Source organism: Triticum aestivum, chromosome 2A (genome assembly GCF_018294505.1).
Source record: "Triticum aestivum cultivar Chinese Spring chromosome 2A, IWGSC CS RefSeq v2.1, whole genome shotgun sequence".
Classification (NCBI taxonomy): domain Eukaryota; kingdom Viridiplantae; phylum Streptophyta; class Magnoliopsida; order Poales; family Poaceae; genus Triticum; species Triticum aestivum.
Genome location: NC_057797.1, coordinates 64,984,427 through 65,056,515, shown reverse-complemented (window position 1 = coordinate 65,056,515; position 72,089 = coordinate 64,984,427). Strand labels below are relative to the sequence as shown.

At 45.5% G+C, this 72,089-nt stretch overlaps 1 long non-coding RNA gene and 2 pseudogenes across 1 annotated transcript; 2 read left to right on the top strand and 1 right to left on the bottom strand.

Annotated features, from left to right (window-relative positions):
- Positions 1 to 258: 258 nt before the first annotated feature.
- Positions 259 to 1,704, top strand: LOC123184737 (peroxidase 70-like; annotated as a pseudogene).
- Positions 1,705 to 23,554: 21,850 nt separating this feature from the next.
- On the bottom strand, positions 23,555 to 27,237 carry LOC123184738 (uncharacterized). The gene is made up of 3 exons (XR_006493068.1): positions 27,042 to 27,237; positions 25,020 to 25,987; positions 23,555 to 23,953 (listed from the first exon to the last, which is right to left on the bottom strand). It is a non-coding gene; the product is annotated as an uncharacterized lncRNA (long non-coding RNA).
- Positions 27,238 to 33,289: 6,052 nt separating this feature from the next.
- LOC123191511 (peroxidase 2-like) lies at positions 33,290 to 35,661 on the top strand (annotated as a pseudogene).
- The last annotated feature ends 36,428 nt before the right edge of the window (positions 35,662 to 72,089 follow it).

The following is a 72,089-nucleotide window of genomic DNA, read 5'->3' as shown; positions in this document are numbered from 1 at the left end:
AATTAAACAGTGTCGTAAATCTCAAGATGATATGCCGGCTCAGTCTCTCGGAGGTGCTCATAGGGGTAGGGTGTGCGTGTGTGCGTTCATAGGGGGGAGTGTATGCGCATGTATATGAGCGCTTGTGTCTGTACTGATGCTCAAAAAAAAAATGGAGAATGGCTTGAAATGTGTCAGCTATATAAACAGGTGTATGTAGTCATGGTAATGCAGGCCATTAATTGCATAGACTTCTAATCTCAACAGGATTAGTGCCTGCATGCATACAGAAGAGTACTGAGGACAATGGCAATGGCCTCTACTCTGTCGGTGCTGTTGCTCTTGTGCCTGGCGGCATCGTCCTCGGCGCAACTTCCGCCTAGGTTCTATGCGACGTCGTGCCCCAGGGCGCTGGCCATCATCAGGAGGGGTGTAGCAGCCGCCGTGAGGAGTGAGCGCCGCATGGGAGCGTCGCTGCTCCGGCTGCATTTCCACGACTGCTTTGTCCAAGCAAGTCCCTCTCACTCATTGTGTCCCTTTACTTACTACTGTACCATACTACTATAGTTTCTATTGCATACATTACCGCTAGTACTTAAGTTAGTACTCAAAGTCATTGCAGAATCAAAAAGCTAATGGAAGTACCTAATGGAATGGCCATTCTAATTAATCTGACTTTTCAACTCTTTTTTACAGTGACTTTTCAATATTTTTCAGTTCAAATCAACTATAACAGAATTAGAATGTACTACTACTGAATTTATCTTGACGGAAGAAATTTCTTATGTGCGTGACGCATGATGCATCAGGGCTGAGATGCGTCCGTGCTGCTGAGCGACACGGCCACCTTCACCGGCGAGCAGGGGGCAGCTCCCAACGCCCGCTCCATTCGAGGCATGAATGTCATCGACAACATCAAGGCGCAGGTCGAGGCCGCGTGCAAGCAGACTGTCTCCTGCGCCGACATCCTCGCCGTCGCTGCCCGTGACTCCGTCGTCGCCGTAAGATCGACCAGGCCGTGTACATGCAGTCAATTTGCTGAACGCAGGCGACGGTAAACTAGCTGACTTGGTTCTTTACTAATCGCTTGCAGCTGGGAGGGCCATCGTGGACCGTTCCTCTGGGGAGGAGGGACTCGACGACGGCGAGCCTGTCGCTGGCCAACAGCGACCTGCCGGCACCGTCCTTCGACGTCGCCAACCTCACCGCCAACTTCGCCGCCAAGGGGCTCAGCGTGACCGACATGGTCGCCCTCTCTGGCGGCCATACGATCGGACAATCGCAGTGCCGGTTTTTCAGGAGCAGGCTCTACAACGAGACCAACATCGCCGTGGCCTTCGCGACATCTCTCAAGGCCAACTGCCCCCGGACGACCAGCTCCGGCAACAGTAGCCTGGCGCCGCTGGACACGACGACGCCCAACGGGTTCGACAACGCGTACTACAGCAACCTGATGTCCCAGAAGGGGCTCCTGCACTCCGACCAGGTGCTGATCAACGACGGACGCACCGCCGGCCTGGTCCGGACGTACTCGTCGGCGTCGGCGCAGTTCAACGGGGACTTCGCGGCGGCCATGGTGAGGATGGGGAACATCAGCCCGCTCACCGGAGCGCAGGGGCAGATCAGGCTAAGCTGCTCCAGGGTGAACTAAGCCACCAATCTAGAATCAAGGGGCGATCAAAGGCGACATAATAAGGCTGTGGAGTTATTGTGCTTGTGTTCTGCCATTTCTCGGATCATCATCAAGTGTGGGAGAGTAGATGGGGTGTGATGTGATGTATCTCAACTCTCAAGTGTTTCCCTTTGCTTAATTATTATATGCCCAAGTGCACATAACTTTTGTTTCTAAAAAACACGTTTGTTTCTGACGAATTCTACAAGCTTTTGTCTTCCAGTCCACACAACCATGCGGCTATATGGGAAAGGGAAAAGTCTCAATAAAACCTCGAGCTCGTAGTTCCCGTCGAAGTCAGACCCTTACCTTTTAATCCCTGAAATCAGTACCCCGTACTCATCAATCATGGGCAATCCTAACCTTGCAAAATTCTAGACTAGTTTGGTGCACTAGGAAAACGCAATCCCCACTGGGATCATCCTCTTCTCTCACTAACTTGGTGGAGCTACAATGAGATCCATCAATCTGCATCTGCATGACGCACGCACACACAATGAAACGACGTGGCAGCTCGGTGATGTTGGTGCCGTGTGCAGCTCCGGGAGTGGTTGTGCGACGGCAGACGAGGGGCTTGCCGGCCGGCCAGTGGCATGCAGCCCTGGGAAACATCTTTACCTAGCTGATTGAGCGCACGAGAGCTTGCAGAGCGCAGCTTCACGGAGAGGAAATGAGGAAGACGACAACAATGGCGGTGGTGCTTGATCGAGCAAGTGTGGCTGGTGTCGTCGCATTAGCTAGCCCGACATGCTAACGACGATGGTGGATGGAGCACGGGAAACACGCGATCCACATGGACATCACCGTCCGTACTGTACGCACGCGTCCAGGCTAGGCAGAGTGTCCCCGCGGGGTGTGAATGTTCCGCCGAGTTGTGCTACTCCAGAAGCCCAGATCAACCAAGCATCCAGGATAGTAGTTTGCTGCACGTGGAAAGCTAGCTAGCCTCAAGGATCCATCAGGTGCTTTCTCTACACTTGCATACGTGCATCTTCAAGTTTGACCAATCGATCAACCATGCTTCAGTTCAGTAGTTAGGATCTTGGGGCAGGCCATGACAAAGCCTAGGAAGTTGAGCGCGGGCCGGCGGCCTAGGCGCTCCACAGCGCCAATGAGGCGACGCCACACACGACGGCAACCATCTCCGGTGTCTAGTACGATCAAAGCTCCCAGACCTCTCCCTGCCCCTTCAATTCTGGCTGGCCATCTCGCATCTTTTTCTTATCGCAGACGTTTCAACAAAGGAGAGAACGACAGGGAGGACGAGGTAGAGGAGAGGGATGGATATGACATGCGGACCTAGTATTGTCGGTGAGAGTAGCAGGTGAACCTAGTTGGGATTGCCTTTTTCCCGGTGTGCCAAACAGGTTGAAGGTCGATATTAACCGGGATCGACAAGTATGGGGTGCCGATTTCAGGGATTAGAAGGTGAGGGTTCAATTTCGACAGGGCGTACGAGTTCAAGGTTTTTTTTCCAGACTTTACTCTATGGAAAATCATTTCCACAACCATGCGGCTATATGGGAAATCATTTCCCCTTTAGATTTCCATACACTTTTGGGACAAACCAAAAAACACCTCCTCCATCCTAATAAGTTGGAATCTTGCTCCCTCCCCGTTCCTAAATTCTAAATACAATTTTTAGCAAGAGGAAGTTTCCTTTCCTAAAGCCAGCTCCCGCCACCGGCCACATATCTTGTCACCCCGTTGGCTCTGGCAAGTCGAGTCAGCCCCACTGCCTACACACCGCCCATTCCTAGCCCCACAACTACCTATCTCCGCCTTCAGAGCATCCTCCCACTGCCACCAACTCACTATCGGAATCAACCAGTTTGACGAGTGCCGGAAACTTTTCCAAGAGAATTTTTATCGGGCACTCGGTAAAGTCACCAGCCAAAACTGAGTGCCAGGTAAAACCCTCGGAAAAGGCAGGACACACGACAAAGTTGTTGTTTTGCCGAGTGTCCAATATTGATAGAGTTCTGGATTAGGGCATGCTCGGCATGTCGGTTGTCCGACCTATGGGCCAGACCGAAGACCCCGTAAGCCAGTCAGCTGGTGGGCCTCGTTCGTTTGTTCCAAGAAAGCCAAGAAGGAATGATCCGAAGACTTGGCATGCACCCCAAGGTTTTGAGGTAGTCTCCAGCGTATTTGCCCCTAGGTACAACCGACTTATGTGTAACCCTAGGCACCCCTGGTATCTGGTAAACCGAGGTGCAATTCACATACGATCTCACGATGAATTACATGTACTTTGTACCCCATCCACAATCAATACGAGCAAAGCAGGACGTAGGGTTTTACCTCTTCGAGAGGGCCCTAAACACATGTGCTCCTTGTGTCTTTCTTACCATCACGACTACCAGATTGGGACCCTCTACTCAAGATCTGCTAGATTTAGCTTCGACAAATACAATTGGCAAAGTTTATGACACTCGGCAAAGGGGTGGACATGTGTCCTTGCTTGCCGTGGTTGACATATTTTCTTCACGTAAACTTTATTCTCCAGTGTTGAAAACTCTCCCCTATTTGAAATACGAGGTACAGCGGATCAATGTGGTTGAAATACGAATAATTATGAGTATTTATCTTATGAAATAGTGATTCAAAATGAACATATGAAGGTGTATAATGGCTAGCGATCTATGAAAAATGGTAATTGTGAGGGGTCATCTCGGCGGCCCCAGTGATGCTCTGACGTGGATATAGAAACTTCAAGCTGAGGTGGAGACCTTGTCTAGCGTTTGCCCAGGCTTCTGGAAGTGACGCCCATGGGTGTCGTATCGTCCTTGGAGGACTCATTGTGACTTCTTTGTGCCCTTCTTGTAGCTTTGGGAGAAATCATATGTCCTCTCGAATTGAATGGTGGCGGTCTTTTGGTGTCTTGTCAGTCTCGAAGCCAAACTATGTTCCTACACTAGTGCAGAATCAGGCTTTAGTCCTGGTTTGTAAAGACCTTTAGTCCCGGTTCTACAACCGACACTAAAGGTTGGGGACTAAAGGTCCTTCTTTTGTCCCGGTTCAACACGATCCGGGACCAAAGGCCCACCATGTGGCCCGAGCCCGCGCCGAGGGCTGGGGGCCAACCGGGACTAAATAATTTTTTTTTCATTTTTTCCAATTTCCAATTTTTTGAATTATTTGACAATTTAATCTCTAATCACCCCTCATCACTGCTCAAGTGTGGAGCACTCATTCCAAATCGTCTAACTTCCTCACCGGTCACCCATCCCTCTCACTACTCCAGCCTGAGCATACTTAACTTTCGAGTTCTATTCCCCCTAGTTTCCAAGTCTGCACTTGTTGTTTTCCCAACAGTAGTAAGATGTCAATCCTATTAACCCTTAGGAGTATAGCTTGAGCATGAAGTCACCGTTTGAGTTTGAAGCTATTATTGTAAATTTTTTTATTTATTAACACTAATATTTATTGAATAAGTAGTTTGACCAAAGTTTGACCAAAATTCAAAAAACTGAAATTTTAGCATAACTTTTTTTCCTTTCAGAATTTGAGGATTCTAAAATTTTTGCAAAACGGCCTACGGCGGTTGAAATCGGAACCGGCTTTTCGTGCTAAACATTTTGATATATTATACATTTTTTTGACATCCACTAGTAGAAAACAGGGCTTTGGTCCAGGCAGGGAAAACCCATTAATCCCGGTTCACCCATGAACTGGGACCAATGGGGGCATAGGTCCCGTTTCATGAGGCCAGGGCGCGAGCTGGGTCTCGGGGGCCATTGGTCCCGGTTCGTTTGAGACCATTGGTCCCGGTTCCAGACACAAATCGGGACCAATGGACCTTGCTCCTGGCCCACCACCTTTAGTCTCGGTTGGTGTCTGAAACCGGGACCAAAGGTGTTTTTTTACCCAAATAAAACTAAAACAAAACTATAATATTCTACAATAGCAAAAAGAATCAACTAAAAAGCTTTAATAAAACTATGATAGGAAAAGGAATCAATAAAAAATAAAATTTATGCAACTTAAATTAGATAAAATTTATGCAACTAAAAAGAATCATTTGTAGTATTGTTGAAACTAAAATTATATAAAATTTATGCAACTAAAATTATCAAAGTATGTTCTGTTCAAAACATTATAAGCAAAAAGAATTTTCATAAATATATTTTTTTGTTAGAAACTTTAATAGCAAAAAGAATTATCATAAAGATTTTTTGATAGAAACTAAAATAACAAAAACTGTTTTTGAATATAATAATAAAACACAGTAATATTAAATAGCAAGAAAAAGAATCAGTCCAAAAACTATTTTTATAGTAAAGTTAATCAAAAACTAGTGATTCACACAAATTTCAAAGAATTCAAATTTAAACCATTCAAATTTGAAAACCAATGGCACTAACAGAAAGTTTATAATTTTTCTGATGTAAAAGCAAAAAGAATTAAAAAAATAAAGAAAAAACAAAAGAAAATAAATAATGAAAAAACAAAATAAAAATACTGGAAAAAATTAAAAAAAAACGCCGCCTATTGGGCCACCATGACCTGAATACGACTAGAAACCCAACCAGCCTGTTCGGCCAGGATTCAGGCCCGTAGAAGGCCCAGCAGGCCCACAGGCAGATACAGAGTGGTTAGGCCCGTAAGCATGCTTTGGAGAGGAGCTCGAAGACTCAGGCGCACCGCGTCTTATAAACAGGTGCATCACTCTCTTAACTAGCGAGGTGGGACTAAACTCCCACCACGCCACTGTGCAAGGCATTAGTTCCGGGTGGTGCCATGAACCGGGACCAATGCCCCTCTTTGGTCCCGGTTGGTGGTACCAACAGGGACCAATGCGCCCTTTTAGTCTCGGTTGGTGCCACCAACCGGAACCAAAGATCTCTGTTTCCCGCCCTTTGGGCTGCTGAAAAGAGGTCTTTGGTCCCGGTTGATGTTATGAACCAGGACCAAAGGGGTACATTCGTCCCGGTTCGTGCCAAGAACTGGGACTAAAGCTTCATGTATATAAGGAACACTTGTGAAAATTTTGGTTTTTATCTTGCAGTTTGCCCCCGACGACACGCGCGCCTCCTCGACGCCGCCAGGCTGCCGGATGCCGCCGCCGTCGCCCCCGCTCCGGAGCCCACGCCGACGCCGTCCACCGTTGTCCGCCGCCTACTCCGTCGCCGTCGCCCGTGTGCCCCTGCCCCTGTGCGCCCCCGCACACCGTCGCCATCGCCCGTGTCATTGTCGCCCGCCCCTGCCGACGCCCTTGCCGCCCCCGCGGACGCCCTAGCCGCCCCCGCCGTCGCCCTCGCCGGCCGGCCCCGCTGTGAGCCGCCGCCGCCCCGACTCTCTTTTTTTTCATTTTTTTCATATATATATATGTGTATTTTTTCCATGTATATATACTAGTAATTTGTGATTTAGGTTAGTGCATTAGATGTTAGGTTAGTGTGCATTTTAGATTAGTTGAATTAGATGTTTTTTAGTAAGTGTTTAATAGAATTAGTTAGAAAAATAATAGAACTAGTTAAAGTAGTTTATTTTTAGTAAGTAGTACTTTATTTTATTTATAGTAAGTGCTTAGTTGAACTAGTTGATTTAATAAAACTACTTTATTTTACTATAGAAGTAGTTTACTTTTAGTAAGAAAATTAATAGAACTAGTTTATTTTTTTAGTTAAATCAATTATTCCTGCATCGACGTCGATGATGCCTATCCCGCATCCTTGTTGTCGACTCGGCGGAGGAGGCCTGCTTGATCAGAGGGGCCATGTCCAGGACTAGGCTCCGCCGGGCTGGTATTGGGAGGTGATATCTTCCGGGGGGCGTAGCTTGGTGAGGAGCCAGCCCGTCGTTGACCCAAACAGGGTTTGGTGGCGGTCGCGTGTGCCAGTGACGGTGCCGAAGCTTTCGGACACCGCGGAGGTGGTACGTCACCGTGTCAGCGAGGAGGACGAGCACGTCTGTCGCTACATGGTTGCATTGGAGGGCAGGTTCAACAATACCTGGCAGGTTCTTCAGGGATCTCACTGCAGCTATGATCCTATGATGGTTCCTTCTCTTTGGGTGTCCACCGCCCGTGCCGATACCCGTCGGGCACTACGGTTCTAGCTGTATTAGCGATGCTATATGTATGATACTATTCAAGGTGTATTAGTGATAATATTCGACGATGTACGCGCAGGAGATGATGTAGTTTTGCTTATTGAATGCATGCTAATTTGAATACTAATTTATTTTATGATTTGGTTTTTCTTATTGAATGCTCAAATTGGAAAACTACTCCTACTTTGAATGCTAAAATTGGAGAGCACTATGCAAGGTGTATGCATTTGATTAGTTGATAGCTTATAGGGTTTTTGTTTTTGCAGAAATCTAGGAGCCCCTCCATCATCCCCGCCGTCGTCCCCATCACCGACCCCCCTCCGACCTCGAGGTGAGAGCAGCCAAATCTCCATGTCAATATGAGTCCTATAAGATATTTTCAAATTTTTTTGCTCATATTTTCAACAATTGAAATGCAATGGCCATTAAAGTTTGAATGCTCATATGATGTACATAAAAACATGTATATTTCCATTCTGGTAAATTTTAGGTGCTCGATATATCCTTTTTTAGAAAGATAATTAAATGATATTTTGGGTTGACTTTAAGTCTGTCGAGGCTCCACCATATATGAGAGGACGAAGAATCCCGACTGTTGTCATGGGGGTCATTTCTCTTTCTTCTCCTTGTGCTAGACCTTTGTTATGCACTAAGGGAAGGAGGAGTAATGACCATCACCGACAGTCGCAAATGTCACAGAGGAATCAGTGAGGGAGAGTCTCCACCATATAGACTCGACAGACCGATTGTGACGCCCCGAGACCGATGCTCCAGATGCCTTCCATGTCTTGCGTGTCAGCTGTGTTATTTGTTTGTTTGTTTGCATCCATCATGTCATCATTTGCATTGCATCAGCACTCGTTGCCGTCATTGTTTTTAAAACTTGCATCCGCTCGTAGCTGCCGCGTCCACCCTTGCTTTTGTTCACCGTTCGAAGACCAACCTCTCCTCTCCCTCGATCCCCATCTCCCTCCTCAGTGCCGCCCCCCTCGTTTCCTTCCGCTCGATCCCCACTCTCCCCTCGTTCGTCTTCTCCCTCCCGAGCGCCGTCACGTAGGAAGAGGGCAGCGCCAACCCCTCTCCCGATCCACTTCTCTCCCTCTGATCCCCTCGCGCCCCCTGACGCCGTACAGGCCAGGGCTCCCACGCCACCGGAGCGAAGCTCCTCCACATGCCAGGAGCCCTGCGCGCCCGTCGCCGCCCCGCCTCCAAGTTCGCCGCCGCCAAGCGCCGTCCTGCCCTGCCCCGCACCACCTCTGACCCCTTCTCGTTCTCGTCCCCGCACGTAGGGCGTCGCCTCTGGCCGAATCCAGCCGCCCGCGGCCTATCCTCGAGCACTGGCCGCCCACAGCTCGCCAGAGAGACCCCTCCTCGCCGCCTCGTTGTGCACCGAAGGTCAGGGCGCCATGGACGAGTCCCCCCGCGACCACGTCCTCTGCTTCGACCCCGCAGCATCGTTCGTCTCCTCTCTGCTTACGTGGGTTGCAACCTGCGCCAAGGCCCAGCGAGCCCCTGCTCCTTCCCTTGCTGCCCGCAAGACCGAGGCTGACCGGCCTTCTTCGTTGACCGCCAAAACCTAGACGTGGTGCTTATTCGTTTGGCTCTTCCCAAACCTCGGTAGACCCGGGGTCACAATGCACTTACCATCGTCGTTCTGTTACATCTCCGTGCAATCGGAGACGACCAAGTACATGGACACGCAAAGTTCCACTCCGTACGTGTACGACTACACCCGGTGATGCGACAAGCCCCGACAACGTGTAGCAAAAACGTCATGTGTACCCCAACGTGCTTCAAGAGCGGACCGACAAGTACCCCAACGTCATGTGTACAACTACCGTCGCCGATGACCCGGGTAGCAAAAGCGTCAAGTACCTATGACCGAAGAACGCCAAGTACCTCTCTGAAAACGAACATGTACCACTACGTCCGGAGGCATCGGATTCGTCAAGTCCAACAACGACTGTGTACAACTATCGGCAACCCCGAACGACTATGAAACATGAACCTCTACTTCCCCTCCAAAACGTGTCCCACTACCGCCGCCCGAACATCTACGAAACATGTACCACGACCATCGCTGAAGACCCCGTGGACATCAAGTTTCGTGTCATGACCATTTTCGTTGTCATTGTCGTGGCACTCCTTTCATTTCTGCCCCGATGATAAATGCTTCATATCATGCTCTTGTCAACTTTTCCAAATTGCATAAAACTTGCAAATGTCATTCGCATCATGATAACAACATTTAACATGGTTAAAATTGTTGTTTGCATTAAATTGCTAAATGCACATGAGAATTTACCGGAATTGTTGTTTGATGTTTCTGGCCTCATTTAAAATGCCTAACTGTGTATTTTACTCATGTTTCACCTCTTGCCATGTTTAGCAACATTTAAAATTGTTGGGTACATAAACGGGAGATAACTAAATAATTGATGTGGTGTTTCGTCAATATGCAACTCGTTGCATATTGAGCTCCACTAATTTGTAGTGTTGTTTGTTGCACTTTGCCATGCCATGCTTCATTAAACCGGACATGCATCATACTTGGTTGTGCATCATGCCATGTTGATGTGATGGTTGTTTACTATGTTGCTTGCTTCTTTCCGGTTTGCTTCTCTCGTTAGCTTCGGTTTCAGTTCGGAGTTGTGAGGATTCGTTCGACTATGCCCATTTGTCTTCTTCATTGACTCGTTCTTCTTCCTTGCGGGATCTCAGGCAAGATGACCATACCCTCGGAATCACTTCTATCTTTGCTTTCTAGTTGTTCGCTCTTTTGCTATGCCGCGATACCTACCACTTGCTATATCATGCCTCCCATATTGTCATGTCAAGCCTCTAACCCACCTTTCCTAGCAAACCGTTGTTTGGCTATGTTATCGCTTTTGCTCAGCCCTTCTTATAGCGTTGCTAGTTGCAGGTGAAGATGAAGTTTGTTCCATGTTGGAACATGGATATTGTTGGGATATCATTATTATATCGTATTTATTTTAATGCATCTACATACTTGGTAAAGGGTGGAAGGCTCGGCTTTATGTCTGGTGTTTTGTTCCACTCTTGCCGCCCTAGTTTCCGTCATACCGGTGTTATGTTCCTTGATTTTGCGTCCCTTACGCGGTTGGGTGTTATGGGAACCCCTTGACAGTTCGCTTTGAATAAAACTCCTCCAGCAAGGCCCAACCTTGGTTTTACATTTGCCTAACAACCTATTACCTTCCCTTGGGTTCTGCAGACTCAAGGGTCATCTTTATTTTAACCCTCCCGGGCCAGTGCATCTCTAAGTGTTGGTCTGAACTAGAGCCCCTTGCAGCGCCACCTCGGGGAAACTTGAGGGTTGGTTTTAGTTGTACGGATTGCTCATCCGGTGTTGCCCTGAGAACGAGATATATGCAGCTCCTATCGGGATGTCGGCGCATTGGGCGGTCTTGCTGATCTTGTTTTACCATTGTAAAAATGTCTTGTAACCGGGATTCCGAGTCTGATCGGGTCTTCCTAGGAGAAGGACTATCCTTCGTTGACCGTGGGAGCTTGTGATGGGCTAAGTTGGGACACCCCTGCAGGGTTTGAACTTTCGAAAGCCGTGCCCGTGATTATGTGGCAGATGGGAATTTGTTAATATCCGGTTGTAGAGAACTTGACACTAAACTTAATTAAAAGGAACCAACCACGTGTGCAACCGTGATGGTCTCTTCTCGGCGAAGTCCGGGAAGTGAACACGGTCTTGTGTTATGCTTGAATGTAAGTAGCTTTCAGGATCACTTCTTGATCACTTCTAGCTTCTCGACCATTGCGTTGCTTCTCTTCTCGCTCTTATTTGTGTAAGTTAGCCATCATATATGCTTAGTGCTTCCTGCAGCTCCACCTCACCACCCTTTCATACCCATAAGCTTAAATAGTCTTGATCTCGCGGGTGTGAGATTGTTGAGTCCTCGTGACTCACAGATACTTCCAAACAGTTGCAGGTGCTGATGATACTAGTGCAGGTGACGCAACCCCACTCAATTGGGAGCGCGATGAAGATCTTGATCGTTGTTTTGTTTCGTTTCCTATTGATCAATAGTGGAGCCCAGTTGGGGCGATCGGGGATCTAGCATTTGGGGTTGTCTTCTTTTATTTTGGTTCCGTAGTCGGACCTTGATTGTATTCTGGATGATGTATGTATAACTTGTATTTGTGTGAAGTGGCGATTGTAAGCCAACTCTTTATCTCATTCTTATTCAGTACATGGGACTGTGTGAAGATTACCCCTCTTGTGACAAACCTACTATGCGGCTATGCCTCTAAGTCGTGCCCCGACACGTGGGAGATATAGCTGCATCGTGGGTGTTACAAGTTGGTAATCAGAGCCTTCCCCGACTTAGGAGCCCCCTGCTTGATCGAATCGTTGACGTTGTTGAGTCTAGAACAAAATGTTTTGAGTCTTATGATTATATATATATATATATATCGGAGAGTAGGATTCTTTTTACTCCTTAGTCCCTTCATCGCTCTGGCGAGGCCTCCTGACGTAGAAGTTTTGACTCTCCTCTCCTCAAATTTCACGATTTTTTTAGGATCACGCGGGTATCTTGGAATCGTTCCGATATTCTTGTGACGAGAACATTGTTCTTGGTGCCTCCTAACATTTAGGGGTTGTGGCAGTGTCCCGGGGAGTTGAGCTCCGAGGTGTTGTCGTCACAATTTTATCGTTGTAGTTTTGGAATACCTGAGTTCGCCGACATCGAAAATCTCTTTTATGGAGTTGTTGGTGAGATAACCTCGATGCCACCCAGTACTAGGGCGGGAGTTCAGGAGTATTTCCATAACTCGTATAACGGATGCTTTTCGAAGGTTGAGGTACACTATTTCCGAAGGTTTCTTGGTTATGTGTCGAAGGATGGATACAACTGGATGTAGGAATTGTTAGTTTGGGTGAGATATTATGCTTCCCCTATATCCCCAACACCTGATTGCATAACCAAAAAGTTTCGGGAGTTTATAAGTGGGAATTCAAGTATCACGTAGGATATCTTTCCAACAAACACATGATACGATATGGGATCTATCATATGTTTGTTTCCGGCTTATTCTGCAAGCCAATTCTTTGTTTTGTTTTGGAGTTGTGGTATTCGAGTTGCTTCGAAGTCAAATGTGGATTCCATACCTTTTCTAAGCAGTGTTCTCATATTTCTGGGTGAATACTAATCCTTCTTGATCATCGGGATTGTCATGTCAATTCTTTCCAACCGGTGTGATTTCTCTAGAAGATAATCCTATCATTTTTCCCATCTACAAGATCAACTCAAAGTCTTCTCAATGTTATTTGTTTCATCCGTCCCAAGTTGCCTTTGTTTTCCCGCCCTCCCCCCTTGTTTCTTCAAGGACTCAGATTTCTTAATCAAGTATTTATTTTATGGATGTGAAGTCCCTTTATTCTTTTCCGTCAATGTTCTTATCCGGTGATTCTCAGGAAGATACTAATGGAGCTTCAAGCTTATTATTCTTCGTTCTCTTTTCTTCTCCGGTGGATTAAATTCAAGCTTTGCCGGTCATATCTTTTCCTCATTTCAAACATTTTCTCAGGCTGGTGCACCTCTTAATCATTCACTTCTCGCTATTCATTTGTTCCGGAGTGCTGAAGATATCTCAGAAGGCTCGTCTTGTCATTCAAGATCCGTTCAACCTATTTCGAGGTTGCTATCACATTCAAGTCGTTTAATTCAACCGGTGCAATCTCCTTTTCAAGTAATCGTTCAACGGTGTTTTCTCTTGAGTGGGCCCTAACCCACAAGTCTTTTCCCAGGATCTACCTAACTCTTCTAGTTTTCCGGAGGTATTCTCAAATTCTTTTCGAAGTTTGACGTAAGAATGAATTATCATCAGTCAAATGCTTTCTCCAAGATCTTTCAAATTCTTTGCATCGTTGGTTCAACCTTTCTATCTCTCGTCGTCATTCTCGGATTTTGAAGACCGAAGAAGAGTTTTTCCTCCAAATCTTATTCGTTCTCTCAAAGATTCATGGTGCTAGCTTTATGCCATCCTCTCATAATTGTTTTCGAATTGTGAGAATTATTTTCACCCATCCGGAGCATTTCAGGAGTCTTTTCAGTTTGATTCTCCGGAGCCATCATCTCAAAATTATTCATTCTCAGCTTTCAGCTCTCATTCTCTAAATCATACTGGTGCATCATGCAAATATCCTCTAATCAGTTCAGGATCTCTTTGTTCACTTGTATCTAAATCCTCTCAAGCATCTTCGTTCATTTGCTAATTCTTCCCGGTGTTTCTTTATCTTTTCTTCGTTCATTTTCAATTCTTATGGTGGCTCTTCCAAGATTCTTCTTCCTTCGTTTATCATATCAATTTATTCATTGTTTCAATTCTACCGGTGGTTCGTTGAAGACCTTCCCAAGTTGCGCTATTTCTCTCTGCAATCTTTTCAAGAAGAATAAGTAGTATGACAATTCCATTGCTTGTGATCAATTTAATTGATGAAGGATTTGCATAATGTAATTCTTATTCTTGTTTCATCGAGTTAATACAATTTCTTCTTTCCAGAGTTGTTCACCATATCACATTCTCAGTTCGAGATGCTTCATCTTTCTTTTCCGGAGCTCCAAGTTATTTCAATTATATCATTTCAAAGCTCCATCTAATCATCGCAAGGCTTCACCTGGTGTTTTCAACTTCTCTTCCTTTCTATTATCCTTGTTTATCGGAGTTCTTCATGGATGCTCTACATGGTGGTTCGTCCCTTTCCATTCTTCAATTGTTCTTCAAGATTCCTCTCGGAGTTAAGATCCGCCAATATATACTCTAAAATAAACATGGTGTTCAACACATGTCGTGTTTTGAAGAGTTCAAGCATTCTTCATCTTGCATTCTGAAGTGCAATTCTTTCATATCTCATCTTTTGAGGTGGTGTTATGTCATTGTTGATAATTTCCCTTCGTGTTTCATGATTCACAAGTTTTCAAGAGTGACATATCTAAATCCATCATTTTCTCTTCGCTCAAGTCATCTTTTCAACCAATCAATCTCTTCATTGGAGTTAGATTGGGTTATATTTCACCTAAAAGCTTTCCCTAAGGATTGTTGCTATTTATGGTGCTTATAAATGATCCAAGTTCTTCATTTATCCCCCGGTGAAATAAACTTCTCATCTCCTTGTTGATATCAATCCAATCTATTGTTTCCGTTAGTGGCAGAATTTCACCTCATAGTTTTGAGATGTTTTCCATAAGCCCACAACAAGGTTACTCTTTTCGTTGTTGGTTTTCCAACAAATCTGTTCGACCCTTCTCCTAAAGATGCTTTTCAAGATCATTTGAGGTAGTAGATATTGTTTTCTCCTCCGTTCATTCCATTCCATTCTCTCATTTCTTCCGGAGGCATTGTAATGTTGCTCTCTTCGACCCATCATCTTATTTTGTCAAGATCATGTTCAATTCCTTCCATTTTCAGTCGGAGTGCTGCCCAAATTATATCATTCTTATTCCTTCTCTATCTTGTTTTAACCGGAGTGTTGTCGTAATTGATCTTATTGTTCCTTGTACATTTCGTTTCTATCGGAGTGCTTGCATGTACTTCTTGTCCATTGTAACCTTTTCTTATGTCTTTCAACCCACAAGGTTCTCGTAATGTTCATTGTTCCTCTTTCCTAACGGATTGTTTTCAACTTTGTTCATCTTTGTTGTATTCTTTCTTTCAATTTGTTCAACCTCCCAATGTTCGTGGTTTCACTCGTTTGTCAAAGAAGCAACTTAGTTGTACCTCTTCTCTTCCTCTTTCATTTCTCTCCGGTGCCATCCTAGATCTCGGGACGAGATCCTCTCGTAGTGGTGGAGTGTCGTGACGCCCCGAGACCGATGCTCCAGATGCCTTCCATGTCTTGCGTGTCAGCTGTGTTATTTATTTGTTTGTTTGCATTCATCATGTCATCATTTGCATTGCATCGACACTCGTTGCCGTCATTGTTTTTAAAACTTGCATCCGCTCATAGCTGCCGCGTCCCCCCTTGCTTTTGTTGACCGTTCAAAGACCAACCTTGTTCTTTGTTTTCCCTCTTGCCTAAACCGGAGTCTCTTTGCACAGTGCATCAACCCCTGCATTGTCTCTTTCTCAACTTCATCTTCTTCTACACCCACAACCGTGCTTGATCATCTTCTTCTCCTTCTTCGTTAATCCATTTAAATTGTGGTATTCTATTTCCTGCACCAATTTAATGTTCATTCTTTTCCTATAATTTTTGGACCATGCCACTTACCTCTCGGCCTAAACTCATCTTTTCTGAGTTGTTTTGGTTGGTTTAAAAAATGGCTCAAGTTTGAATTTAATTCAAACTTGAATTATTTTTCTATCTCTAAAATTCCCAAAACATTTTAATCAAATTGTGCATATTACCAGGACTCCATAAATATCTTCATCTCTGCCCAAATTCCATCCCTAACCCTCTCTTTCTATTTTTTCTTCTATCTAATTTTCTTTTGTCTTATTGGTTAAGAGAGGAGAGAGGCAGAGAGAAGCTCAGCCCAGGCCGGCCTTACTAGGCCCATCCTTCCCCGCAAGCCCACCAAGTTCCTAACCCTAGCCCCCATGCTCGAAACCCTTGCAGCCTCTCCTCTCCCTCGATCCCCATCTCCCTCCTCAGCGCTGCCTCCCCCTCGTTTCCTTCCGCTCGATACCCACTCTCCCCTCGTTTGTCTTCTCCCTCCCGAGCACCATCACGCAGGAAGAGGGCAGCGCCGCCCCTCTCCCGATCCACTTCTGTCCCCCCGATCCCCTCGCTCCTCCTGATGCCGTCCAGGCCAAGGCTCCCACGCCACCGGAGCGAAGCTCCTCCACATGCCAGGAGCCTGCACGCTCAACGCCACCCCGCCTCCAAGTTCGTCGCCGCCAAGCGCCGTCCTGCCCTACCCCGCACCACCTCTGACTCCCTCTCGTTCTCGTCCCCATGCGTAGGGCATCGCCTCCGGCCGAATCCAGCCACCTGCGGCCTCTCCTCGGCCTCTCCTCGAGCACTGGCCGCCCACAACTCGCCGGAGAGACCCCTCCTCGCCGCCCCGTTGTGCATCGAAGGTCAGGGCGCCATGGACGAGTCCCCCTGAGACCACGTCCTCTACTTCGACCCCGCAGCGTCGTTCGTCTCCTCTCTACTTCGACCTGGGTTGCAACCTGCGCCAAGGTCCAGCGAGCCCTTGCTCCTTCCCTTGCTACCCGCAAGACTGAGGCTGACCGACCTTCTTCGTTGACCGCCAAAACCTAGACGTGGTGCTGCTTCCTTTGGCTCTTCCCAAACCTCGGTAGACCCGAGGTCACACTGCACTTACCGTCATCGTTCTGTTACATCTTCGTGCAATCGGAGACGGCCAAGTACATGGACACGCCAAGTTCCGCTCCGTACGTGTACGACTACACCCGGTGATGCGACAAGTGTTGGAAATATGCCCTAGAGGCAATAATAAAATGGTTATTATTATATTTCTTTGTTCATGATAATTGTCTATTGTTCATGCTATAATTGTGTTATCCGGAAATCGTAATACATGTGTGAATACATAGACCACAACACGTCCCTAGTGAGCCTCTAGTTGACTAGCTCGTTGATCAAAGGATAGTCATGGTTTCCTGACTATGGACATTAGATGTCATTGATAACGGGATCACATCATTAGGAAAATGATGTGATGGACAAGACCCAATCCTAAGCTTAGCTCAAAGATCGTGTAGTTCGTTTGATGTAGCTTTTTCGAATGTCAAGTATCATTTCCTTAGACCATGAGATTGTGCAACTCCCGAATATTGTAGGAGTGCCTTGGGTGTGCCAAACGTCACAACGTAACTGTGTGACTATAAAGGTACATTACAGGTATCTCCGAAAGTGTCTGTTGGGTTGGCACGAATCGAGACTGAGATTTGTCACTCCGTATGACGGAGAGGTATCTCTGGGCCCACTCGGTAATGCATCATCATAATGAGCTCAATGTGATCAAGTGGTTGAACACGGGATCATGCATTACGGTACGAGTAAAGTGACTTGCCGGTAACGAGACTGAACAAGGTATTGGGATACCGATGATCGAGTCTCGGACAAGTAACGTACCGATTGACAAAGGGAATTGTATTCGGATTGATTGAATATCATCGTGGAGCATGTGGGAGCCAACATGGGTATCCAGATCCCGCTGTTGGTTATTGACCGGAGAGTCGTCTCGGTCATGTCAGCATGTCTCCCGAACCCGTAGGGTCTACACACTTAAGGTTCGGTGACGCTAGGGTTGTTAGGAAGACTTGTATGCGATTACCGAATGTTGTTCGGAGTCCCGGATGACATCCCGGACGTCACGAGGAGTTCCGGAATGGTTCGGAGGTAAAGATTTATATATGGGAAGTTGTCATATGGTCGCCGGAAAGTTTCGGGGGCATATCGGTATTGTACCAGGGCCACCGAAGGGGTTCCGGGGGTCCACCGGGAGGGTCCACCTCTTCCGGAGGGCCTTATGGGCTGTATGGAGAAGGGAACCAGCCCAAGTGGGCTGGGGCGCCACACCCCCTAGGGCCCATGCGCCTAGGGTTGGGGGAAACCCTAAGGGGGGCGCCCCCTTGCTTGGGGGCCAAGCCCCCCTCCCCTTGGCCGCCGCCCCCCCTCTACATCCGGCCCCCTTCCCCTTTCCCCTATAAATAGAGGGGTGAGGGGAGGGCTGCAAACAACATTCAAGGCGCAGCCCCTCCCCTCCCCAACACCTCTCCTCCTCCATAAGAGCTTGGCGAAGCCCTGCCAGAGTACTGTAGCTTCATCACCACCACACCGTCGTGCTGCTGTTGGAGCCCTCTTCCTCAACCTCTCCCTCCTCCTTGCTGGATCAAGGAGCGGGAGACATCCTTGCTCCGTACGTGTGTTGAACGCGGAGGTGCCTTCCGTTCGGCACTAGGATCTTCGGTGATTTGGATCACGTCGAGTACGACTCCATCAACCCCGTTCTCTTGAACGCTTCCGCTCGTGATCTACAAGGGTATGTAGATGCACTCCTCTCTCCCTCGTTGCTAGATGACTCCATAGATTGATCTTGGTGATGCGTAGAAAATTTTAAAATTCTGCTACATTCCCCAACAATGGCATCATGAGCTAGGTCTATGCGTAGTTACTATGCACGAGTAGAACACAAAGTAGTTGTGGGCGTCGATATTGTCAATTTGCTTGCCGTTACTAGTCTTATCTTGATTCGGCGGCATCGTGGAATGAAGCGGCCCGGACCAACCTTACACGTACGCTTACGTGAGACCGGTTCCACAGACTGACATGCACTAGTTGCATAAGGTGGCTGGCGGGTGTCTGTCTCTCCCACTTAAGTCGGATCGGATTCGATGAACAGGGTCCTTATGAAGGGTAAATAGAAATTGGCAATTCACGTTGTGGTTTTGGCGTAGGTAAGAAACGTTCTTGCTAGAAACCTATAGCAGCCACGTAAAAACTTGCAACAACAATTAGAGGACGTCTAACTTGTTTTTGCAGCAAGTGTTTTGTGATGTGATATGGCCAAAGGTTGTGATGAATGATGAATGATATATGTGATGTATGAGATTGATCATGTTCTTCTAATAGGAATCACGACTTGCATGTCGATGAGTATGACAACCTGGAGGAGCCATAGGAGTTGTCTTTATTTATTTTTGACCTGCATGTCAACATAAACGTCATGTAATTACTTTACTTTATTGCTAAAGCGTTAGCTATAGTAGTAGAAGTAATAGATGACGAGACAACTTCAAGAAGACATGATGATGGAGATCATGATGATGGAGATCATGGTGTCATGCCGGTGACAACGATGATCATGGAGCCCCGAAGATGGAGATCAAAGGAGCAAATGATATTGGCCATATCATGTCACTATTTGATTGCATGTGATGTTTATCATGTTTTACATCTTATTTGCTTAGAATGACGGTAGCTTAAATAGGATGATCCCTCGTAATAATTTCAAGAAAGTGTTCCCCCTAACTGTGCACCGTTGCGAAGGTTCGTCGTTTCGAAGCACCACGTGATGATCGAGTGTGATAGATTCTAACGTTCGAATACAACGGGTGTAAGACAGATTTACACACGCAATACACTTAGGTTGACTTGACGAGCCTAGCATGTACAGACATGGCCTCAGAACACAGAAGACCGAAAGGTCGAGCATGAGTCGTATAGAAGATACGATCAACATGAAGATGTTCACCGATGTTGACTAGTCCGTCTCACGTGATGATCGGACACGGCCTAGTTAACTTGGATCATGTTATACTTAAATGACTGGAGGGATGTCTATCTGAGTGGGAGTTCATTTAATAATTTGATTAGATGAACTTAATTATCATGAACTTAGTCTAAAATCTTTACAATATGTCTTGTAGATCAAATGGCCCACGTTGTCCTCAACTTCAACGCGTTCCTAGAGAAAACCAAGCTGAAAGACGATGGCAGCAACTATACGGACTGGGTCCGGAACCTGAGGATCATCCTCATAGCTTTCAAGAAATATTATGTCCTAGAAGCACCGCTAGGTGACGCACCCGTCCCACAGAACCAAGACGTTATGAACGCTTGGCAGACACGTGCTGATGATTACTCCCTCGTTCCGTGCGGCATGCTTTACAGCTTAGAACGGGGGCTCCAAAAGCGTTTTGAGAGACACGGAGCATATGAGATGTTCGAAGAGCTGAAAATGGTTTTTCAAGCTCATGCTCAGGTCGAGAGATATGAAGTCTCTGACAAGTTCTTCAGCTGTAAGATGGAGGAAAATAGTTCTGTCAGTGAGCACATACTCAAAATGTCTGGGTTGCATAACCGCTTGACTCAGCTAGGAGTTAATCTCCTGGATGACGTGGTCATTGACAGAATCCTTCAGTCGCTTCCACCGAGCTACAAGAGCTTTGTGATGAACTTCAATATGCAGGGGATGGAAAAGACCATTCCTGAAGTATTTTCAATGCTGAAATCAGCAGAGGTAGAAGTCAAAAAGGAACATCAAGTGTTGATGGTGAATAAAACCACTATGTTCAAGAAAGGCAAGGGTAAGAAGAACTTCAAGAAGGACGGCAAGGGAGTGGCTGCGCCCGATAAGCAAGCTGCCGGGAAGAAGCCAAAGAATGGACCCAAGCCCGAGACTGAGTGTTTTTATTGCAAGGGAAGTGGTCACTGGAAGCGGAACTGCCCCAAATACTTAGCGGACAAGAAGGCCGGCATCACGAAAGGTATATGTGATATACATGTAATTGATGTGTAGCTTACCAGTACTCGTAGTAGCTCCTGGGTATTTGATACCGGTGCGGTTGCTCACATTTGTAACTCAAAGCAGGAGCTGCGGAATAAACGGAGACTGGCGAAGGACGAGGTGACGATGCGCGTCGGGAATGGTTCCAAGGTCGATGTGATCGCCGTCGGTACGCTACCTCTACATTTACCTACAGGATTAGTTTTAAACCTCAATAATTGTTATTTAGTGCCAGCTTTGAGCATGAACATTGTATCAGGATCTCGTTTAATACGAGATGGCTACTCATTTAAATCTGAGAATAATGGTTGTTCTATTTATATGAGAGATATGTTTTATGGTCATACTCCGATGGTGAATGGTTTATTCTTAATGAATCTCAAGCGTAATGCTACACATATTCATAGTGTGAATACCAAAAGATGTAAGGTTGATAATGATAGTCCCACATACTTGTGGCACTGCCGCCTTGGTCACATAGGTGTCAAACGCATGAAGAAGCTCCATGCAGATGAACTTTTAGAGTCTCTTGATTACAAATCATTTGACACGTGCGAACCATGCCTCATGAGTAAGATGACCAAGACTCCGTTCTCAGGAACAATAGAGCTAGCAACCAACTTATTGGAAATCATACATACTGATGTGTGCGGTCCAATGAGTGTTGAGGCTCGCGGTGGCTATCGTTATGTTCTCACCCTCACTGATGACTTGAGTAGATATGGATATGTCTACTTATTGAAACACAAGTCTGAGACCTTTGAAAAGTTCAAAGAATTTCAGAGTGAGGTTGAGAATCAACGTGACAGGAAAATCAAGTTCTTGCGATCAGATCGTGGGGGAGAATACTTGAGTCACGAATTTGGCACACACTTAAGAAAATGTGGAATAGTTTCACAACTCACGCCGCCTGGAACACCTCAGCGTAATGGTGTGTCCGAACGTCGTAATCGCACTCTATTAGATATGGTGCGATCTATGATGTCTCTTACCGATTTACCGCTATCATTTTGGGGCTATGCTTTAGAGATTGCCACATTCATTTTAAATATGGCTCCGTCGAAATCCGTTAAGACGACACCGTATGAATTATGGTTTGGGAAGAAACCTAAGCTGTCGTTTCTAAAAGTTTGGGGATGCGATGCTTATGTCAAGAAATTTCAACCTGAAAAGCTGGAACCCAAGTCGAAAAAATGCATCTTCATAGGATACCCTAAAGAAACTGTTGGGTATACCTTCTATCTCAGATCCGAAGGAAGATCTTTGTTGCCAAGAATGGGTCCTTTCTAGAGAAAGAGTTTCTCTCGAAAGAAATAAGTGGGAGGAAGGTAGAACTTGATGAAGTATTACCTCTTGAACCGGTAAGTTGCGCAGCTCAAGAAAATGTTTCTGAGGTGCCTGCACTGACTAGAGAGGAAGTTGATGATGATGATCATGAAACTTCAGATCAAGTTGCTACTGAACTTCGTAGGTCCACAAGGACACGTTCCGCACCAGAGTGGTACGGCAACCCTGTCTTGGAAATCATGTTGTTAGACAATGATGAACCTTCAAACTATGAAGAAGCGATGGCGGGCCCAGATTCCGACAAATGGCTGGAAGCCATGAAATCCAAGATAGGATCCATGTATGAAAACGAAGTATGGACTTTGACTGACTTGCCCGTTGATCGGCGAGCCATAGAAAATAAATGGATCTTTAAGAAGAAGACAGACGCGGATGGTAATGTGACCATCTATAAAGCTCGGCTTGTCGCTAAGGGTTATCGACAAGTTCAAGGGGTTGACTACGATGAGACTTTCTCACTCGTAGCGAAGCTGAAGTCCGTCCGAATCATGTTATCAATTGCCGCATTCTATGATTATGAGATACTAGTCGTTAACCCGTGCACCTGCACGGGCTAGTTATTTAACATGTTGTATGTTTTTTTGTAATAAATATACTTATACATTTTGTAGGCATAAAATGTGAATATTAAACATACTATATATTTTTAATTGATTTTAGCGATATTATATTTCTTTATGGAGGAGTATTATTTATATTATTCCAATCTTCAAATTTTCATCGTTAAGAGGATCCATCTTTCGGATCCCTAATTTGTATAGGAAAAGTTGAAGCAAAACGAATATGAGTTCGAGCTATTATTTACACCAATTTTTTTTACTAATTGTTGATTTCCTAATACTTGCTTACGCCATCATACCTACACAAAGAAAATAGTTCTAACTCAGATGCATTTGCTTGGAAGCGATACTGATCCAATTAAAATAAAAAGATGACACCTTAAAATATGTAGTGGGTGTATTACTGTTACAGCAAATAAAAACTGTTTTTGTGTGACGTGAAAATATGATTTAGTTAGACATGCCAGTTTTACCAGATAAGTTGTGTTACATATAGGGCATATAAACTTTCTAAAATTGCAGGTGAAAATTCAGTAACTCTAAATCATATACTTCAGTTCACATATGCATGACCTTAAATCATAGCAACGACAATCTAAGAGTTGTTTCGTAATAAAAACTGACAACCTAATTGGATGAAATCAACTAATGACACAGTTAATCCTGAAATTAAGAAGCGATAAATCAATCACCCGCAACAAAATCACATTATGTCAAGCACGCATAGCCTATAGTACGATGGCACGCCTAAATGTGCATTGCATACATGCCTGATAGATTACACATGGTAGGGAGAAGCCTGTACAGAATGGTCTGCAAAAAAATAGTGATCACTGCATGGCTGAGGGTCCTGCGTTGCAGTTTTGCAATCCAATGTTGAATCGATGGAGGCAGCGGGTGACAGATCCATCTACGGTAGTCACCTTGTGCTTCTCGATCTTGTTTTTTTTTGAATCAAAGCAACACACAGGACAGGCGAACCGCAACATGATTTAGAAGAGGCTTCTCTTGCTATGCACCAGAATAACACACAACAATCGGATGAACAACCGAGGTATGGCTGCAGAAGAAAATATGCCTTTCCTTGATTCTTTTTCCTGGATATCAAAGAGAGGACAGAAGAAAGGAGTCATGTAGGTGAAAGAGGATTTTCTTTTCCTGGATATCAAAGAGAGGACAGAAGCAAGGAGTTATGCAGGTGAAAGAGCCTAGCAGAGTGGGGTACTTCATCCCATGGTTGAAAATAAGACATAGATCGACCTGAGGGACAAAAATTTTAAACTCCAGATTTCAAGCGGAGCCACACAACTTTGGTCTATTTGCTTTGGCGAATGATTTTGTGTTTAACAAAAGGAATTATACATAAAATTCCTAACAATGGCGATCATGCATGCATATGGAGCAAGCGACCAAAGGAGTTTTTACCAAACATTGTAGTCTTCGGATTGGTCCTCCTACCCCTTTAGCGTTTAGTTTGTTCATAACTCTATGTTTGGTCTTTTTGGTATGCGTGTGTCAACTTACAGGAAAAGTATTCTGTGAGAATTATGTGAGGATTTTCGTTTGGTGATAAAGCGAGTAGATTCACAGAGTTCTATCAGGAAAGAAGTAGTATTAAAGGCACATATATTACATTAAAAGAAACTATTTTTTCTCTTTCTTAGATTCCTGTAGATCTTTTCATTGACATACGTTGGATATAGATGGCCTGTTTTTTTTTCCTAATTTTGTTAATGATCAAATTGGTAGATATTTTTCTGTAGGTAAAGTGGGGATCTCTATCTATTAGAAATACACATATGTACCTATACATGACATAGATAATTGTGCGTGTATGAGAACTCTATCACCTATGATGCACGGAAGGTTTGATTTTAAGTATGATACCTTCTAGCTGGGAGTATATTAGTATGGGAATTTCGGCATATATATTATTATATTGATTTTGTTTTACTTATGTGGGAAAAATACATGTGTAGGCTTTTGATACTACGCGTCAAAGTATCGGCATTCCCACGCTGGAGTATATCATCTTAACCAACGTTTTCAATAATAAATATTAACTCATTACCATGCATCAGCCATATGCGTGATTAAGCAAGAAATTAATTGAAGCAATGAATTCCTAGAACATATAGCAGATCAAACCCACTTGATTTATACCTTAGACACGTAGACATATACTCCGGCAAGTACTCATGGAGCTGCCACCGGTGAGTACTCTCCATGCAGAAGATCAAAATTCCAGAGATGATTAGCGTCTGATCCTAAGCAGTTCACCTCGGGAGGCAACGACTCGCTTATCAACATGACGGTTCCCTTGTTTTTGAAGGACTACGCATGCATATCGTTTGTGAGTAGGCCCTGAAAATCAAAAGCAGTAGCATCAATCTGTGCGACAACCATCTGTACATGATGTCTTGTTGGTATCGATGAAGACCATGTAAATGAAAAGCAGCAACATCGACATACACATGCAAATCAGGATTAATGCAATGGGAAATTTTCGTTTACCACTGTCATTACACAGCACACACATATCATGTACAAATCGAATTGCGCGGGATTAACCGTGAGGAGAACTGGAAGGGACGGAAGGATTGGTCCTCACTGACGGCGATTATCCTAAGAATAATTCATCTATCTCTTCGTCCTTCTCGGCTCAGCTCCTGCTATCCACCACTGCAACTGGTACATAGATGTAGGTAGGGTTCAGGGAGAAGAATGTGATAAGGAAATCTTACTGCATGCTATAAAATCAAATGTTCATGGTTATTTAGAAGTTCTTACTTGCAATCCAGATGATTCTGTTGTTTAAGAAAACAACGAAGAAAATGATGACACCAATGAACTGAACTAACGATGGTCAAACTAATGTGTATAGAAGGACGATACGGACCACAATGCAATAAGGAAGCGTAGACATAGCTTTCAAGATGTAACCATTACACGAAACACCTGGTTGTATAAACACCAGACATCCATATTCGGGTAACACTTTCTTCATGGATCTAATCTTAAAGTCAGAGCCTTAATCAACTCATTCAATGATAGCTCAGCCATGCAATCGCCAAGGCTTCGTTGCACCAAACTAAAGATGGTGAGACAACTGCATGCACAAGTAATTTGACCTGGAGGAGCCAAGAGGTAAATAAAAATAAGTTACTATTACACCTTATAACCTAATACAGTGGACTCTTATCATAGATAACTTTTTGTAAACATTTATAGTAGTCCTATCCGTCCGAATAGATAGTTGTGGTATACTGTTATTTTATATTCTGTGCATTAAATAATTGGGGCCTAAAGACTGTTCCGTAGAGCATTATGTAGCAAAATGCCGCAATCAACCTACCATTATTCCAAGAGCCTTTGGTCTGTATGAGTCCTCTTCAGTTCCTATGACTGCTTATAATTTAATTTTCTATCTCTTTACACTTTCCAGTCTACACACAACTCGTGTGATCAAAATATTAGGATACCAAAAGATCATATCAGTACTCTATGATCATAGTGATAATACCGTATGATGCTATAGTTAGATAGGATCATATGAAGGTTAAGCATGAAACTTGACCTTTGCCGCGTTTGCGAAACTCTTTTGCACCGTTCCCTCAAGCAAAATCAAGATTTCTAGTTCAGCTATTAAGACATAAAGAACAAATAAGTACAAACAAACTCAAAGGTGTCGACAATGGAAAGTTTACTCAGTACGTGCGGAATCGTTGCTGGCCTGAAGAAAAACAATCACATTGAGCTAAAGTAAAATTAAACTTAGAGAGAGTTTTGTTTCTGAAGCGATCTATGTGGAATAATTCTAACCTGAAAAAGACAAAAACAACTACTCGAAAGTTAAATTCTGGAGGATCATTGCTATCCATATAACAAAGATCCGGGGATAATAAAAGTTAAACGAATCTAGGAAAGAAGTTTTAATAATACAAAGGATTGTATTAATTGGGACTCAAAAGAGAAATCACAGATCTGAAATTTAGTGAGTAAAATTAAAATTAAACTTAAAAAGGGTTTGATTTCTGAAGTGATCTAGGTGGAATAGTTTCGAATCTGAAAAAGACAAAAACAACTACTCAAAAATTAAATTCTGGAGGAGCCGTTGCTGCCATATAACAAAGATCTGGGGCAAATAGAAGTAAAATGAATCTAGGAAAGAGGTTTTCTTGTTACAGAGAATTGTGTTGGGACTTAAGAGAGAACATCACAGATCCGAGATTCCACAGGCGGAGGAAGGCGATCGCGAGGTATGAGGTCACATAAAGATGAGTAGGTGCCGAGGCAGTATATACCTAGAAGAATCGGCTGCGGCATCTGCAGCACAACGGGAAGAAAAGGAAACAGGACGGTAGCCTAATTGTGGCATGGCGTAGCCTAAGATGAAGGGCAGCAAAAGTTTTGTTTATTGCGGCCAGAGGAGTCCAGGAGAAAGGAGAGTTTTTTTAGTTGACATGCGGCCAGAGGAGTCCAGGAGAAACGGGACATATTAGGATATTACGGTGGAAGGTGTCAGGAGCCATATCATACGTTTAACATTGATCTAAGTGTGTATACTTGTTATGAATCAATCTACACCATAATAATTCGGTCCCGCCAGATTAACAGCTCGTAAAATCTAATTAACGTGGGAATTTTTAGGAAGTGCCTAATTAGTATAGGTATAGATAGATAGATAGATAGATAGATAGATAGATAGATAGATGGCAAATGGACGTCAAAACGGTATTCCTTAATGGTTTCCTTAAGGAAGAATTGTATATGATGCAGCCGGAAGGTTTTGTCGATCCTAAGAATGCTGACAAGGTGTGCAAGCTCCAACGCTCGATTTATGGGCTGGTGCAAGCATCTCGGAGTTGGAACATTCATTTTGATAAGATGATCAAAGCGTTTGGGTTTATGCAGACTTATGGAGAAGCCTGCATTTAAAAGAAAGTGAGTGGGAGCTCTCTAGCATTTCTCATATTATATGTGGATGACAAACTGTTGATGGGAAATGATATAGAATTCTTGGAAAGTATAAAGGCCTACTTGAACAAGTGTTTTTCAATGAAGGACCTTGGAGAAGCTGCTTATATATTAGGCATCAAGATCTATAGAGATAGATCGAGACGTCTAATTGGTCTTTCACAGAGTACGTACCTTGACAAGATATTGAAGAAGTTCAAAATGGATCAGTCAAAGAAGGGGTTCTTGCCTGTATTGCAAGGTACGAGATTGAGCACGGCTCAATGCCCGACCATGGAAGAAGATAGAGAAAAGATGAGTGTCGTCCCCTATGCCTCGGCCATAGGGTCTATCATGTATGCTATGCTGTGTACCAGACCTGATGTAAACCTTGCCGTGAGTTTGGTAGGAAGGTACCAAAGTAATCCCGGCATGGAACACTGGACAGCAGTTAAGAATATCCTGAAGTACCTGAAAAGGACTAAGGAAATGTTTCTCGTTTATGGAGGTGACGAAGAGCTCGTCGTAAAGGGTTACGTCGATGCTAGCTTCGACACAGATGTGGATGACTCTAAGTCACAAACCGGATACGTGTATATTTTGAATGGTGGGGCAGTAAGCTGGTGCAGTTGCAAGCAAAGCGTTGTGGCGGGATCTACATGTGAAGCGGAGTACATGGCAGCCTCGGAGGCAGCGCAAGAAGCAGTCTGGGTGAAGGAGTTCATTACCGACCTAGGAGTCATACCCAATGATTCGGGCCCCATGACCCTCTTCTGTGACAACACTGGAGCTATTGCCCTTGCCAAGGAGCCCAGGTTTCACAGGAAGACCAGGCATATCAAGCGTCGCTTCAACTCCATTCGTGAAAGTGTTCAAAATGGAGACATAGAGATTTGTAAAGTACATACGGACCTGAATGTAGCAGATCCGTTGACTAAACCTCTCCCTAGAGCAAAACATGATCAACACCAGAACAGCATGGGTGTTCGATTCATCACAATGTAACTAGAATATTGACACTAGTGCAAGTGGGAGACTGTTGGAAATATGCCCTAGAGGCAATAATAAAATGGTTATTATTATATTTCTTTGTTCATGATAATTGTCTATTGTTCATGCTATAGTTGTGTTATCCGGAAATCGTAATACATGTGTGAATACATAGACCACAACACGTCCCTAGTGAGCCTCTAGTTGACTAGCTCGTTGATCAAAGGATAGTCATGGTTTCCTGACTATGGACATTAGATGTCATTGATAACGGGATCACATCATTAGGAGAATGATGTGATGGACAAGACCCAATCCTAAGCTTAGCTCAAAGATCATGTAGTTCGTTTGCTGTAGCTTTTCTGAATGTCAAGTATCATTTTCTTAGACCATGAGATTGTGCAACTCCCGGATACCGTAGGAGTGCCTTGGGTGTGCCAAACGTCACAACGTAACTGGGTGGCTATAAGGTACATTATAGGTATCTCCGAAAGTGTCTGTTGGGTTGGCACGAATCGAGACTGGGATTTGTCACTCCGTATGACGGAGAGGTATCTCTGGGCCCACTTGGTAATGCATCATCATAATGATCTCAATGTGATCAAGTGGTTGATCACGGGATCATGAATTATGGTACGAGTAAAGTGACTTGCCGGTAACGAGACTGAACAAGGTATTGGGATACCGACGATCGAGTCTCGGACAAGTAACGTACCGATTGACAAAGGGAATTGTATACGGATTGATTGAATCCTCGACATCGTGGTTCATCCGATGAGATCATCGTGGAGCATGTGGGAGCCAACATGGGTATCCAGATCCCGCTGTTGGTTATTGACCGGAGAGTCATCTCGGTCATGTCTGCATGTCTCCCGAACCCGTAGGGTCTACACACTTAAGGTTCGGTGACGCTAGGGTTGTTAGGAAGACTTGTATGTGATTACCGAATGTTGTTCGGAGTCCTGGATGAGATCCCGGACGTCACGAGGAGTTCCAGAATGATCCGGAGGTAAAGATTTATATATGGGAAGTTGTCATATGGTCGCCGGAAAGTTTCGGGGGCATATCGGTATTGTACCGGGGCCACCGGAGGGGTTCCGGGGGTCCACCGAGAGGGTCCACCTCTTCCGGAGGGCCTTATGGGCTGTATGGAGAAGGGAACCAGCCCAAGTGGGCTGGGGCGCCACAACCCCCTAGGTCCCATGCGCCTAGAGTAGGGGGAAACCCTAAGGGGGGGGGGCGCCCCCTTGCTTGGGGGGCAAGCCCCCCTCCCCTTGGCCGCCGCCCCCCTCTAGATCTCATCTAGGGGGGGCGGCCCCCTTCCCCTTTCCCTTATAAATAGAGGGGTGAGGGGAGGGCTGCAAACAACATCCAAGGCGCAACCCCTCGCCTCCCCAACACCTCTCCTCCTCCATAAGAGCTTGGCGAAGCCCTGCCGGAGTACTGCAGCTTCATCACCACCACACCGTCGTGCTGCTATTGGAGCCCTCTTCCTCAACCTCTCCCTCCTCCTTGCTGGATCAAGGCGCGGGAGACGTCCTCGCTCCGTACGTGTGTTCAACGCGGAGGTGCCGTCCGTTCGGCACTATGATCTTCGTGATTTGGATCACGTCGAGTACGACTCCATCAATCCCGTTCTTTTGAACGCTTCCGCTCGTGATCTACAAGGGTATTTAGATGCACTCCTCTCTCCCTCGCTGCTAGATGACTCCATAGATTGATCTTGGTGATGCGCAGAAAATTTTAAAATTCTCCTACGTTCCCCAACAACAAGCCCCAACAACGTGTACATCTACTCCGTCAAGACCGGACCGACAAGTACCCCAACGTCATGTGTACAACTACCGTCGCCGAAGACCTGGGTAGAAAAAACGTCAAGTACCTATGACCGAATAACGCCAAGTACCTCTCCGAAAACGAACATGTACCACTACGTCCGGAGGCATCAGATCCATCAAGTCCAACAACGACTGTGTACAACTATCGGCGACCCCGAACGACTATGAAACGTGAACCTCTACTTCCCCTCCAAAACGTGTCCCACTACCGCCGCCCGAACGTCTACGAAACATGTACCACGACCATCGTTGAAGACCCCGTGGACGTCAAGTTCCGTGTCGTGACCCCGAACATCTACGGACTTGAACCACTACTTCCCTCGACGACCTGTGAACGACTACTTCCTCTACGAACCGATCCGCTTCGAAACGCACGCTTCGAAGGTATAACCCCGAGATGACCGTCCGAGAACGATTGCATGCATTGTATGAGATGCACCTGTTGTCTGCACCGTGTCCGTAGTGTCTCTCGCTTCCATGTTGTCAACACTTGGGACACCTGGTAACCGGGAGGACCCCACCTTCTATCGCATGTCACGCTCCCGTCACTTTTCCTCTTGCACTGGTATCTCCGTGAGATATCAGAACTGGAATGTTGCCGTGGCACCATTTCTATTTAACGGAATTGTTGTTTGATGTTTCCGGCCTCATTTAAAATGCCTAACTGTGTATTTTACTCATGTTTCACCTCTTGCCATGTTTAACAACATTTAAAATTGTTGGGTACATAAATGGGAGATAACTAAATAATTGATGTGGTGTTTCGTCAATATGCAACTCGTTGCATATTGAGCTCCACTAATTTGTAGTGTTGTTTGTTGCACTTTGCCATGCCATGCTTCATTAAACCGGACATGCATCATACTTGGTTGTGCATCATGCCATGTTGATGTGATGGTTGTTTACTATGTTGCTTGCTTCTTTCCGGTTTGCTTCTCTCGTTAGCTTCGGTTTCGGTCCGGAGTTGTGAGGATTCGTTCGACTACGTCCATTTGTCTTCTTCATGGACTCGTTCTTCTTCCTTGCGGGATCTCAGGCAAGATGACCATACCCTCGAAATCACTTCTATCTTTGCTTGCTAGTTGTTCGCTCTTTTGCTATGCCGCGATACCTACCACTTGCTATATCATGCCTCCCATATTGCCACGTCAAGCCTCTAACCCACCTTTCCTAGCAAACCGTTGTTTGGCTATGTTACCGCTTTTGCTCAGCCCTTCTTATAGCGTTGCTAGTTGCAGGTGAAGATAAAGTTTGTTCCATGTTGGAACATGGATATTGTTGGGATATTATTATTATATCATATTTATTTTAATGCATCTATATACTTGGTAAAGGGTGGAAGGCTCGGCCTTATGCCTGATGTTTTGTTCCACTCTTGCCGCCCTAGTTTCCGTCATACCGGTGTTATGTTCCTTGATTTTACGTCCGTTACGCGGTTGGGTGTTATGGGAACCCCCTGATAGTTCGCTTTGAATAAAACTCCCCCGGGTCAGTGCTTCTCTAAGTGTTGGTCCAAACTAGAGCCCCTTGCAGTGCCACCTCGGGGAAACTTGAGGGCTGGTTTTAGTTGCACGGATTGCTCATCCGGTGTTGCCCTGAGAACGAGATATGTGCAGCTCCTATCGGGATGTCGGTGCATCAGGCGGTCTTACTGGTCTTGTTTTACCATTGTTGAAATGTCTTGTAACCGGAATTCTGAGTCTGATCGGGTCTTCCTGGGAGAAGAAATATCCTTCGTTGACCATGAGAGCTTGTGATGGGCTAAGTTGGGATACCCCTGCAGGGTTTGAACTTTTGAAAGCCGTGCCCGCGGTTATGTGGCAGATGGGAATTTTTTAATATCCGGTTGTAGAGAACTTGACACTAAACTTAATTAAAATGAACCAACCACATGGGACCGTGATGGTCTCTTCTCGGTGAAGTCCGGGAAGTGAACACAGTCTTGTGTTATGCTTGAACGTAAGTAGCTTTCAGGATCACTTCTTGATCACTTCTAGCTTCTCGACCGTTGTGTTGCTTCTCTTCTCGCTCTTATTTGCGTAAGTTAGCCACCATATATGCTTAGTGCTTGCTGCAGCTCCACCTCACTACCCTTTCATATCCATAAGCTTAAATAGTCTTGATCTCGCGGGTGTGAGATTGCTGAGTCATCGTGACTCACAGATACTTCAACAATTGCAGGTGCCGATGATACCAGTGCAGGTGACGCAACCCAGCTCAAGTGGGAGCTCGATGAAGATCTTGATCGTTGTTTTGTTTCGTTTCCTGTTGATCAGTAGTGGAGCCCAGTTGGGACGATCGGGGATTTAGCATTTGGGGTTGTCTTCTTTATTTTTGGTTCCATAGTCGGAGCTTGATTGTATTCTGGATGATGTATGTATAACTTGTATTTGTGTGAAGTGGCGATTGTAAGCCAACTCTTTATCCCATTCTTATTCAGTACATGGGATTGTGTGAAGATTACCCTCTTACGACAAACCTACTATGAGGCTATGCCTCTAAGTCGTGCCCCGACACGTGGGAGATATAACCGCATCGTGGGTGTTACACCGATAGTCAACCCGTGATGAATAATAATGATCTATTTTAATTTTTATAGTACACATATTGAATTGTACAAGTTTAATATTTGAATTATGAACGTAGGAAATGTCGTCATCGGACGACAAAAGTTTCCCGGGGAGTGCAGTTGGTGCAACGATGACCGAGGTATGTGCGACAGGCCTCACCTGGACGAAGATCGGCGCTTCAGCATTAAGCTCCAGGAGACCTTCGATGTTGAAACAGTACGCAACGACAAAAAGTGTTTTTTTCATAGTTAAGAATGACTTCAACTATTTCAACATGTAACTTTCATATTTTACAATTCGAGTAGCTTATCCCATGCCATGCAAGACGCTATGTCTTGGAGAGGATAAATTTTGAAGACCATGAAAATTTCAAAACAAAGAAAATTCACCTAAGGACCCATCATGATGTGGATTCTGAAGTAAATCTGTATAATTCTGAGAGCGTAACTCATTTTGGTTGCAAAAATTGGAAATAACTTTGCAAGATGTATGGTTTTTATGAGGGTATGCTTGTCACCATGGATCTTGGTGATCCTGACAACGACCAAGACAATATGGACATTTGGGTCCTTGTTGATACACTTCCAATTGTACTGCTATGTGAGTTTCTCAAACATAGTTATTAATCAATTTATATTGTTCATTTCAAAATATATAGTTGACAACTTATTTCCATTGACAGCTTATTTTCATTGTTCAAACAATGTGTGGAACATGGTAGATAGAACCTACTACACCGATGGCTCTGAGTTAACTTATCAGGAGAAAAATCGCCTGGTCACATTTTGTAATGATCTTGAGAATTACAATATCTATTATAAAACTCCTCCACATTATGATCAATACGTGCCACCAGTGCACGTGTTGAACTACAGTAACATCCATGGAGATGACATGGTAAGATTTTTTACTATTACGACATCTGTGTATCTTTTGCATAAATTCTTTTAAAACTTAACTACATTGCTAACTACGAAGTTATTACTATGTTTTTCAACAGAAAATCCTGAATGATTGTGTGCCTCATCTGATGCATCAGAATGGTCGCCTTGATGTTATGGACATACGGCCAGGTCATCCTACCAATCTCACTTGTCCATATCAGATTTCTAAAAGAGGTGGAGACATGAAATCACAGAATGGAAAAAATGTATGGACAATCGTAAGGAGGTTCTTGAAAGCACAAGGAAGCGAAGCGCAAGAATTGGAGACAGGATGAAAATTCATTCTCCATAATGGAGAGTCAGGGCCTATATTGTTTTATACTATTTTACCTTAAAGAGGGTATTTGAGTCCTACCTAATACTGATGATCATGTGCTAAGAACAATTAAGTTGGGTTGGTTCGATGACTATGAGGATGATGATCGTATAACTTGTTATAAATAACGAGTAGAAGTTATATGATGATACTTAAGCATGACCTGGTCAAGTAGCCATTGACCTCCTACGTTGTAGGGCAGAAACACCAAATTGTGGCACCTTACTGGAAGCACTATAGGGCCTGGCGTTTCTGCCCTGAGAAGAAATATCAAGGCTTGGGGCATTTCCAGTTACGCGTGCCGCGACCACTTATCTCTCCAGGGAAGAAACGCCGGCAAGTTTGGCGTGTCTAGATGGAGCAAAAACACCATAAACCTTGGTGTTATCAAAATTGTCAGATCGTGCTAAAAAATCTGAAAGGGCTCGGATCGTACTAAAGTTTCCTGACAAGATCAAAACAGTGATTTAGCCAAAAATATGCCCAATGCCCATACCGAATGGGTATCCATGCCATCGAATATCCATTAGGGCCTCTCTTCATGTACAAAGTTGTTTACATTAAAATACTGAATGCGACAAGGCCAACCAAATTTGGCCCCATACACTCAACTTAATTCTTCCACCGGAGTGTTTTTTAAGGGTTTGATGGAGCTGCTAACGTGGAGGTTTGAGATTGGATTAAACAGGTGGGAAGGGGTCCACCCCCTGAAAATCAGGTGGGGAGAGAGTTATGGTTTTGGAAAATTAAGTAAAACACTCGTATTAGTTCACCGTGACCGACATGGTCGCACTCTCCGGCGCCCACACCATCGGGTAGGCGCAGTGCCAGAACTTCAGGGACAGACTCTACAACGAGACCAATATCAACTCCGGCTTCGCGACGTCGCTCATAGCCAACTGCCCCCAGCCGACCGGCTCCGGTGACCGTAACCTGGCCAATCTGGACGTGTCGACCCCGTACTCCTTTGACAACGCTTACTACAGCAAGCTCAAGTCCCAGAAAGGGCTCCTACACTCCGACCAGGTGCTCTTCACGGGCACAGGTGGCGGCACCGACAACACCGTCAACAACTTCGCAAGCAACCCAGCGGCGTTCAGCAGCGCCTTCGCCTCCGCCATGGTAAAGATGGGGAGCCCGTTGACTGGCTCTCAGTGCCAGGTCAGGATCAGCTGCTCCAAGGAGAATTAATTGGGCAAAATGGTCATATATGTGGGATTAATAAGGCTAGCAACGGCCATTATAGCGCTTTCTTGGACCATAAGCTTGTGAAAATACGAGATGTGTCATATACGTATGTCAATGGCCCTGTGCAAAGGCATGAAGGCCATGTGGTGCAATAGGAACTATCAATGAGCAACTTCCCTTTTTGTGATATATAACAGACTTCTACGATATGAATTATTGTCGCTTCATCCTTTGTCTTTTAAAAGCCTAATAATACTCACTAGCTACATTGTGAAACGGAGAGAGTATGTCTTAGGTCAAATTTGTGGTCAAAGTTTGACTTAGGTCAAATTTGTGGTTAAAGTTTGACGCAAAATACAAGAGGTGCCTTTAAACTTAAATGGAGAAAGTACATGGCAACCTTATCTCAAGGTAAACACGCTCCAAAAGTATTAAACACACCATCAAAGTACTCATACATCCCATAATAATGTAGTACATTGGTCTCTTAAAAAAATACATCGGTCTTGAGGAGCTCCCAGAGGATTCAGTGGACGCGGTGGATGCCAAATCTTTCAAAGTTGTCACGTTAGACATGTGTTTGAGCATCCGAACAGCGCCCTCAACACGCTGATGCAGCAGCGCACCTCCAGGCCAGTGAACACATCAGATGCAAAAGATTTCAAGGGATCGGGATAAGGCATATTGTGAAGCAGATTAGGCCCTTTGCCGTTTCGCATGGGGAGCATGGGTACAACAGAGGTGAAGTCAATGTGAAAGGGTGCTGTACGTGCGACCAAAGGAATCAGCCAACATGGAGTGTTCTCTGAGTGAAGAAATCAGATGAATTGAAACTTGGCTTACGCAGATCCTTCCATGACTTGATCATTGATAGTTTATTCTTCTTCTCATTGCCTTTTTTAACACAGTACAGACGCAAGCGCTCATATATGTACATACACTCATCCCTATGAACGCACACACGCACAACCTATTCCTATAAGCACCTCCATAGGAGTCTCGTGGTCGACGTGAAGGTCTGCTCCCACTGAACACGATGTCGCCGAAAAAACTGAAATAAATCCAGGATAAATGCGAGCACCAAGATTTGAACCCTGGTGGACTGAGGATATCACTGTTCACCTAATGATCCAACCACATGTTGGTTGGCCTTCTCATTGGCTTTTGATGCATGTTTTGCTGCTTGCGCTGCAATCTCTGTTGTTTCGTAGAAAAGGTGCCGGATATCCATGCAGTATAGAGGTATAGAGGATACATCTTGTCCCTGATATCTTGCACAATCAGATTCAGAAACCGACGATTCATTTTGTCCTGTCCAAACCTAATAAATCAAACCCTCCTATCGGTCTGGACTAATTCTCTAAGAAATGAAGCTAATGTTATTTCTTTGATTGAAACAGTATGAATTATTGAGAATCAGATAACGCATTACGGCGAAAACAAATCTATCTGTACCAACTAATAAAGCAATGTGCATTTTTCTGATTTTTTTCATCATTCATCATCGAAAATAGTTTCTTTTTTCACCCGCAAAAAAAATAGTTTTTTTCGTACTTGGGCCACGCGCACTATGGCCCAGCGAAGCCAGCCCGCTTATTTTCCTGCCCATGCAGCTGGGAAAACCCTATTTGCCGCACGCTTCAGCAAATAGCCAGAGCTTCACACATGACGCCAATGTTTTTTTCATTTTTCAACAAATGTTAAGAATTCCAAAATTGTGTTCCTGTTTTGAAAAATAATTGGTACTTTATTTTTTTCTTGTTCCAAAACTAAAAAAATGTTTGTGTTTTCCAAAATTGTTTGAGATTTACCAAGTAAAATTGCATTTTAAAAAATGTTCCAATTTCAAAAAATAGTTTTGTTCTAACGAAATGTTTGTAAATCAAAATAAAGTTTGTGTTTAAAAAAATATATTTTCGAAAATTGTTTTGAATGTTCAAAACATGTTCCCTTTTTCAAAAATTATTTACAAATTCAAAACATGTTCATCTTTTTATAAAAGGTTCATGTTTTCAAAACATGTTTGTGAATTTCAAAAAATCTTTGGTTCAAATTTTGTTCGTCTTTTTTCCAAAAATGATAGGAATTTTCAAAAAATGTTTGTATTTTTTTATAAATGTTTGGAATCACATTTTTTTTCATGTTTTCAAGTATATTCGGCAATTCCTATTTTTAATATAATTTTTATAAAGTTCAAAAAAATAATTATTTTGAATCTAACGTTGTAGTATGTTTTTAAACATTCGCGCTGGCTAGTAGCACATGATCGAGGTTTTGAGGTCGTGAGTTCGATCCTTCAACTCAATGTTTTTTTACCCGCACTTACAAACTGAGGTCGTTTTGGTGCCTGCCAGTGGGTTAGCTGAGACGCGAACTGTTATGCATACCATGCGTTATTTGACAATACAAGAAAATATGCTGGTTGGCTATAATTGAAAAAATTGTAGGCACGTGCCAATGAAGGAGAATATGTTGGTTTAGCTTTAATCAAAGAGAATAAACCCGATAAAGGGACTGCCTAGTTATGTGCTAATTATGCTAACGAGGCTGGATTTATGCGCTGCAATTAGTAATCCACCTGCTTACGCTGTCATAGGAGAGAGTGGTCGAGCAACCGTGCCTCGAAGGTCGCCACACAACCAATAATTGAGGAGGCATCCACAACTCCGACACAGAGACGGAACCGGAGGAAAAAATGCACGAGTTGGGTGGTCTCCTTCACGCCCACCAGTCCCATCATTATCAAGATCTCACGGGCCAAACAGACCCGTGAAAAGACCACGGCTCCTCGGTCTGTCGTCCCACTCCCGTGAAGACTGATTTTGATGGACACATCAATTATCTCTCTTGTTGCTTCTTGCAAAAAATATTGCAACGAGCATATGTTCTAGTGTAAAATAAATAAATATACATGGAGACCGAGAGGTACACACCTGTGGCAAGATCCCCCTTGCCTCCAATCCCCCTCGCGGCGCGACGATTTCTTGACTTTTATGACCGTTGGCGGCGATGGCGGTGGTGATGACACAGGTGACTTGTTTGGCTACCTGCATATATTTTGGGCATTTTGCATATGTAGCCCAACTCAGCCCGAGTGAATACATGTATCTTTTTTTCATGTTTTGCACATTGTTTGTTTGTCTGCATCCTCTTCGGCCTCGCCGAGCAGCAACATCGACACTTGTGTTGGTTGCTTGCATGTTCTATCCGGATGCAAAGAGATGTTGTTTGGTTAAATACAACACAAGTGTTGTCCTAATCTCTTCTAGGAATGGTGAGGTTAATATACGGTCAATGGAAACACCGAACGCTTCCTCCGAACGGAGGAGCACAAGGCGGCTCTTGCAGCGGAAGTACAAAGTAGCCTCTCCAGGCAATTCTCCAGTCCGACCACTAAACGATCGGACACCGTCAAGCGCGCCCAGAGCAACCTACAACAAGACCGCCTGGCACGATCCGAGCAGGCGTTGCAATGCGGCCCCAACCCCAACCCTCGCAAAAAGGCGACGCCAGTACTTCGCGTACATAACTACGCTCTAGAGATACCATGGGTACAGGGGGAGGGGCACCATCACGGCACGCCCGAAACACGGCTTAAACCGCACCAGGGGCTGCCGATTTTTTAATTTTCTCTTAATTTCAGGACTCCACTCTTCGGAAGGCCTGTTCGGCAGTTCAATTGCCGCACAAACGATGCAAGAACCAGGGAAGCAGACAAGCCATGCCGCATTACGGAACTCTCAAGTGGTCTCTATCACGAGCAGTATACCTGTTTCGCATACCATTCCGCTGAAGGAAATATGCCCTAGAGGCAATAATAAAGTTATTATTTATTTCCTTATAATCATGATAAATGTTTATTATTCATGCTAGAATTGTATTTACGGAAACATAATACATGTGTGAATACATAGACAAACAAAGTGTCACTAGTATGCCTCTACTTGACTAGCTCGTTAATCAAAGATGGTTATGTTTCCTAACCATGAACAATGAGTTGTTATTTGATTAACGAGGTCACATCATTAGCAGAATGATCTGATTGACATGACCCATTCCATTAGCTTAGCACCCGATCGTTTAGTATGTTGCTATTGCTTTCTTCATGACTTATACATGTTCCTATGACTATGAGATTATGCAACTCCCATTTACCGGAGGAACACTTTGGGTACTACCAAACGTCACGACGTAACTGGGTGATTATAAAGGAGTACTACAGGTGTCTCCAATGGTCGATGTTGGGTTGGCGTTTTTCGAGATTAGGATTTGTCACTCCGATTGTCGGAGAGGTATCTCTGGGCCCTCTCGGTAATACACATCACATAAGCCTTGCAAGCATTACAACTAATATGTTAGTTGTGAGATGATGTATTACGGAACGAGTAAAGAGACTTACCGGTAACGAGATTGAACTAGGTATTGGATACCGACGATCGAATCTCGGGCAAGTAACATACCGATGACAAAGGGAACAACGTATGTTGTTATGCGGTCTGACTGATAAAGATCTTCGTAGAATATGTAGGAGCCAATATGGGCATCCAGGTCCCGCTATTGGTTATTGACCAGAGACGTGTCTCGGTCATGTCTACATTGTTCTCGAACCCGTAGGGTCCGCACGCTTAAGGTTACGATGACAGTTATATTATGAGTTTATGCATTTTGATGTACCGAAGGTTGTTCGGAGTCCCGGATGTGATCACGGACATGACGAGGAGTCTCGAAATGGTCGAGACATAAAGATTGATATATTGGAAGCCTATATTTGGATATTGGAAGTGTTCCGGGTGAAATCGGGATTTTACCGGAATACCGGGAGGGTTACCGGAACCCCCCGGGAGCTATTTGGGCCATAGTGGGCCTTAGTGGAAAAGAGAAGGGGCTGCCCTAGATGGGCTGCGCGCCCCCCCTTCCCCTAGTCCTATTAGGACTAGGAGAGGTGGCCGGCCCCCTCCTCCTCTTTTCCCCTCCAAGGAATCCTAGTTGGACTAGGATTGGAGGGGGAATCCTACTCCCAGAGGGAGTAGGACTCTCCTGCGCCTCCCCCCCTTGGCCGGCCAGCCTCCCCTCCTCTCCTCCTTTATATACGGAGGCAGGGGCACCTCTAAACACACAAGTTGACACAAGTTGATCCACGTGATCTATTCCTTAGCCGTGTGCGGTGCCCCCTGCCACCATATTCCTCGATAATACTGTAGCGGAGTTTAGGCGAAGCCCTGCTGCTATAGTTCATCAAGATCGTCACCACGCCGTCGTGCTGACGAAACTCTTCCCCGACACTTTGCTGGATCGGAGTCCGGGGATCGTCATCGAGCTGAACGTGTGCTCGAACTCGGAGGTGCCGTAGTTTCGGTGCTTGATCGGTTGGATCGAGAAGACGTACGACTACTTCCTCTACGTCGTGTCATCGCTTCCGCAGTCGGTCTGCGTTGGGTACGTAGACAATACTCTCCCCTCGTTGCTATACATCACATGATCCTGTGTGTGCGTAGGAATTTTTTTGAAATTACTACGAAACCCAACAGTGGCATCCGAGCCTAGGTTATTTATGTTGATGTTATATGCACGAGTAGAACACAAGTGAGTTGTGGACGATACAAGTCATACTGCCTACCAGCATGTCATACTTTGGTTCGGCGGTATTGTTGGACGAGACGACCCGGACCAACCTTACGCGTACGCTTACGCGAGACCGGTTCCCTCGACGTGATTTGCACAGAGATGGCTTGCAGGCGACTGTCTCTCCAACTTTAGTTGAACCAAGTATGGCTACGCCCGGTCCTTGCGAAGGTTAAAACGGAGTCTATTTGACAAACTATCGTTGTGGTTTTGATGCGTAGGTGAGATTGGTTCTTACTTAAGCCAGAGCAGCCACGTAAAACATGCAACAACAAAGTAGAGGACGTCTAACTTGTTTTTGCAGGGCATGTTGTGATGTGATATGGTCAAGGCATGATGCTGAATTTTATTGTATGAGATGATCATGTTTTGTAACCGAGTTATCGGCAACTGGCAGGAGCCATATGGTTGTCGCTTTATTGTATGCAATGCAATCGCGATGTAATGCTTTACTTTATTACTAAACGGTAGTGATAGTCGTGGAAGCATAAGATTGGCGAGACGACAACGATGCTACGATGGAGATCAAGGTGTCGCGCCGGTGACGATGGTGATCATGACGGTGCTTCGGAGATGGAGATCACAAGCACAAGATGATGATGACCATATCATATCACTTATATTGATTGCATGTGATGTTTATCTTTTTATGCATCTTATCTTGCTTTGATTGACGGTAGCATTATAAGATGATCTCTCACTAAATTATCAAGAAGTGTTCTCCCTGAGTATGCACCGTTGCCAAAGTTCGTCGTGCCCAGACACCACGTGATGATCGGGTGTGATAAGCTCTACGTCCATCTACAACGGGTGCAAGCCAGTTTTGCACACGCAGAATACTCAGGTTAAACTTGACGAGCCTAGCATATGCAGATATGGCCTCGGAACACAGAGACCGAAAGGTCGAGCGTGAATCATATAGTAGATATGATCAACATAACGATGTTCACCATTGAAAACTACTCCATCTCACGTGATGATCGGTCATGGTTTAGTTGATTTGGATCACGTAATCACTTAGAGGATTAGAGGGATGTCTATCTAAGTGAGAGTTCTTAAATAATATGATTAATTGAACTTAAATTTATCATGAACTTAGTACCTGATAGTATCTTGCTTGTTTATGTTGATTGTAGATAGATGGCTCGTGCTGTTGTTCCGTTGAATTTTAATGCGTTCCTTGAGAAAGCAAAGTTGAAAGATGATGGTAGCAATTACACGGACTGGGTCCGTAACTTGAGGATTATCCTCATTGCTGCACAGAAAAATTACGTCCTGGAAGCACCGCTGGGTGCCAGGCCTGCTGCTGGAGCAACACCAGATGTTATGAACGTCTGGCAGAGCAAAGCTGATGACTACTCGATAGTTCAGTGTGCCATGCTTTACGGCTTAGAATCGGGACTTCAACGACGTTTTGAACGTCATGGAGCATATGAGATGTTCCAGGAGTTGAAGTTAATATTTCAAGCAAATGCCCGAATTGAGAGATATGAAGTCTCCAATAAGTTCTATAGCTGCAAGATGGAGGAGAACAGTTCTGTCAGTGAGCATATACTCAAAATGTCTGGGTATAATAATCACTTGATTCAATTGGGAGTTAATCTTCCGGATGATTGCGTTATTGACAGAATTCTCCAATCACTGCCACCAAGCTACAAGAGCTTCGTGATGAACTATAATATGCAAGGGATGAACAAGACTATTCCCGAGCTCTTCGCAATGCTGAAAGCTGCGGAGGTAGAAATCAAGAAGGAGCATCAAGTGTTGATGGTTAACAAGACCACTAGTTTCAAGAAAAAGGGCAAAGGGAAGAAAAAGGGGAACTTCAAGAAGAACGGCAAGCAAGTTGCTGCTCAAGAGAAGAAACCCAAGTCTGGACCTAAGCCTGAAACTGAGTGCTTCTACTGCAAGCAGACTGGTCACTGGAAGCGGAACTGCCCCAAGTATTTGGCGGATAAGAAGGATGGCAAGGTGAACAAAGGTATATGTGATATACATGTTATTGATGTGTACCTTACTAGAGCTCGCAGTAGCACCTGGGTATTTGATACTGGTTCTGTTGCTAATATTTGCAACTCGAAACAGGGACTACGGAATAAGCGGGCACTGGCAAAGGACGAGGTGACGATGCGCGTGGGAAACGGTTCCAAAGTCGATGTGATCGCAGTCGGCACGCTACCTCTACATCTACCTTCGGGATTAATATTAGACCTAAGTAATTGTTATTTGGTGCCAGCGTTGAGCATGAACATTATATCTGGATCTTGTTTAATGCGAGACGGTTATTCATTTAAATCAGAGAATAATGGTTGTTCTATTTATATGAGTAATATCTTTTATGGTCATGCACCCTTGAAGAGTGGTCTATTCTTATTGAATCTCGATAGTAGTAATACACATATTCATAATGTTGAAGCCAAAAGATGCAGAGTTGATAATGAAAGTGCAACTTATTTGTGGCACTGTCGTTTAGGTCATATCGGTATAAAGCGCATGAAGAAACTCCATGCTGATGGACTTTTGGAACCACTTGATTATGAATCACTTGGTACTTGCGAACCGTGCCTCATGGGCAAGATGACTAAAACACCGTTCTCCGGTACTATGGAGAGAGCAACAGATTTGTTGGAAATCATACATACCGATGTATGTGGCCCGATGAATATTGAGGCTCATGGCGGATATCGTTATTTTCTCACCTTCACAGATGATTTAAGCAGATATGGGTATATCTACTTAATGAAACATAAGTCTGAAACATTTGAAAAGTTCAAAGAATTTCAGAGTGAAGTTGAAAATCATCGTAACAAGAAAATAAAGTTTCTACGATCTGATCGTGGAGGAGAATATTTGAGTTACGAGTTTGGTGTACATTTGAAAAACTGTGGAATAGTTTCGCAACTCACGCCACCCGGAACACCACAGCGTAATGGTGTGTCCGAACGTCGTAATCGTACTTTACTAGATATGGTGCGATCTATGATGTCTCTTACTAATTTACCGCTATCATTTTGGGGATATGCTTTAGAGACGGCCGCATTCACGTTAAATAGGGCACCATCAAAATCCGTTGAGACGACGCCTTATGAACTGTGGTTTGGCAAGAAACCAAAGTTGTCGTTTCTTAAAGTTTGGGGCTGCGATGCTTATGTGAAAAAGCTTCAACCTGATAAGCTCGAACCCAAATCGGAGAAATGTGTCTTCATAGGATACCCAAAGGAAACTGTTGGGTACACCTTCTATCACAGATCCGAAGGCAAGACATTCGTTGCTAAGAATGGATCATTTCTAGAGAAGGAGTTTCTCTCGAAAGAAGTGAGTGGGAGGAAAGTAGAACTTGACGAGGTAACTGTACCTGCTCCCTTACTGGAAAGTAGTTCATCACAGAAAACTGTTTCAGTGACACCTACACCAGTTAGTGAGGAAGCCAATGATAATGATCATGAAACTTCAGATCAAGATACTACTGAACCTCGTAGATCAACCAGAGTAAGATCCGCACCAGAGTGGTACGGTAATCCTGTTCTGGAGGTCATGCTACTAGATCATGATGAACCTACGAACTATGAAGAAGCGATGGTGAGCCCAGATTCCGCAAAGTGGCTTGAAGCCATGAAATCTGAGATGGGATCCATGTATGAGAACAAAGTATGGACTTTGGTTGACTTGCCCGATGATCGGCAAGCAATTGAGAATAAATGGATCTTTAAGAAGAAGACTGACGCTGATGGTAATGTTACTGTCTACAAAGCTCGACTTGTCGCAAAAGGTTTTCGGCAAGTTCAAGGGATTGACTACGATGAGACCTTCTCACCCGTAGCGATGCTTAAGTCCGTCCGAATCATGTTAGCAATTGCCGCATTTTATGATTATGAAATTTGGCAGATGGATGTCAAAACTGCATTCCTGAATGGATTTCTGGAAGAAGAGTTGTATATGATGCAACCAGAAGGTTTTGTCGATCCAAAGGGAGCTAACAAAGTGTGCAAGCTCCAGCGATCCATTTATGGACTGGTGCAAGCCTCTCGGAGTTGGAATAAACGTTTTGATAGTGTGATCAAAGCATTTGGTTTTATACAGACTTTCGGAGAAGCCTGTATTTACAAGAAAGTGAGTGGGAGCTCTGTAGCATTTCTGATATTATATGTGGATGACATATTACTGATTGGAAATGATATAGAATTTCTGGATAGCATAAAGGGATACTTGAATAAAAGTTTTTCAATGAAAGACCTCGGTGAAGCTGCTTACATATTAGGCATTAAGATCTATAGAGATAGATCAAGACGCTTAATTGGACTTTCACAAAGCACATACCTTGACAAAATTTTGAAGAAATTCAAAATGGATCAAGCAAAGAAAGGATTCTTGCCTGTATTACAAGGTGTGAAGTTGAGTAAGACTCAATGCCCGACCACTGCAGAAGATAGAGAGAATATGAAAGATGTTCCCTATGCATCAGCCATAGGCTCTATCATGTATGCAATGCTGTGTACCAGACCTGATGTGTGCCTTGCTATAAGTTTAGCAGGGAGGTACCAAAGTAATCCAGGAGTGGATCACTGGACAGCGGTCAAGAACATCCTGAAATACCTGAAAAGGACTAAGGATATGTTTCTCGTATATGGAGGTGACAAAGAGCTCACCGTAAAAGGTTACGTTGATGCAAGCTTTGACACTGATCCGGACGATTCTAAATCGCAAACCGGATACGTGTTTACATTAAACGGTGGAGCTGTCAGTTGGTGCAGTTCTAAACAAAGCGTTGTAGCGGGATCTACATGTGAAGCGGAATACATAGCTGCTTCGGAAGCAGCAAATGAAGGAGTCTGGATGAAGGAGTTCATATCCGATCTAGGTGTCATACCTAGTGCATCGGGTCCAATGAAAATCTTTTGTGACAATACTGGTGCAATTGCCTTGGCAAAGGAATCCAGATTTCACAAAAGGACCAAACACATCAAGAGACGCTTCAACTCCATCCGGGATCTAGTCCAGGTGGGAGACATAGAGATTTGCAAGATACATACGGATCTGAATGTTGCAGACCCATTGACTAAGCCTCTTCCACGAGCAAAACATGATCAGCACCAAGGCTCCATGGGTGTTAGAATCATTACAGTGTAATCTAGATTATTGACTCTAGTGCAAGTGGGAGACTGAAGGAAATATGCCCTAGAGGCAATAATAAAGTTATTATTTATTTCCTTATAATCATGATAAATGTTTATTATTCATGCTAGAATTGTATTTACCGGAAACATAATACATGTGTGAATACATAGACAAACAAAGTGTCACTAGTATGCCTCTACTTGACTAGCTCGTTAATCAAAGATGGTTATGTTTCCTAACCATGAACAATGAGTTGTTATTTGATTAACGAGGTCACATCATTAGCAGAATGATCTGATTGACATGACCCATTCCATTAGCTTAGCACCCGATCGTTTAGTATGTTGCTATTGCTTTCTTCATGACTTATACATGTTCCTATGACTATGAGATTATGCAACTCCCGTTTACCGGAGGAACACTTTGGGTACTACCAAACGTCACAACGTAACTGGGTGATTATAAAGGAGTACTACAGGTGTCTCCAATGGTCGATGTTGGGTTGGCGTATTTCGAGATTAGGATTTGTCACTCCGATTGTCGGAGAGGTATCTCTGGGCCCTCTCGGTAATACACATCACATAAGCCTTGCAAGCATTACAACTAATATGTTAGTTGTGAGATGATGTATTACGGAACGAGTAAAGAGACTTGCCGGTAACGAGATTGAACTAGGTATTGGATACCGACGATCGAATCTCGGGCAAGTAACATACCGATGACAAAGGGAACAACGTATGTTGTTATGCGGTCTGACCGATAAAGATCTTCGTAGAATATGTAGGAGCCAATATGGGCATCCAGGTCCCGCTATTGGTTATTGACCAGAGACGTGTCTCGGTCATGTCTACATTGTTCTCGAACCCGTAGGGTCCGCACGCTTAAGGTTACGATGACAGTTATATTATGAGTTTATGCATTTTGATGTACCGAAGGTTGTTCGGAGTCCCGGATGTGATCACGGACATGACGAGGAGTCTCGAAATGGTCGAGACGTAAAGATTGATATATTGGAAGCCTATATTTGGATATCGGAAGTGTTCCGGGTGAAATCGGGATTTTACCGGAATACCGGGAGGGTTACCGGAACCCCCCGGGAGCTATTTGGGCCATAGTGGGCCTTAGTGGAAAAGAGAAGGGGCTGCCCTAGATGGGCTGCGCGCCCCCCCCTTCCCCTAGTCCTATTAGGACTAGGAGAGGTGGCCGGCCCCCTCCTCCTCTTTTCCCCTCCGAGGAATCCTAGTTGGACTAGGATTGGAGGGGGAATCCTACTCCCAGAGGGAGTAGGACTCTCCTGCGCCTCCCCCCCTTGGCCGGCCAGCCTCCCCTCCTCTCCTCCTTTATATACGGAGGCAGGGGCACCTCTAAACACACAAGTTGACACAAGTTGATCCACGTGATCTATTCCTTAGCCGTGTGCGGTGCCCCCTGCCACCATATTCCTCGATAATACTGTAGCGGAGTTTAGGCGAAGCCCTGCTGCTGTAGTTCATCAAGATCGTCACCACGCCGTCGTGCTGACGAAACTCTTCCCCGACACTTTGCTGGATCGGAGTCCGGGGATCGTCATCGAGCTGAACGTGTGCTCGAACTCGGAGGTGCCGTAGTTTCGGTGCTTGATCGGTTGGATCGAGAAGACGTACGACTACTTCCTCTACGTCGTGTCATCGCTTCCGCAGTCGGTCTGCGTTGGGTACGTAGACAATACTCTCCCCTCGTTGCTATACATCACATGATCCTGTGTGTGCGTAGGAAATTTTTTGAAATTACTACGAAACCCAACATCCGCAGCCTGCCCCTGGAACGGACATGTTAAAATAGTCGAACCTTTTGCTTATCGCATTATTTGCATCGTTCTGTTTTGATCGCAGCCCTTTTTAATAAATAATGCATAGCTTTTGTCTATTTTTCCATTACTTTTTTTTACAAATATATGTTCCTTAACGACATGTTGCACCCGTACACTTTGGTACGGCCAAAATACGCCAGGGGCTTTAGTACCCCTCAATATGGTGTGAGAAGTCCGAACACTTTAACAAGTGCGGCACCCCGAACTTATAGCATTATATGCGTCGGCTCCGAATCATGTCTTGGGTCAATAGTTGGGTTTGCCCGGCTCCTATATTTTGGTGCCTTACGTTCCGCTATATCAGCTAAGGTAGCACTAGGAGAACCACTGCGATTGTGCCCCAGTTGAGCTGGGTCAAGCACCTTAGTGGAGAAAGCTAAAATTGACTGTCATGATGAAGCGAGAGCTGGTCGCTGTTTGAGAGGTTTTTCGAGTCCCTAAAGACTTATGCCGCTTAGAGCAAGGAGTCGGCTCTGTCCGGCCAAGGCGTGGATAGCGCCCCGAACTCGGTCTTCCGAATACCAGGGGCTTCGCCGAAATTTAAAATTATAGAATTATATGGCTAAGTGAGAATGTTCACGCATTATAGTCCGATTGCCTTGTTCGTTGGGCTGAGCGCCTCCCTCGAAGGACCCAAACATGGGAAAAAGAGCGCTCAGGTTTATCCCCGAACACCCCAGCAATAGCGACACGGGGGCAAAAGCCGACGACTCGCCATCTCTCAGAATTGATAAACAGCCGCACAGAAGGTAATATTTTAAATTCCAACAACATTGCTTAGCGCATATGAACAAGTTTTCAGCGCACAGGACAAAACAAGGAAGTTTCACTCAAAAATTACATCCCTAGAACATTCATCCGCCACAAGGCAGGCACCGTTCAAAATATCCTTATAATAATTCTCGGGCTTGCGATGCTCTTTCCCCGGCGGTGGCCCGTCCTTCACAAGCTTCTCAGCATCCAGCTTGCCTCAGTGCACTTTAGCACGGGCAAGGGCCCTATGGGCACCTTCAATGCAGACGGAGCGCTTGATGACTTCGAGCCTTGGAAAGGCCTCCACCAGCTGCCGCACCAGCCCGAAATAGCTCCCAGGCAGAGCCTCTCCAGGCCATAGCCGAACTATGAGGCCCTTCATGGCCTGTTCGGCCGCCTTGTGGAGCTCGACCAGTTGCTTCAGCTGGTCGCTCAGGGGCACGGGGTGTCCGGCCTCAGCATACTGAGACCAGAACACCTTCTCTGTCGAGCTGCCCTCCTCGGCTCGATAGAATGCGGCGGCATCGAACACACTCCGGGGAAGATCTGCGAACGCTCCTAGAGAGCTCTTGATTCGGGTAAGTAACAAGTAACTCACGTTTATGTGTTTGCTTTGCATAAAGAATGCCTTACCCGCCGCTATCTTCTTCACCTCATCCAAGTCCTGGAGGGTCTTCTTGGATTCGACCTTGGCAGACTTGGCATTTTCAATAGCCGCCGCGAGCTCGGACGCTCGCGTCTTTGAGTCAAATCCAAACTCTCATGTTTTTTCATGAGAACCCGGAGCTCTTGCTGCACCTTGCCAACCTGGGCCTCGTACCTCTCCCGCTCGGTGCGCTCCATGGCCGCCCTCTTCTCGGCCTCGACCAGCACTTGCTTAAGGGTCGCCACCTCAAACGTGGCCCCTACAATAGCCACGATAATCCTGTCATTTTTTGCAATTGCACCTTTTTATATATGTTTAAACAAGGTATTTCTTACCTTCATTGTCCTCGAGCTGCTTCTTGGCACGCCCGAGCTCTTGCTCGGACCGCTCGAGGTTCTCCTTTAGCGTGTCCACTTCCGCAGTCAGTGCGGCGGATGCAAGCAAAGAAGCCTGCATACGCATATTGACTCCTTTTGGTTAGACTCCTGCGAATTTTATTTGATCCTCTATTCGGCTTTTCTTCCCGAACGCCAAACAGAGCATCAGGGGCTACTGTCTATGCGGTAATATTATTTACACATTCTTTACTTACCCCAAAGCCTGTTAAAAGGCTAGTACAAGCTTCAGTCAATCCGCTCTTGGCGGACTGAACCTTCTAGACCACCGCACTCATAATGGTGCGGTGCTCCTCGTCGATGGAGGCGCCTTGGAGCACCTCCAACGTATTTTCCGGCGCCTTCGGTTGGACGGGGGTCACCGGCATGGTGGGCTTGCTCCTCTTGGAAGGAGATCCCCCGCCGGACTCTGGAACCTTTGAAGGTTCCGGAGCGGTGTCCGGCCTAGAGCCGGACTTGGAGCCCTGGGGGGTTTCATCCCCTTTACTCCTGGAGTCCGGGAGGTCGCCTTGCGGCGCCTCCAGGACAACCTCCTCCCAGCTTGGAACCTATTGGGACAACACTTCGGTGTCGTCCGTAGGGCCGGGGGAGGAAGCCGTCGGAAGCGAGTTCACATCCGATGAGTCCAGTGAGCCGCTCGACGACGCGTCGAGCCGGTCTTTGGGTGGGCTGCATAAACATATTCGACATAAGGGAAAGCTGTGCAATAAATGAATACTATGAATTACTCTGGTATCCGGATACTTACGATTTTGCCAGGGGCTTGGCCCTGGGCGGCCACTCCTCTCCGCCGTCGTCGGTGTCGGTGGAATAGTCCGGAGGAAGGGGTTTCCCCTTCTTGGACCCTTCGGCCTCCCCAGTTGGGGCGGCCTTCCTTTTCTTCTCTCCTCCCGCTGGAGGGGGAGAGGTCTCTCTTCTTCCTCCTCGTCTTCACGGGAGGAATGCACCTCGGAACTGTCGGATGATGGATCCGACACCTCCTGGCGCCGGGCACTCTTTTGAGTCCCCATGGCCTTCTTCGTGGCCTTCTTCTCCGGCACCACATAGGGTGCCGGAACCAGCAGCTTCGCCAAACGAGCGTCCGCTGGGCCTTCGGGCAAAGGAGCCGGGCAGTTGATCTGTCCGGACGTCTCCTGCCAGTCCTGTCAAAGGTAAGGGGGCTTAGATCCCGCATGGAGTCAAACTATGAAAAACTAATACCCTGTAAAAGGAAAAAACAGCTTACCGCATGAGTGTGACGCTGCGTACTGAATCCGTGATCCTCGGTAGCGGATGCGGGGGCCTCGGCGCCCTTGAAAAGCACCTTCCAGGCATCTTCGTACATCGTGTCGAAGAGCCTGCTCAGAGTTCGGTGCCGCGCTGGGTCGAACTCCCACAGGTTGAAAGCCCGTTGTTGACACAGGAGGATCAGGCGGATGAGCATAACCTGGACTACGTTGACAAGTTTGAGCTTCTTGTCCACCAGGGTTTGGACGCATGTTTGGAGTCCGGTCAGCTCTCCTTTTTTACCCCACGATAGGCCCGTCTCCTTCCAGGAGGTGAGCCGCGTAGGGGATCTGGATCGAAACTCGGGGGATGCGACCCATTCGGGGTCGTGCGGCTCGGTGATGTAAAACCACCTAGATTGCCACCCCTTCAGGGTCTCCACAAAGGAGCCCTCGAGCCATAAGACGTTGGGCATCTTGCCCACCATGGTGCCTCCGCACTCCGCCTGGTTGCCGCGCACCACCTTCGGCTTGACATTGAAAGTCTTGAGCCATAGGCCGAAATGGGGGCGGATGCGGAGGAAAGCCTCGCACACGACGATAAACACCGAGATGTTGAGGACAAAGTTCGGGGCCAGATCATGGAAATCCAGGCCATAGTAGAACATGAGCCCCCGGACAAATGGGTGGAGAGGGAAGCCCAGTCCGCAGAGGAAATGGGGGAGGAACACCACCCTCTCATGGGGCCTAGGGGTGGGGATGAGCTGCCCCTTTTCGGGAAGCCGGTACGCGGTGTCGTTAGACAAGTATCCGGCCTTCCTCAGTTCTTTGATGTGTCCCTTCGTGACGGAGGAGACCATCCACTTGCCTCCCGCTCTGGACATGGCTGGAGAAGGTTGAGATGGGGAGTGCGGACTTGGGCGCTGGAGCTCGAGTGTGCAAGAATGGATAAGCAAGGGAGGAAGAAGGCATAGGTGAAAAGGTGGATCCTTATCCCCTTATATGGGTGGACGCAACTACGTGTCCCCACCAGCCTGATAAAACTCACTTATCTCCAAGCGCCGTAATCAATGGTGCGGTTGGGTTACCCATGCCCGTATTGATGAGAATCCTGGAATAAGGGGACACGATCTCTGCTTTAACAAGACGTGCCAAGGAAACCGCCTCGCATTACGCGCTGAGGTGGGATAATAAAACGACTTGGATAAAGGCTTGGCCGTGGTGTGTCACACTACGGAATATGTCAGCAGATTAGATTTGTGTAAATGTTATTCTCTCTATGGCAATATGTGGAAACTTATTTTGCAGAGCCGGACACTATCTTTGTGTTCAAAATCTTCTATGAAGTACTTGGAGGAGGAACCCGCCTTGCAATGCCGAAGACAATCTGCACGCCGGACTCGTTGTCATTGAAGCCTGGTTCAGGGGCTACTGAGGGAGTCCTGGATTAGGGGGTGTTCAGATAGCTGGACTATACCTTCAGCCGGACTCCTGGACCATGAAGATACGAGATTGAAGACTTCGTCCCGTGTCTGGAAGGGACTTTCCTTGGAGTGGAAGGCAAGCTTGGCGATACGGATATGTAGATCTCCTACCATTGTAGCCGACTTTGTGTAACCCTAACCCTCTTAGGTGTCTATATAAACCGGAGGGTTTTAGTCCGTAGGACAACATACACAACAACAATCATAACATAGGCTAGCTTCTAGGGTTTAGCCTCTCCGATCTCGTGGTAGATCTACTCTTGTACTACCCATATCATCAATATTAATCAAGCAGGACGTAGGGTTTTACCTCCATCGAGAGGGCCTGAACCTGGGTAAAACTTCGTGTTCCTTGCCTCCTGTTACCATCCGGCCTAGACACACAGTTCGGGACCCCCTACCCGAGATCCGCCGGTTTTGACACCGACACCCGACGACGAGATCTTCCCCAACATCGACAACCTCCTCGACGACATGGCCGACGAGGACACCGACCCCAAGTCCAGTGCTACTGCTGCTGCTGTCCCGTATGTGTTCTTCTCCTTCCTGTTTGAGGTCCTGCCACAGTTCCTTGTTCTGTTGTTTGCCCTAGATATGTTAGGTCCTACTTCATATATGAAACTTGTCCTACTATCTGCTCTAGAGAAACTTGGTTACAGTTCCTATATGCAGATGTTATTTACCTTCTCTCTGTCAGATCCCATGACTAGTTTTGTCACTTTTATATTAGTCATGATTTATCTAATATTTCTGTTAATAAAATCATTTGGTAAATTGCTCATATTTCCAACACTACTCAGTACTTGTTTGTTGCAATATAGACAAATCTTCCCTCTTCATTTACCCATTTCTTGTTTATTTCCATTTTGCTTTGATCCATTGATTACATGTAAAAATAAATTGTGGATTCACCTGGCTGTAACAAAAACTCTTGGGTGCAGACCTTGATGGTTTTTTCATAGCACTAGCGAGCTTGCTAGTAAAAGTGATAATTCATCACCGCATCCTGCTTAATCACCATGTATGGTTAGTAGTAGATCTATCTTCCAAGAGAAATCATCTACTTTGCGTTTTTATTGTCTGGATTACAGTTTTAGAACCTAGTTGCACTTGTAGGTCAAAAACATGTACATACTGCAGTATGCATCAACATTATTGCAGGGCTAAGGATGAGCTACTGAATAGACATATAATAAAAGGGGACTTTTGAAGGAAATATGCCCTAGAGGCAATAATAAAGTTGTTATTTATATTTCCTTATATCATGATAAATGTTTATTATTCATGCTAGAATTGTATTAACCGGAAACTTAGTACATGTGTGAATACATAGACAAACAAAGTGTCACTAGTTTGCATCTACTTGACTAGCTCGTTGAATCAATGATGGTTATGTTCCCTAACCATAGACATGAGTTGTCATTTGATTAACGGGATCACATCATTAGAGAATGATGTGATTGACTTGACCCATCCGTTAGCTTAGCACGATGATCGTTTAGTTTGTTGCTATTGCTTTCTCCATAACTATACATGTTCCTATGACTATGAGATCATGCAACCCCCGAATACCGGAGGAACCCTTTGTGTGCTATCAAACGTCACAACGTAACTGGGTGATTATAAAGGTGCTCTACAGGTGTCTCCGATGGTGTTTGTTGAGTTGGCATGGATCAAGATTAGGATTTGTCACTCCGATTGTCGAAGAGGTATCTCTGGGCCCTCTCGGTAATGTACATCACAATAAGCCTTGCAAACAATGTAGCTAATGAGTTAGTTACGGGATGTAGCATTACGGAACGAGTAAAGAGACTTGCCGGTAACGAGATTGAACTAGGTATTGAGATACCGACGATCGAATCTCGGGCAAGTAACATACCGATGACAAAGGGAACAACGTATACCGTTATGCGGTTTGACCGATAAAGATCTTCGTAGAATATGTAGGAGCCAATATGAGCATCCAGGTTCTGCTATTGGTTATTGACCAGATACATGTCTCGGTTATGTCTAGATAGTTCTTGAACCCGTAGGGTCCGCACGCTTAACGTTCGGTGACGATCGGTATTATAAGTTTATGTGTTTTGATGTACCAAAGGTAGTTCGGAGTCCCGGATTTGATCACGGACACGACGAGGAGTCTCGAAATGGTCGAGACACAAAGATCGATATATTGGAAGCATATATTTGGACATCGGAATGGTTCCGAGTGGTTCGGGCATTTTTCCGGAGTACCGGGAGGTTACCGGAACCCCCCTGGGAGTATATGGGCCTTATTGGGCCTTAGTGGAATAGAGGAGAGGGAAGGGAAAAGAGGGAGGCGCGCCCCCAAGCCCAATCCAAATTGGGAGGGGGCTGACCCCCCTTTCCTTCCTCCCTCTCTCCTCCTTCCTTCCTCTCCTACTTATTGACACCTGATTTTGGCAAGATACAGATTGCAATGAAGATGGTCTCAAGTGAACGGGTTTTCAGCATAAAAATATTCACGTCGCCGAGTGGAACCACTTTGATGTTTCGGTTATATTCATTCGACTTTATCTTACGGACCGAAACTATACTCCGAGTGGCATAATTCAATGTTCCGAGTGGTTTTTGGCCAATAACGTCTTCAAGATGACCTCGGATGAAGGAGCATTTTTAAGGAATTGTCTTCGTCTCGTCGAGGCAATCGATTTTGATATATAAATCATCTCAATCCGAGTTCATATGCAAAAGTTAGAGGCAATACACTGCAGACCGAACCTCAACGGAAATATGGCGCGAGGTGCCAGACACTTGTCATACTTGAAGTTTATATTGATGATATTGTTGTCAAATCGGATGCTTTTGAATCTCACTTGGCCGATTTGCGTTTAGGTTTCGAAAGAATGAAAAGGTATGGACTGAAGATGAATCCTTTAAAGTGTGCATTCGGTGTAGCAGCTGGCAAGTTTTTGGGTTTTATTATTCATGAAGATGGCATAGAGATTGATCCTAAAAAGATAGAGGCCATACATAAAGTGGAGGCTCCAACATGCAAGAGAGATATGCAAAAGTTTCTTGGCAAGGTCAATTATTTGAGAAGGTGTCAGGACCAGATTTTTGGGGTATTAATTTCCCAAAAGCGGCCCTTGTGCTCACCAGCCCCAGGACTACTGTTAGCTGATGAGGCACCAACTTGTTAAAACTCCAAGCAAAATACAAGATATGTAGTACAAGACCATTCTGGCCTATGAGTACAACGAATGGTTTCTAGTGGTTGATGGCGGAAGCGGTTTGCAGGTCATCAGTGTCTATGGGACTCCATTTCCCACAGGAACAACTGACCAGGATAACTCCTATCTTCGTGAGGCTGCTATCTCCATTGCATAGGTTCCGGGGCTGTCATCGCAATGCTCCTTTCCACGCAAGAAATCTGGCCAAGACAATAGCCAGGGACAAGCCAGTGAGTACTTTGAATGTACTCGCAAACATCATGAACACTGGTATAATGAATCAAAAGATAATCATGCTCTGAAACATGCCATGATCACTACGCCAGTCATAAATGAAACTCATGATGCATGCAAGCAGGTCAATCATGTCAAATATGAATATGCAATCAGGGAGTAAAAATAGAGTGCACCGATCGGGTGTCTGAAGCGACGCTTCGAAAGGATAATAATATAAAGCCTGCCTCAGTCGGACGTCTGAGCAACACCACATAAAGGGCTTATAAATAATTGAAATAACAAGCATGCCACAATCGGGCGTCTGAGCGACACCACATAAAGGGCTTATAAATAATTGAAATAACAAGCATGCCACAGTCGGGTGTCTGAGCGACACCACATAAAGGGCTTTATAAGTAAATGAAAATAACAAGCATGCCACAGTCGGGCGTCTCAGCGACACCGCATAAAGGGCTTATATATAAAAATAATCACAGTGAATATCTAGGAGGTAGAACCGTCCCAGGGATACTCATTAATTTCAAATAATACAAATGATTAGTCCACAATAATAATCATAATCATCATATGTCACGGGTCATAATCAATGTTCTGGTTTAGTAGTTTCTCCTCCGAAGACCGACACTAAGACCGACACTTGACCCATCCCAGACTATAGTCCTTAACCATGGACACGGCTATTCGAATAGGTATGATCTCTGCAGAGGGTGTACTCTTTACCCACGAGTAACGGATTCCTTTAGTCCATCGGGACTAATTCCGTCTATGGTCTTTTCATTGAAAACACACCTAACCGCACACACCAGCCAAACTCACGGTGTCTGGAATCACCCTTGACACCCATTAAGCAAAACTCTAAGTGGGGAGGCTACAACCTCGACTTAGCATGGGATCACAAAATTTATACCGCGCGCAAACTGGGGGAGCTACCCCCTTCTTCTACAACCGAAAACACCCATGCCCCCGGACCAGGTGGCATGCCTACCGGAGGCCTCCGCTATCTTCCACCATGGCCTCTCTGTACGGTGTGTGCTAGGAAAGGGGTTGACAACTTACTGAACCGTACCCTACCTGTGGCAGGGACAAGTGGTAGTACGAAACAAGTATGGGGGTTACCGGAACAAGACTCGATCTATGGTCGACTCAGGAGGTTTAAGTATTTTCCTGCATGGTTAGCATAACAAATATGTTTCAACCAACAGACAAAGTCACCACTCGTCATGCCTTACTTTGCTGCACCGGACACAACCGTCTCAACGAAGACCGGAGACAAGCGCGTGTCTACCCAAGACAGAGGCTCTCCTGACTTCCTCCCGGTAGGCATGAAAGGTATACGAGGGTGTCTACTATCATAATATATCGAATGCGAACATCACAGAATCATCAATATGCACTTATGAGTATGAGCACATCATCACATGAAGTAACGAAAACTTTGTGTCGAGGTGGTATTGCAATCATATCAAACAACACACAATAATATCATGCCAGGGTTCAGAAATGCTTGCCTTCAAGGTGTGGAGAGGTGAGGTGCTCTCCAAAACTTTTGAAAGTCATAATCTCCCCTCCAAGTTCCTATTTTAAATAAATTTGAATCAACACATACTTTAAAAACAGTACAAACAAGTTGTTTGGAAAATTTTCAAATAAATATGAAAATAAACTAGACAATATTTGGGAAACAACAGAAAAAGAATCAAGTCATTTGGATTTATATTTAAAAAGTTATAGTCAGTCAAAGCTTAGTCAAAATTCTGTTTTAATAAAAACCAGAAAAGAAAAACATTTTTGAAGCAGATGAGACGTACTTCAGTGTTTTATGCCTCCACTTAAACCACGTGGCGGCAGGGCTAGTCACTGACAGTGGGTCCACGGGGCCCACTGGTTAGGTTTGACCAGTCATTCCCCGCCTCCTTCCTCCTCTGCCCGAGCCGAGGCTGGCCTCCGGCGACCATCGCCGATGAACGGAGGCTCCCCCACAGGGATCGAAGGTGTCAGGACCCCGACTCAATGCCACATCGATCTAGTATGTAACACCTCATATCACTTTGCGGCCTCACGCACGGTATTCCCACGGGTGTCGCCTTACCTTTGCCCGGGACCGTTTGCGCCTTTTGGCACACGTATACGACAGTGTCGCTAGCATCCATATGATAAGGAGCCCGGGCTGACATGGCTAGTCGTAAACCCAAAGTGGCACTAATGTACAGGGACAGGCATCCATGACCCAGCATCGAACGTGTCGGTCATCAGCGAGTGAATCTAGGCTGTAGCACTGGGCTAGCAGGACTCCGGTGAACCGGCCTGTAGCGGGCTAACAGGACTCCGGTATTCATCGCGTGACATTTCCCGAAGGGACAGACACAGGAATGAAGAAGGACACATGCCGGCCAGCCTAAGTGTTCCGGAGCAGCAGCAAGCTACCATGGCTCAGTGGAAACACTAGGAGACATTTCCCGGTAAGAGAGGCTACTAAGGATAAACAACTAGATAGTCAGATCCCACACATACCAAGCATTTCAATAACATACACACAATATGCTCGATATGTGCAAACACAACATGGCATCACAACATGACTCTACGACTCAAGTATTTATTCAATAGGCTCCGAGGAGCGAGATATTACAAACAGGGGTCTCATGACCCAACATTCAGAGCATACAAATCCAAGCACAAGCGGAAACTATCATGTCTGAGTACAGACATCTATAAATGAAAAAGGCTTGAAAGCCTGACTATCTACCAGATCCTGCCGAGGGCACAAGATCGTAGCTGAGGTAACAAGATAAACGTCGAAGTCCAAGCGGAACTACTAGTGAGACTGAAGTCTCTCTGCAAAAACATAAAATAGGCAAACGTGAGTACAAATGTACCCAGCAAGACTTACATCAGAACTAACTACATATGCATCATTTTCAACAAAGGGGATGTTGGGGTTTAACTGCAGCAAGCCAGCTTTGACTCGGTGGCTATCCTGATCTACTATTGCAGATAACTCTTTTGAGGTGGCGCACACGAGTCCACATATTCACCATATCAGTACACCACTATGGATCCACTCCCGTCTCCCTACGAGAGCGCCATCCATAGCACTCACGCTTATCTTGCGTATTTTAGAGTATCCACTTTCACTTGTCTATGAACTGATATAGGCAACCCAGAAGTCCTTTTCCGCGGACACGGCTATTCGAATAGATGATGTTAACCCTGCAGGGGTGTACTTCTTCACACACGCTCTCACCACTTACCGCCGTTTACACGACATGTACTCGGCAACCTTCAAGCGGAAGCCCAACGTGGGTGTCGGCCACGGCCTACCTAAACACTCAAGTCTCTAGTCCAGGTTTATCGCCTATTCGGGTTCCATCCATGAGGAGATCCGGCCGGAGTTTCGCTCACAGCCCCAAACGATGTGAACAGGGTTCTCGAGACACCAAACGGGCGCCCGGTACACCGTGCCACGTGCCTACCGCATCACAGCCCACCCCTCCGGTCAGCGCTGCCCACGGCCTCCAACAAACTACAAACACCAGAAACTAATTGCAACTCCTGGACAGAGGACAAGTGTGATCAAGAAACCGAGAGGGTCCATTGGTTTCGGGCCCAATGCGTGGTAGTAGCTGAATCATGGATCACAAACACAGAACTCAGTTCCTGAGGACGGCTGCAATGAGACAACCCACCATGTACTCCTACATGGCCTCTCACCGCTACCTTTACCAAATCGTATTCACACACTTAGCTCACACATAGTAGGACATGTTCACACACTTCTGATTCATCCCCGATGAATCAGACCTGACACAACTCTAAGCAGTAGCAGGCATGACAAACAAGCATGAATGAGTAGGCACAACAGGGCTCAAACAACTCCTACTCATGCTAGTGGGTTTCATCTATTTACTGTGGCAATGACAGGTCATGCAAAGGATAAAGGGGTTCAGCTACCGCGGCAAGTAACAGATGAATCGGTGTTGTCCTAATGCAGTAAAAGAGAGCAGGAGCGAGAGAGTGGGATTTTATCGGAATGAACAAGGGGGTTTTGCTTGCCTGGCACTTCTGAAGATAACATTGAGTCTTCATCAGTGTCAACGATCACAACATCGGAACATCGTCTACCGGGAGGGAACAGATACCGGCAACAAAGAAGAACACAATCAATGCAATGCACAAAATGATGCATGCTATGACATGGCAATATGAATGTGTTTTGAGCTAATGCAACTAGCAACAGATTAAATGAAGTTGGTTTGAATACAAGATTCAAATTCAAACTCCATATGTGATTATTCAAATGCCATTTAATTGATTTGTGCTATACAGCAGCTATAAGTTGTTCTAACATGCATGAAAATGGTACGGATGGATTCCTTGAATTTGTCTGATAATTTTTCATATATAAATTATTTAATTTGGAGTTACGGTTGAATTTCTATGAATTTTAGAAGTTTATACAATTTCTGAAATTCTTGAATAAAAATAAATCCAGAAAACCTATTACTGCGTCAGCATGACTTCACAGTGATGTCAGCAAGTCAACGGCGTTGTCCAGGTCAAATCTGACCTATGGGACCCACATGTCAGCTGCACAGTGATTTAACAGAGTTTAATTAACTTAACTAAATTGTTAGCCGGGTTAATTAAACGGTAGGGCCCACCTGTCAGTGGCCCTAGGCCTGGTTAGCGGGGTGGTTAGGCCCTAATGACCGGCCACGTCAGATTCGCCGGCGGTTGGACGACGGCGACGACCCAGAGCGGCGGTGGCTCACCGGAGTTACGCCAGAGGCGACGGATCGACGCGCCAAGGGCACCAGGAGGTAGCCCGTGCCCGTGCGCATCTAGGGGGACCAACGGGAGGTGCGGGGGTGGCCGGAGTTCGCCGGAATGGAGCCCGAGGCGGCGGCCGAAGCTCGGGGGTTCACGAGACCGGCGCAGCGGCTCACAAACGAGGGAGCTGAGGCGCTGGAGGGGCTCTACGGGTCGCGGCTAGCACAACGGTGCACGCCCGTGACCAAATGGTCATCGGGATTTCGCCGGCGACGAGCCCGTGCGGCGGAGCGTCTCGGCTCCGGTAGAGGGGGCGGCTAGAGCTCGAAATCGGACATGGGGTTAGGGGGAAACGAAGCAGGGACTCACGGGGATCGTGCAGGGAGGGTCAGCGAGCTCGGGGAAGCGACGATGGTGGCAAATCGATGGTGAAGATCCTCGGCGGCTGGCAATGGAAACGGCGATGCCGGCGATGTTGTGGCTTGTCCGTAGTTTCATGGCTTGGTGGAGAGGATGAGGAAGACGTCCCGGAGCTCTTGGACAGGTCAGGGGAGCAAGGGGGTGGCTGTGGCCGCGGTAACAGCGTCGGCGGCGACGAGCTCCGCTCGGTGGGGAAGAGAGGGGGATCCAGGGGGAAAGTGAGGGTGAGGGAGCGAGCGAGGAGGGTCCAGGAGATGTCGTGGCGTTGCGGAAGACGTCCAGGGGGGAGGAGGCAGCCAGGCAGGGAGGAGGTGGCCGGGGCGCGTGGCCGCGCGCGCCGGGCGCGAGCCCGTGTCCTTCTGGCGAGGGAGGAAGACGACAGGGGAGGGGTGGAGATGGGCTGGGCCGCACAGGAGCTGGGCCGGCTGGGCTGGACAGGTAAGCGCCAGGTAAGTTGCTGGGCTTCTCTCCTTTTTTTTTATATTCCTGTTCTGTTTTCTTTTATTTAATTCTTTTGCCACTGTTTTGAATTTAAAATAATTCAAACAATGCCAAAAGCTCCTCTGAATATTTTTATTTTGCTAGATGGACTTTTCCAAAAGCTCATAAAATATTTCAGGGATATTTGAAATTATATTCTAATTATAATATAATTCAAATTCAAATAGCTAATGAATTAAATTCAAAGTCCCAAAAATAAATCCTTAAAAATGTTCAATATTTTGGTTGGGACCAGAACCCTTGCCAAAAATTATCAAACATTTAAGAAGAGCATTTTGGAACAAAGAATGAGATTTTTAGGGTTTTTGCCCTTCTTTTATTTAGGGTTTTGAGGCTTCCAATTTCCCTCAGTTCAAGTTTCAAAATTTAAACATGATGCAAACACCAGGCAGCACCAGAAGCTAGGGATGTGACAGGAGGGCAGGGATGGATCCGCAAGATCGGGGCGGTCCTCCCGGTGGTTGTTGGGTCGGCGGGGGTGGAGGGAGTCGCTGGCGGCTAGCTCCGTGGCGGAGGAGGCTTCGGGTGGGTTTGGGGCTTTGCTCTACTGTGTTTCCCGATCACGATTGAGAGGCTGGGCAGCTCCGCAAGACTTAGGAGAAGGGGATGGTGGCGTTGGATGGGCGGGGGAGGCCCTGGTTGCGAAGCATGGCGTTGGGGCGTGGCGGCAGCCGAACCGGCCGGAGTCGAGGGAGAAGGCTTCCCCCCGATGATTTCTGGCCGTGGGGGCTTCGAGAGGATGACCTGAGGCTGCCTGAGTGGCTGGACGAGCTCGGGGGCCTCCTTTTATAGCGCAGCTAGGTTGGTTCGCAGCGGCCGTGGATAGGATCGTCGGCGACCGCCGTTCTGTAGTTGCAGGGCGACGTGGCGGCGACGCGCGCTAGCAGACGAGCTTACGGATGAGATAGAGCTGTTCCAGAGGGCAGCTGGCGAGCGAGGGTGGCTCGGGCGGTGCTGTCCATGGCAGAGCTGTCGGGGCGGCGGTGGCGGCATGCGTCGGTGGCGCTGTGGGGCGCCAGGAGAGGGGCCAGGGCGGCTCTGCGGCGAGGGAGGGGTCGGGGCGCTGGCTGCGAGTGGGGAGAGGCCAGAGCGGGCGCGGGGAGGCGGCAGTGCGATGCGGTGACTCGGTGTGCGCGCGTGCAAAACGTGCGCTCTGGGCGCGCCCAGAGCACGCACGCGACATGCTCGACATAATGCCAGGGTAGCCTAGAGTGCTTGAGCGAGGCTGGCAATTAACAGGACTAGGTTAGAGTTAGTAAGGAGGCTAATGGACATGGTGATTAGGTCAAGGGATCAAGTTTACAATGTAAACTTAAAATCATGCCAAATCTGGTTATGTGTGCAGTGTGTTTGACAGAATGCCAAAGGCATCTTGGTAACTCTTGGGTGGCCAAAATCTCCAGGTTGGGGTCTCTTTAGATGCAGGTGAGGATGGCAAGGTTAGTTTGTCAAATCTAGAAACTTGTTAGAGCAAGTTTTGCAAAACTTCAGTTCTGGACAGAAGCATAAGGGTATTTTTTCATGCACTTAGAATCCTCCAATGGGTCCACTCTCCTGGACTTAAGGGTTTTGTAGGGTGGTCTAAAAGCAGGAAAAAGAATCATGGGTAAAAGAGTAAGTAAAAATATGGTTGCAATACAAATCACCAAGCTGGATCAGAATGAAGATGGGGTTGATTTACTCAAATTTTTCAAACAACATCAGTGGATTTTTGCATAAAGTTGAATTATATACTTCCACTGATATCCCATAATTTTGGTGGAAGATTTAAATAAATATTTAAATAGGTTGTAGTGCAAAATTGCCAACTGGACCAGTTTTGAAAATTTGGTGTAGAGCTCAAAATATCCAATGAATAAAAGATGTTTTTGCATAAAAGTGATTTAGAAACATCACATGACATCCCCAAATTTTGGTTGGAATTTTAAATAAATTTATCAAAGGGTTGTAGTTCAAATAGGACCCTAAAACCATGGGAAACCACTTTCAAGAAATAAGGATCAGGAAAATAATTATATAATTAATTCCTTTTATAAAAAGAAAAGTTTTCTTGAGAGGGTATACAAGTCCAACAAAACATTTGGAAAGTTTTCACTTGGTGTAAAAACTCCATACTAACCAAGAAAAGTATGGTTCTGAAATCAAAAGGAGATCCAGAAAATAAATTTTTTATTTCCTGGCATAATTTTAATTAATTTAAAACAAGGTCAAAAATTTGGCGTGTCACAACACTACCCCCTTAAGAAAAATCTCGTCCTCGAGATTTGCTAAGGGTCGTTTTGAAAAATATTGCTGCTATCAGCTGAAACCAAACAGCTTACTCATAGCACCAACTTGGGTACATCGCATAAGTTGCAACACATAAATAAACATAACTATGACGTTTACAATGAAAACGGTAAATGGACAGGGTCCCGAGAAAAAGTCTCTGGTACTGGGGCACACTCTTCTTCCATCGGGGAAAGTGGATTGACTAGTCGATGAATGCATCTCTCCTGGTCGGGTCTCAGTGGTCTGCCGATGGCGATCTAAGGATTTAAATCAGCGAGGCTCTGGAGATAACCCATTACCCGCTGGGTCAGATGCTCTTGAGTGATGACATACTGGGCAAGGTTGGCCAGTACTGGGGTGGACGGGTAGCACTCATGGTACTGCAGGTAAAGTCCCACAATAATTTAACAAAACTACCCAGGGTTCCATCTGGAGTTATCAGATAAATACTAGGGCTCGACATGTCGAAGGAATAGCTGTGAGAGTTGTGCACAGGGTGAGGGGTACTTGGCAAGGTCACGAGGTGGCCTTTTATATAGCATCCAGGCTAGGTTATTTATCACGATGAGAGGCACTAGTTTGTCGGTTCTGCTCTCATGGGGGTCGGGGTCCAAGCCACAGATACACACCTCTCACAAAAGTGACGTGTTACTGTGGGTGTCGTCGGGGTTGGTTCAGGTCTGGTGGGTTGGTTTACCTAGGTTTTTCGACCTGGCTAGGATAGGATTAGCCAATGGTCAGCTTGGCTCTGATACCAAGTTTGTCAGGACCGGATTTTCGGGGTATTAATTTCCCAAAAGCGGCCCTTGTGCTCACCAGCCCCAGGATTACTGTTAGCTGATGAGGCACCAACTTGTTACAGAAACTCCAAGCAAAATACAAGATATGTAGTACAAGACCATTCTGGCCTATGAGTACAACGAATGGTTTCTAGTGGTTGATGGAGGAAGCGGTTTGTGGGTCATCAGTGTCTATGGGACTCCATTTCCCATAGGAACAGCTGATCAAGATAACTCCTATCTTTGCGAGGCTGCTATCTCCATTGCGTAGGTTCCGGGGCTGTCATTGCAACGCTCCTTTCCACGCAAGAAATCTGGCCAAGACAATAGCCAGGGACAAGCCAGTGAGTACTTTGAATGTACTCGCAAACATCATGAACACTGGTATAATAAATCAAAAGATAACCATGCTCTGAAACATGCCATGATCACTACGCCAGTCATAAATGAAACTCATGATGCATGCAAGCAGGTCAATCATGTCAAATATGGATATGCAATCAGGGAGTAAAAATAGAGTGCACCGATCGGGTGTCTGAAGCGATGCTTCGAAAGGATAATAATATAAAGCCTGCCTCAGTCGGGCGTCTGAGCGACACCACATAAAGGGCTTATAAATAATTGAAATAACAAGCATGCCACAGTCGGTCGTCTGAGCGACACCACATAAAGGGCTTATAAATAATTGAAATAACAAGCATGCCACAGTCGGGTGTCTGAGCGACACCACATAAAGGGCTTTATAAGTAAATGAAAATAACAAGCATGCCACAGTCGGGCGTCTCAGCGACACCGCATAAAGGGCTTATATATAAAAATAATCATAGTGAATATCTAGGAGGTAGAACCGTCCCAGGGATACTCATTAATTTCAAATAATACAAATGATTAGTCCACAATAATAATCATAATCATCATATGTCACATGTCATAATCAATGTTCTGGTTTAGTAGTTTCTCCTCCGAAGACCGACACTAAGACCGACACTTGACCCATCCCAGACTATAGTCCTTAACCATGGACACGGCTATTCGAATAGGTATGATCTCTGCAGAGGGTGTACTCTTTACCCACGAGTAACAGATTCCTTTACTCCATCGGGACTAATTCCGTCTACGGTCTTTTTATTGAGAACACACCTAACCACACACACCAGCCAAACTCACGGTGCCTGGAATCACCCTTGACACCCATTAAGCAAAACTCTAAGTGGGGAGGCTACAACCTCGACTTAGCATGGGATCACAAAATTTATACCGCGCGCAAACTGGGGGAGGTACCCCCTTCGGCTACAACCGAAAACACCCATGCCCCCGGACTAGGTGGCATGCCTACCGGAGGCCTCCAGTATCTTCCACCATGGCCTCTCTGTACGGTGTGTGCTAGGAAAGGGGTTGACAACTTACTGAACCGTACCCTACCTGTGGCAGGGACAAGTGGTAGTACGAAACAAGTACGGGGGTTACCAGAACAAGACTCGATCTATGGTCGACTCAGGAGGTTTAAGTATTTTCCTGCATGGTTAGCATAACAAATATGTTTCAACCAACAGACAAAGTCACCTCTCGTCATGCCTTACTTTGCTGCACCGGACACAACCGTCTCAACGAAGACCGGAGACAAGCGCGTGTCTACCCAAGACAGAGGCTCTCCCGACTTCCTCCCGGTAGGCATGAAAGGTATACGAGGGTGTCTACTATCATAATATATCGAATGCGAACATCACAGAATCATCAATATGCACTTATGAGTATGATCACATCATCACATGAAGTAACGGAAACTTCATGTCAAGGTGGTATTGCGATCGTATCAAACAACACACAATAATATCATGCCAGGGTTCAGAAATTCTCGCCTTCAAGGTGTGGAGAGGTGAGGTGCTCTCCAAAACTTTTGAAAGTCATAATCTCCCCTCCAAGTTCCCATTTTAAATAAATTTGAATCAACACATACTTTAAAAACAGTATGAAAAAGTTGTTTGGAAAATTTTCAAATAAATATGAAAATAAACTAGACAATATTTGGGAAACAATAGAAAAAGAATCAAGTCATTTGGATTTATATTTAAAAAGTTATAGTCAGTCAAAGCTTAGTCAAAATTCTGTTTTAATAAAAACCAGAAAAGAAAAACGTTTCGGGAAGAATACGTTTTTGAAGCAGAGGAGACGTACTTCATTGTTTTATGCCTCCACTTAAACCACGTGGTGGCGGGGCTGGTCACTGATAGTGGGTCCAGGGGGCCCACTGGTCAGGTTTGACCAGTCGTTCCCCGCCTCCTTCCTCCTCTGCCCGAGCCAAGGCGGGGCTCCGGCGATCGTCGCCGATGAACGGTGGCTCCCCCACGGGGATTGAAGGGCAGGGATGGATCCGTAAGATCGGGGCGGTCCTCCCGGTGGTTATTGGGTCGGCAGGGGTGGAGGGAGTCGCCGGCGGCTAGCTCCGCGGCGGAGGAGGCTTCGGGTGGGTTTGGGGCTTTGCTCTACGGTGGTTCCCGATCATGATTGAGAGGCTAGGCAGCTCCGCAAGACTTAGGGGAAGGGGATGGTGGCGTTGGATGGGCGGGGGAGGCCCTGGTTGCGAAGCATGGCGCTGGGGCGTGGCGGCGGCCGAACCGGCCGGAGTCAGGGGAGAAGGCTTCCCCCCGATGATTTCTAGCTGTGGGGGCTTCGAGAGGATGACCTAAGGCTGCCTGAGTGGCTGGACGAGCTCGTGGGCCTTCTTTTATAGCGCGGCTAGGTCGGTTCGCGGCGGCCGTGGATAGGATCGTCGGCGATCGCTGTTCTGTAGTTGCAGGGCGACGTGGCGGCAACGAGCGCTAGCAGGCGAGCTTACGGATGAGATCGAGCTGCTCCAAAGGGCAGCTGGCGAGCGAGGGTGGCTCGGGCGGCGCCGTCCATGGCAGAGCTGTCGGGGCGGCAGTGGCGGCATGCGTCGGTGGCGCTGTGGGGCGCCAGGAGGGGGGGCCAGGGCGGCTCTGCGGCGAGGGAGGGGTCGGGGCACTGGCTGCGAGTGGGGAAAGGCCAGAGCGGGCGCGGGGAGGCGGTAGTGCGACACGGTGACTCGGTGTGCGCGCGTGCAAAACGTGCGCTCTGGGCGCGCCCAGAGCACGCACGCGACATGCTCGACATAATGCCAGGGTAGCCTAGAGTGCTTGAGTGAGGCTGGCAATTAACAGGACTAGGTTAGAGTTAGTAAGGAGGCTAATGGACATGGTGGTTAGGTCAAGGGATCAAGTTTACAATGTAAACTTAAAATCATGCCAAATCTGGTTATGTGTGCAGGGTGTTTGACAGAATGCCAAAGGCATCTTGGTAACTCTTGGGTGGCCAAAATCTCCAGGTTGGGGTCTCTTTAGATGCAGGTGAGGATGGCAAGGTTAGTTTGTCAAATCTAGAGACTTGTTAGAGCAAGTTTTGCAAAACTTCAGTTCTGGACAGAAGGATAGGGGTATTTTTGCATGCACTTAAAATCCTCCAATGGGTCCACTCTCCTGGACTTAAGGGTTTTGTAGGGTGTTCTAAAAGCAGGAAAAAGAATCATGGGTAAAAGAGTAAGTAAAAATATGGTTGCAGTACAAATCACCAAGCTGGACCAGAATGAAGATGGGGTTGATTTACTCAAATTTTTCAAAGAACATCAGTGGATTTTTGCATAAAGTTGAATTATATACTGCCACTGATATCCCATAATTTTGGTGGAAGCTTTAAATAAATATTTAAATAGGTTGTAGTGCAAAATTGCCAACTGGTCCAGATTTGAAAATTTGGTGTAGAGCTCAAAATATCCAATGAATAAAAGATGTTTTTGCATAAAAGTGATTTAAAAACATCACATGACATCCCCAAATTTTGGTTGGAATTTTAAATAAATTTATCAAAGGGTTGTAGTTCAAATAGGACCCTAAAACCATGGGAAACCACTTTCAAGAAATAAGGATCAGGAAAATAATTATATAATTAATTCCTCTGATAAAAAGAAAAGTTTTCTTGAGAGGGTATACAAGTCCAACAAAACATTTGGAAAGTTTTCACTTGGGGTAAAAACTCCATACTAACCAAGAAAAAAAATGGTTCTAAAATCAAAAGGAGATCCAAAAAATAAAATTTTTATTTCCTGGCAGAATTTTAATTAATTTAAAACAAGGTCAAAATTTTGGGGTGTCACAGAAGGTTCATAGCTAATCTGTCAAGGAAAGTTGATGCATTTATTCCTATCCTTCGGTTAAAGAATGATGCTGATTTCACTTGGGGGGCAAAACAGCAAGAAGCATTTGATATGATCAAGAATTATTTGTGCACTTCTCCGGTGATGAAAGCACCCAAGCATAGGGAACCCTTCAGACTTTACATTGCAGAAGAGGAAGAAGGAGTTATTGGTGCTGTTCTAACTCAAGAGACCGAAGGAAAAGAGCATGCCATCACTTATTTGAGCCGCCGCCTATTGGACGCAGAGACAAGGTATACATTTATTGAAAAATTATGTCTATGTTTATATTATGCTTGCACAAAATTGAGACATTATTTAGTACCGAGTGCTTTCATAGTAGCTTGTCGGACCGATGTCATTAAATACATGTTGCATAGACCAATTCTTAGTGGTAGAATTGGCAAGTGGGCTTATGCTTTGATTGAATATGATTTGGCCTATGAATCTCTAAAATCCATGAAAGGCCAAATCGTTGCTAATTTTATTGTTGAACATCGGATTGATGACAAGCATGATGTTGATATAAACCTTGTCTCAATAGTAACATGGAGATTATATTTTGATGGTTCAGTTTGTACCAATGGCCAAGCTGTTGGTATTGTTTACATATCTCCTCATGGTGCTGTTTTTGAAGCCTCATGCCGCTTAGAATATTTTTGTACAAACAATCAAGCTGAATATGAAGCATTATTATTCGGCCTAGAGATGTTACTTGCTATAGGTGTTACACATATTGAGCCTTATGGTGATTCGTTACTAGTGGTGCAGCAAATATCCAAAGTCTTTCAGTGTTTGGACGAATCACTTAATGTTTATCTTGATAAATGTCTAGATATAATTTCTACTTTGGATTGCTTTAGCATTGCTCATATATCTAGACATGACAACTGGAGAGCAAATGAGTTGGCACAGCAAGCATCTGGATACCATGTTGATCATGGCATGTTTCATATTTCTCAAAGTCCGATGTCTTGTCTTACCAGTATAGAAGAGGCCGAACCAGAACCCACTGATTCAGTCATTAACAGAAAATCTAGTGCAGGTGACAATCCCGACTGGAGGAAGCCCATTGTTGATTACTTGTGCAATCCGAGTGAAAGGGTGGACAGGGCTGTTCGGCGTATGGCTTTCCAGTATACAATGAGAGATGATGGTCTTTATCGCCGAACAGTCGATGATGTTCTTCTAATGTGTTTGGATGAGGACCAGGCAAGAGTTGCTATGGGAGAAGTACATGAAGGTATTTGTGGCACTCACCAGTCGGCTCCCAACATGAAATGGTTATTGCGACGTGCTGGGTTTTATTGGCCGACTATGATTAATGATTGCTTCAGATATTATAAGGGGTGTGAAGCTTGTCAAAAGTTTGGTGATATTAAATTGGCTCCTGCTGCTATGTTACATCCTATTATCAAACCGTGGCCTTTCAAAGGTTGGGGTTTAGATTTCATTGGACAAATCCACCCGTCTTCCTCAAAAGGGCATCGGTTCGTATTGGTGGCACCTGATTATTTCACTAAATGGTCTGAAGCAGTACCTCTCAAGAACATGACACATACGGAGGTAATTCAATTCATAACCGAGCACATTATTCATAGATTCGGTATTCCTCAAATGTTAACTACAAATCAACATTCATCTTTCATGCCACACCAAGTCAGAGAGTTTGCCGAATCTTATAACATAAAGTTGCTCAATTCCTCTCCATATTATGCCCAAGCTAATGGACATGCTGAGTCTAGCAATAAAATTTTAATCAAGCTCATCAAGAAGAAGATTGAGGATAATCCAAGGAGATGGCATGACTTGTTGTCTAAGGCATTATGGGCACATAGAATCTCAAGGCATGGTGCTACGAAAGTGACTCCATATGAGCTAGTGTATGGTCAAGAGGCTGTTTTACCGGTGGAAGTAAATTTGAATGCTTTGAGAATAGCCAAACAAAATGATTTATCGGCAATAGACTTCTATAACTTGATGATGGACAACATTGATGAGGTTGCTGATAAACGTTTGGCTGCTTTGAATGCCATAGAGAGATAAGTTGAGGGTGGCAAGGGATTACAATAAGAAAGTCAAGTTGAAGAATTTTCAAGTAGGTGATTTCGTTTGGAAAGTGATTCTGCCGATTGGTTCGAAAGATAGAAAATTCGGGAAGTGGTCTCCAAGTTGGGAAGGTCCTTTTAGAATTACAAGAGTTGTTCCCAGAAATTCATATTTGGTGGAATCAATACAAGGGGCATTGTTACCTCGATCTCTCAATGACAAATATTTGAAGAAGTACCACCCGAGTGTGTGGCAGGAAGCCTAAGTAGGCAATGGCCGATATACGATTATCACCCTTAGCACAAACATGGCCGATACATAATTATCGCCCTGAGAAAAATAAATGGCCGATGGAGTGTTGATATTGTCCTTAGAACAAACACTATGCATATTATTTTTCGGCATGCAAGCTTTGCCGAAAAACAGGGGGGCATGTGTTGACACCTGATTTTGGCAAGATACATATTGCAATGAAGATGGTCTTGAGTGAACGGGTTTTCAGCATAAAAATATTCACGTCGCCAAGTGGAACCACTTTGATGTTTCGGCTATATTCATTCGACTTTATTTTACGGACCGAAACTATACTCCAAGTGGCATAATTCAATGTTCCGAGTGGTTTTTGGCCAATCACGTCTTCAAGATGACCTCGGATGAAGGAGCACTCTTAAAGAATTGTCTTCGTCTCATCGAGGCAATCGATTTTGATATATAAATCATCTCAATCCGTGTTCATATGCAAAAGTTAGAGGCAATACACTGCAGAACGAACCTCAACGGAAATATGGCGCGAGGTGCCAGACACTTGTCTGATAGGTTGCGCGAGTAATTCGGCCATCAAGACGGCCTTGAATCAAAAAACCTTCAACATGGAAACGTTTCGTCTCGTCGAGCTGATCGATTTTCATATATAATTCGTCTCAATCCGAGGTCG